This window comes from Musca autumnalis, unplaced genomic scaffold (genome assembly GCF_047663935.1).
Source record: "Musca autumnalis isolate F117 unplaced genomic scaffold, ASM4766393v1 scaffold_3, whole genome shotgun sequence".
In the NCBI taxonomy this organism is placed as follows: Eukaryota; Metazoa; Arthropoda; class Insecta; order Diptera; family Muscidae; genus Musca; species Musca autumnalis.
This window is the reverse complement of record NW_027411866.1, coordinates 74,672,447-74,744,535: the sequence shown is the minus strand read 5'-3', so window position 1 is coordinate 74,744,535 and position 72,089 is coordinate 74,672,447. Positions and strand designations below refer to the sequence as shown.

Genomic DNA, 72,089 nt, shown 5'->3' with positions numbered 1-72,089 from the left:
GGCAGTCCCATAGCACAATGGAGTCAATGGCACTGTCTTCTTAGAAATTTCCAATCACATCTGACGTTTTTCATAATTACCCAGCAAAAAGTTTGCATCCGCGGATGCAGTTCAATCACCACAAGTGTACAGTACATTTGCCGTTGGAGTACATCTTTTCCTATGAATTCACTTATGAATTTTACAAGAGAGCGCGAAGCTAGGATGCACTCCGTTTTCGATCCAAATCACAGCTTTCGATGTAGTCGTTTGGATTGAATTTAAAGGCACTCGTCGGATTGTGTTTTTAATCAATCGAAAGATGCAGTAAAAATGCAAGCTATTGCGAAATATCCCAGAATAAATAAAATGCATTTATTATTTGTGTAAAACAAGAACCCAAAGAACTTTATTATATAAACACAAATTAAAAAAAGTTTCCATTAAATTCACTCAAATTTGAGCTTACTTCCTCCGTTCCCGATTTAATCCAAGCGCATTTGATTTTCTTTCATCATCCTAAATTTTTTATGTTGCCTTCCCATCACTAGTTCAGCTTTCGACATGGACTCCAAATCCACTCCATTAAAAATTTCAGTCTCGTGAATTATGCTTGGTTTGTATTTACGAAATCCACTCGATTTCAACTGTCAAATCCATAGGTTAAACGTCAAATGAATCTTTTGAAGAAATGTGTAGGGATCAACTAACTGTTTTTTTTCTGAAGGGATCTCTACAGCAACTGCTTATAAAATGTATCGAACGGAGTGCATTTTTCGTAACTCTGTTGGAATCACAAATCCAATTGCACAACTTCCAAAATTTGTTTATCTTTTGAAGAAATGTGTAGGGATCAACTAACTGTTTTTTTTTTCTGAAGGGATCTCTATAGCAACTGCTTATAAAATGTATCGAACGGAGTGCATTTTTCGTAACTCTGTTGGAATCACAAATCCAATTGCACAACTTCCAAAATTTGTTGCTGGGTAGTAACATCTTCTGAATGTCTTTGATGTATAAAAGTGTAATTTATTTGATTAAATTTGTTGATTTTGTCTAAAATCACAAACACTTAAAATTTTCTCTTTGTTTTCACAACAATTAGGGCACACAAGATATCAAAAAGACCCTTCAGTGCTGCCAAATTCAATGATTATTTTTCTCACATTATTCATGATAGGAGGAATGTTCTCTCGAGAAAAATCTATTCCGCGAGAGTTGTATTCCGCAATAATATTCATGATTGGACTGGATACCTACTTTTTCTCCATCGGAATTTTTTTCCGTGCGGATTTTTTGTTTGTGATAGCAAAGAGAGAAATTCCGCACGGAATTTTCATTCATGATTGGGCTGTTTACCTTTTATTAATGTGCTTTTGATTGTTTGGCCATAATCATGTAATTATCGTTTAGTTGCTACTTCTTGTATTTTTTGCATTTGTTTGTTGTTGTAATTACTTCATTATGGGTACTTTACACGATATGTTTTTTACATATGAGTTGTCACTTTGCATATACATTTTGTATGGGAGAAGTGACAACTCATATGTAAAAAACATACCGTGTAAAGTACCCATTAGTGTGCTTGTCAACTTGTATTGATCTTCGCCCATGCATGTGAGTATGGTTGTTCGCTTAAGGGCTGTTTACACCATCTATCAATGTCATATAAGCTGTCATTTCTTTCACCCATTCGACATTCTCTATGTTTGTCAAAATTGACGTCATCCATACAACTTTCAATTTGTGCGTTCATACCTACAAGTGTTATTTTCGTATGACATAACCTATAAATATAAAAACAGCTGTTTTTGTCATTGTTAACATTTATTGTTGAGTTACAAATTTGCCCAAATTTTTAATTTTGGTTGAAGGAAAATGAATATCTAGCATGTTTGTTGTGGTAGAATAGGTTTTTGGGGTTATAGAGACATTCACGTTTTGCCACAAAGCAATAATTTCCAACACTGCTCCTTTCGACCAATCGATCTGAAAATAACAGTATAAACACCCTTTATTTACTTTTCTAAATACTTAAATATACATAACTTTCCATTTTCTTTTTTAAAAGATTTTGTTTTTCATTTTTTTTTTTTTGAGAATGCCAGAAAACAGCTGATAAATTTATGTTTACATACGAGAATGCCGTATCAAATAGAGCGCTCCCTAAATGAAAAATTTACATATGAGTTGCCAAATCATTTTGATAGATGAAAATTTTTATAGTGGTCACACTATGTGTACAACATTCGCAGGTAGAAAATTTGACATCTCATACGACATTGATAGATGGTGTAAACAACCCTTTAGTGCGAATGTGCGTCTGTGTGTTCGTTGCACAGATACGAAGTGTTACCAGATGTTCTGGAGAATACTCGAACTGGGAGATTTTGGGATAAATACAGGTGGAATCAGCAACGACGAGTTAGTTGTGTTTTAAGCGTTGAACTGCATAGGTTAAAGAATAGCTGCGTGCTATCTAGAGACAAGCTGTGTGCTTAGTAATTAAAGTCGGTTCCGAATAAGTGTAATAAAGTAATAAAGTGTAATAAAAAAAAACAAGATTGCAGAGAGACAAGTCAGACGTGTTTGTAAACAGCTCCGTTTAAAAAGAGATTTATAAAGAAATCAAGGACGATTTAGCTTCAAAAAAGTGAACGTTTAGTTTATTTAACATCGCTGAATCTACCTCTATTGCTGTTTATACTGCGGCAGTGCTAAAAACATTATTTTAAAAGAAAACATTTTTTAATGTGAAATAAATGAGAATTTCCAAAATAAGTTCAAAGAGAAATAAATAAAAACAAGTGAGAGTGGTATCAATTTTTGACGTTTCCACAAACAACAAAAGTAAATAAATTAGTTCTAAAAAAAGAAGAAATGTTGAATAAATTTTACAGAAAGCTTTTTTCAAAACCAGTTTATCCCTAAACATATACTATAAAATATCACGATACAAATGAAAACTGTTGTGGCATAGTGGGCACCTAAAAATATGCAATAGCTTAGTGTTTATAAAAACCCAATTAAAAAAAGGAAAGTTTGCATTTCAAAATTTATGTAAATGAACTAAGAAAACTTTACAAAGAATTTTAAATACAAAAGTACTGAATATTCTACATGCCTCCTACAAGTCGTCGCAGTTTGAAAAGTAAAAAAAAAATATGTGAGGCCAATGTAGACGTGAAGTAAATGCTGAAAAGGAAGACAACATTGAGTGTGACGAATGTGAGAAGATATATGTCTACTTAAGAACAGTGATGATGAGTACATTTGTCATCTATGTGATAACAGTACTGTGTCAGATGTATCAATAAAAGATGATATAAAAGAAATCAAAGCAAAGCTTAGTAAGCTGGATGATTTAAGTGAATCAATAAACTTTGTTTCATTAAAATTTGATGAGTTGTTACAAGAAGTTAATAAAAACAAGAAAAAAGTAGAACATCTAGAGAAAGAAAATCGTGACCTAACAATGGAAGCAAAAACTTTGCAAAGTTCCATGAAATCCCTAAACGATCAACGTGTTATGCCAAGTTTACACTTGCGCTCCAAAATCCATTGGATTTCACGAAATCCTGAAATACACCCTGGTGTTTACACTTATTTTTTGTTGATTTCAAACATATCACAATGATCAAGGTAGATGCATATGCGCTGCTGATCAACCATGAATTTTCAAATCAAGTTTTTGCAAATTGAATTAATCATCAAACATATTCGACAATACAGAACTTTACAACTTTATTTAAAAAATTATCTATACATTGTTACGAATGTAACTGATAGGTTTAAGTTAGTTTAGTTTAATTTCCATTAATTTAAAAATTTGAATTGTAACGTAAAGTTTTTATTACGCAGTTACTTTATTTAAGCAACAACAACTACCATGTAGAACTCTCTTCATTATTCTAGATGTTACTTTACCTTTCATTAATGTGCTTTTGTTTTGTTTTGCCATAATCATGTAATTATTGTTTAGTATGTTACTTCTTTGCACTTGTTTGTTGTTGTTACGTCATTACTGTGCTTGTCGTCCAATTGTATTCCCCCATGTATGTATGTGAGTATGGTTGTTCGCTTAGTGCGAATGTGCGTCTGTGTGTTCGCTGCACAGATTCGAGATGTTGCCATATGTGTTCTGGAGGACTCTAGAACAGGGAGACTTTGGGGTATAAATACCGGGGAAATGGCAATGACGGAGTAGTTGTGTTTTAAGCGTTGAACTGAACAGATCGGTTAAATAAGAGCTGCGTGCTAACTAGAGACTTGCTGTGTGCTTTGTAATTAAAGTCGGTTCTGAATAAGTGTAATAAAGTAAATAAAGCATTGTAGAAACGTAATCTAAAACGAACCCTGTTTTATTTGGTACAAATCGTATCGGGGAATAAAACAACGTCTACACGGAGATTAGTTAAATCTAATTCCGTAACAATATCATATCAATTGTGTATAGTACCAAAAAATAAAAAAAAATAAATAATGATTTTATAGTTGAGACATCATAATAATAAATTTTGATAGATAAAAGTTGTGCTCAGAACCTACAAAATATTAGTACATGCAGTATTTGTCCCGTTTAGTGCTAAGAATGCGTTCCCGTACTCCGAAATCTAGCAGGACATGCACTTCTCTTTAAACAAAAATAGCGCCGAATAACACCCTCTTCTCCTGTTTTCTGCCATACAATTTTGGCCTATTAAAAAGTAGCAGCAAGCATGTTCATATGTTCATTGGTAGCTAATATTATAGCTGATACGTTGATTTTGACATTTTTGCTGGAGTTTTTGCAATTTCCGTCATTTCCCGTTTCCGTATTTTTAGGAAATTTGTATGGGGGAGAATTTTTTTTACAATTAGATCTATTTTCTAAAATTACTATTAAAAAAGTACGCGAACACAATGAAAAATAGCATTGTAAGAAAGTTATTTAATATTTTTCACGTTGTTTACAAATTTTGATACTAAAATTTGTTGTTTCAGCAATTCACACATCTACCTTGTTTATTGTGATACGTAAAAAGTGTTGCAACTTTTGGTACTTTTTTAGGCAAAAGCAAGGTTGTATATCATGTGTACTGTGATTTCGATGTTGATTTCGCTGAAATCACGAAATGAGATGATTTCATTTTTGTATGCGAAATCATGATAAATTTTGCATGATTCCGCGCGAAATCACGAAACGCCTTCGAAATCACGAAAAGACGCCGAATGTAAACCAAACATTAAGAATGATTGCATTATAAGGTCCCGGTCCACACTAGCGTGAATTTCATTAAAAATTTCATGAAATTAGGTGTTCTTAAATCGAATTACCCACCACTACAGCAATTTTATGATTTTACTCTACAATGGACGTCGATCTAGAGACGCATAATTTCATATCAAAATTTCAGTGAAATAACTGTAGTGTGGCCCGGGACAAGCGGCATTGAATACAGAAGTGAATTAAATGCCGCTCAAACAGTTATTGAATTCTCAAAAGCCATTGGTATTGAACTATCTGAAGAGAGCATTAATGATGCGTATTACTTGCGAAAAAAACAGTCAGAATAATGCAGAAACAAGTCTGGCAGTTAAATTTACGACGAAGACAGCTAAAGATAAATTAATGGCCGCTAAATCAGAATTGAGAAACAGTGAGCAAACAAAACTTCTAAACTACGCCAAATCACTAAAATTTGTTGGGTATGAAAAAGTTTATTCTCATTCAGGAAGAATTTTTGCCAAGAAAAATGAAGTAACCAGGCCTAGATTAATCAAGTCTCAAGAAGATGTTGATGCTATGTTGTTGGATGTTACCACCCACAAATACCGAAGACAATCGCAGAGACCAATCCCTGTTCCAAAAGATGTATCTGAAGACAACGAATCTGAAGATGATGCGCAATCACAATTTATTTCACCAACAACTATTAATTAAACAGTATTGATTAATATATTTTCCTTTATCATTATTATTAAATTAAATAATAAGTTATAATAATAAATATTTTTTGAATTTAAATAACTTTAATACTCATTTAAAAAATTTTAAAACAAATCATTTTTTTGAATTTATTTATTTGAGACTTTTTTCAGATATTACAATGATAATATTTAATATGTAAATAATAGTGTCGTTACATTTATTTTGGTTCTGTAAACGTATGGAACTAATACACGCTAACAATGATGACATCTTCATTCGATACGAATTAGTAGATTTGATAAAATACCTTTAATGCTAAGTTTACATTTACGAAATCCACTCGATTTCATCTGTCAATTCCATAGCTCAAACGTCAAATGAAATCTCAATCGAAATCAATTGGATTTCATTTGACGTTTAACCTATGGATTTGACAGATGAAATCGAGTGGATTTCGTAAATGTAAACATAGCATAAGGTATGGTAGTGACAAGATAAAAAACAATGCTTGCTCCCGGCATTTACAATAGTGTACAGAGCTCAGTCTGATTAATAACAATAGGATATAATAATACAAAATGAAAACAGGATAAAATGGATCCTGTTAAATATAATAACATGAGATTAACAGTAAGTGTTTTTAACGATTAATGTAGAAAATCGAAAGTACGGAAACATATACATATGTACGTACGCAAATATAAACAGTAACAATTATTTGCAGTTGTGAATAGATATTTCTAAAGTTTATACATTTATGCAATAAATGTAAACATATAACATTATAATTAATAAAATAATACATGAATGTAAAAAAAACTGTTTATCCTCGATGCGAGTAAGGCACAGCCTTAATATAGAATTGAGGTAGAGAGGTTAGATTATTGTTATTGAGATCTTCGTGTAAAATTCCAATTGGAGAGAGATATGATGACGAATTCCGAGTGATGTTACGCTCTGCTTCGAAAGATTCAACCTTTAGAGGATTGTCGTGTTGCTCCAATTTTTCTACGAATCTATGTTGAAGCTGCATCGCGTATTGGCATAAAGGCTTGATAGAGGCATTGTTGTAAATAAATTTGTTGGAGTATCGTTTGCTTGAGTGTTGGTAGTTCTTGTTGAGACATTTGGCAAAACATTCCTTTCAAATATTTCCATGCTGTTGGCAACCACAGGAGAAATGGAAAACCAAATAGGGAAGGCGTAGAGGAGAACTGGTCTTATCGCCACTTTATAAAGAAGAAGTTTTGTCTGAATTGGTAGATACTTGCTCTTGAGAATACTAGAATACATTCCTGCAACTTTTTTGGCTTTAGTGGTTATAAGTCGACCATGATAGTTAAAACTAGCGTTGCGAATCCAAATGGCTTCGCATTTCGATGGATTTATTCTGATGCCCCATTTTTTGTAGAAAAAATTTATAGTATTAAGATGTGCTGCAACGTTATTAAGCGCTTCGTTAGAAAATTTATTGTGCGAATAGATAAGGCAATCGTCCGCGTATAAGAGAGTACTTGTACACAAAATTTGCGATCCTGGAAGAAGTTGTTGAACAGCTTAATGAGGAATGGGTCGACATCGAGTTCAATTAATTTATAGATTATACCTTTATGCCAAGTCGAATCGAAGGCTTTTTGTATGTCTAATGACACAGCGACTGTTGAGATCTGCATCCTTAGATTGCCAACTACATCCGAATGTAGTTTAAGAAGGGCGTGTTGCGTCGAGTTTCCGGGCCTGAATCCGAATTGGTAAGGTAAAAGAGGGCTTATTACAAATTCATTCTCTAATTTTGATTTTAAAATAGCTTCAAAAATTTTGCCAATATTTGAAAGCAATGAGATTGGGCGGAAATCGACAACATTTTCTGAATGGCTCTTCTTTTTATAGGGATTATTTTAGACATCTTCCAAGATATAGGGAAGTACCCATTATTTAAGCAGTTATTGAACACGACAGTCAAGAGTTTTAGAGGAGTGTCTGGAAGTTTTTTTAAAAGGTAGTTTGAGATGTTATCCAAACCACTAGACTTTTTGTTCTTGGATGCAGAAATTACATTTTTGATCGACTCCATGTTTGTAAAATGATATGTATCTTCGTTCTCGAGGGACGTGAAATCATCGCTAAAGGCATATATGTGGCGGGGAATATTTTCTAGACACATTTCAATCCGAGAATCAATGTTTTCCACTGGACATTCTGGGACATGTTCGCTGAAGACAGATCCATAATAATTGTGGAAAAGATTACATTTATCTTCATCATTTGTGGCAGAAACATTATTATATGAGATACAGTGACTATATAAGGATTGTCTTCTACCAACAACTCTGTTAATCTGTTTAAAGGCTGTTGGCCCAGGTTTGACTTGTTGCAAAAAGTTCTTGAATCTGTTTGCTTGTTCCATATTGATTAAGTCGTTAATAATTATTTTTAGAAGAGAGATCTGTTTCGACAATATGTTGTATTCGATGGATGTTCGATTTCCGTTCCGATGGTATATTTTTTTAATTGTTTTTGCCACCTATGCTTTAAATGCAGGAATTTTTTGATGTTGTCAGGAAGATGCCGTTTACTGTTGTTCAATCTAATTTTAGTGGAGTGACGATCAACTGTTTGGATGAAAATTTGTGAAAAATTCTCAGTAATGTCATCAATTTCGTTGTTGCTCAGATTCCTGTTAATCGGTGGCATTAAAGGTGAAGTGGCTGCATCCATATCTCTTTTAAAGTGTGACCAATTTGTGTTTTTAAATGACTTGTACGTATTAGGTGGTACCAGATTAAACTCGAAGTCTTCCAGCTGCAACAACAATTTTATTGGATAATGATCAGAGAAAGATGCTAGCGTTGATGTTTCAAAGTTTGGTGTGTTGGTACAAATTAGATGTCTGCTGATCAAGAAATGGTCGAGAAACGAATTTCCATCAGGAAAAGATGGGTTCACATCACAGATTCTGTATACGTCACTTATATTATCCTGAAGCCAATTAAACAGAGAAATTCCATTTGGATTATGGACAACATCTCCCCAATGAGTATTTTTAGAATTTAAGTCCCCGCCGACAATCATACCATCATAATTGTTGCTTAGGTTGAGAATTTTATCTAGACCTGAAATTAAGTCCGACCTGGGAAAATTTGAAGGGATGTATAAAGAACCAATCAAGTACCTTTTCTGCACTCCGTTGTGTTTAAGATTTATTTCTAGGAATGTCGAGTTAAATTCCAGATCCTCCAATGTTATACGTTTAAAAAACATGTTGTCCTTGATTAATACTGCTACGCCCACTGGGCTGTCGTCGGAGATTAGTTTGTAACCATCGATGAAAATTCGCCGTTTTCCCCTTAAATGAAGTTCCTGGAGAAAACATATATCAATTTTATTGTAATATAAAATGTTATGTGGTTCTATTTGCCGCATCTTATCTACAAGTGAGCGCACATTAAAGGTCAAAATCTTAAGTGCCTTATGGACCATTTTTAACTTTATTCAAAATACGTAGGAACTCAGCTTCGCTTTTTGCCATGTGGCGGTATTCGTTAAGAAATCTTTCAATTTCCTGCTCAATGGTAAGTACTTCAGGTTCCATAAAGAACTTTGATAACTTTAAAAACTCGTCAATTAAGGATTTTGATTGGGAAGTTGTGGGCGAAGAAAAACAATTGGAAAACGACTTACCGGGGACTATCATGGAGGAAATCGACTTCTTTACATTGTGGGCCGCTAACTCTCTCTGCTCCCTTGATTTTCTCAATAGAGATCTTCTATTTTCCATATATTTTTTATAAGAGAAGCACCCTCTCCAGCTAGCGGGATGACCAGTTTCTCCGCAATTCGAACAGACAGGTTCCCTGGTTTCTTTTTCATTTAATGTGCAAACGCCCGGCTGATGACTGTCATTACACTTCACACATTTAAAGGGATAATTACAATTCCTAGCTATGTGCCCCCAGTGTTGGCACCGTCTACATTGTATTACTTTCTCTTTGTTTTTGGGAACTTCCCAATAGACTGTTTGATGTATTATCCGATTAATATGGATAATGTCATTTTTTGTTTTGCTTGGATGAAGCGTGTTTAGAATGTTTTGTCACTAGCCTGGATACGTGTGCCAAAACACCCGGCACTTCAACGTCTAAGATTTCTTTAATTTCCTCTGGGGTTGTATTAAAGTTTAAACCACGCAGCACTAAGGAAATTTGCTTCAACTCTTTAGGTGTAAAAGAGTAGGATTTAATATTTTTTTCTCTTAGGAGAGCCATCATTTCCATCATTCTTGATTTTAAAGGATCCTGCCGGAACCTTTTCTTCCAACTGCTTTGCTAACAAATTTATGTTTTGGTCATATTTTTTTTGGCTCGGCGTTGTTGGCGCTAGATTTAGCGGGGCGAGCTTTGCGGCTGTTGGCAGCTGAGTTATTATTCTCGCTTTCATTAGGTTGATTACCTTGGCAAGAAGTGCCGATAAACTCCAAGTTTCTCAGTATAGAGAATCGGTTCTGGTTATTAACATCAAAAGATGTTACGTCAACATGTTCTTCATCAATAGCACGTCTCTTTCTCGAACTGCACACACCAGTCATGGCAACGTCATTAAAAATAGTTTTTTCCAAACTGGACTCTGCAGAATTATTTACGGCCATATTTAAATGGCATAAGCCTGCCAGGCAGCACTGTGTATTTTTTTCTTTCAATTAATGATGAAATATTTGTAATATTTTTTTTGAAAAATTGAAGCAGGACACGTGTTAGCTTGTTCGCTGTTCTCCTCCGATCTTCTTAAAACAAATCATTTGAATATCGTTTCTGTGAACTAGAGTTGTACAATCTAGTTCATTTGAAAGATCTAGTTCAATAGTTCAGTTCTTTTAACTGAACTAGTTCAGTAATCTAGTTCATAGTTCAATATCCACTTCCATGGTAGAACAAATATAAGGTAAAGTAAATACTACAACAAATACAGCTGAGTTATTATTCTCGCTTTCATTAGGTTGATTACCTTGGCAAGAAGTGTCGATAAACTCCAAGTTTCTCAGTATAGAGAATCGGTTCTGGTTATTAACATCAAAAGATGTTACGTCAACATGTTCTTCATCAATAGCACGTCTCTTTCTCGAACTGCACACACCAGTCATGGCAACGTCATTAAAAATAGTTTTTTCCAACCTGGACTCTGCAGAATTATTTACGGCCATATTTAAATGGCATAAGCCTGCCAGGCAGCACTGTGTATTTTTTTTCTTTCAATTAATGATGAAATATTTGTAATATTTTTTTTTTTGAAAAATTGAAGCAGGACACGTGTTAGCTTGTTCGCTGTTCTCCTCCGATCTTCTTAAAACAAATCATTTGAATATCGTTTCTGTGAACTAGAGTTGTACAATCTAGTTCATTTGAAAGATCTAGTTCAATAGTTCAGTTCTTTTAACTGAACAAGTTCAGTAATCTAGTTCATAGTTCAATATCCACTTCCATGGTCGAACAAATATAAGGTAAAGTAAATACTACAACAAATACAACTCGAACAACAACCACAAAGGAATTTGTTTTTGTTTGTAACGTTAAGCATGGCATACACTATCAAATTTGATTGCCAAGCCGATGAACCCCTTACGTACGTGTGTGCTTGACAAGTGTGTAGCAAAGCATTCAATCAGCCTTCAATCTGCAATCGAAATCTTTAAATTTTCCTCTAAAAATTATTGAACTTAAATTTTTTTATATCTTCACAAACACAATGTTCTTTTTCCAGAATTGTTTTTTGACAATTTGAAAATAAACCATATTCATCGGATTGACTGGGTTTCATTTTGAAAATCAAAACTATTTTGATTTTCTTCAATCCATAAAATTCACACACACATTCTCATATTTTGAAAAATTTACACATACTACTACAAATGTTGACATCAAAATTTGATAGTGTATGGGGCGCTTTACTGCCAGTTGTATTTGTAAACAAAACAAGGATATGTCTATAAATTATTGGAATCTAAAAAACTAATAATTTTTCACATTTGGTTGAATATTTTGGAAAACATGAATGAAAATTCGTTACATTTTCAATTTTTATGTTTCCACATCATTCCACTAAATGCATAAATTCTCGCAGAAAGTAGAATTCTGGCAGAAAAGTTTGGGGTCGCTGGAAATTCATAGAAAAAGGAGAAGCTGTTTCAATGTTTTGTTTTAGAAATCAAAGAAGCACATGTTTATTAGGGCTTTAGTTTTTTTAAATTTTAACAAAATACCTCACATATTAACAAACGTTGTATCGCCTATACAAGAGGGGATTTACTGCGCGGCTTATCGTTCGAACTTGGAGGTGGTTACATATCATTGATATGAAGAAGTCTTTCTGGGAAATGGTTTTTTTCCGAATGATAAATTTTGTTTTTCTCAAAAAATATATGTCCCTAATGTACATCTAAATAGAAATAAATGTATAAAATGTCATATGAAATTTGACACTAATGTTACAACCCAGTTCAGTCAGCTGTGTATTGCTGCTACCTTTTCTTATTCTACCATGATCCACTTCAATCATTCGGATCATAATCGTTCAATCAAGCTGATACATACAACAAATGGAAACAAACAATACAATAATATAATTAAACTACACCAAAAAAATATTACATTTACGTGTTCTATTCCATTCATAAAGAAAGATTAAGTTGGTATTCATTTAAGAAAACGCGTCCTTCATTTAGGTGGCTGGGTGGCTGGCAAAAATCTTATGTTAGCTCTGTTCCTTTACGTGGAAGAATCTTCAAGTTTCACCACTTTTTACTCGAAGCGCGTTCCTTTACTTTAGACACCATACAAACCATATGGAAGCAGTTTGCAACTTTTACTACTTTTGCCGGTTTTACTATTTTCAAAAGTAAAGGAACAGGCCAAATGGTGATCAATTGTATAAACGTTTACAAATATTAGCTTTGTTCCTTTACGTGCAAGAATCTTCAAGTTTTACCACTTTTTACTCGAAAAACGTTCCTTTACTTCAGACACCATACAATCCATATGGTATCAGTTTACAAGTTTTACAACTTTTGCCGGTTTTACTATTTTCAAAAGTAAAGGAACAGACCAGTTTTGTGTGTGTAGAAACTGTCAATGCGAAAAAGCTTTGTGCGTGTGTGTTTCTTTTTATTTTTTCTATCTAGAACAAGGCACATTCAATATGGCAATATGTGGAATTTGTTGTGTTTTTTAAGAAATCCTCATTTTCGAACAGCTGTTTATTGTACCTTGATCCAAAACGTAAACAAACTCATCATATTACGAAGGCATCACTTAACACTGACGACGGCGTAACTTTGTGCATATGTGAACGACATGTTGAACTAGATTAGCTGTGTTCCTTTACTTACCTGAGGTTACCATTTTTACCATTTTTAACCTGCAAAGCGTTCCTTAACCCCGAAAAGTGGCAAAACTGGAAGCAATTTTTAAGAGAGTGAGAGTGGAGAGAGAGCGAAAATGGCTTTCTCTTTTTCCACAGGCTACCAGCAAAATTTCTGCAGGTAAAAAATGGCAGAACTGATTTTTCGACTTTTGTTTGACGATTATTTCAATGAAAAAGAAAATGGACGAAAAACAGAAGAAAAAGACGAACACTGACAAAACTAAATTAAAAACTGTGAAATAAAAGACGAAAATTGATTTTTTATGTTTCTTTTTGACATTACTGCCAGATTACCATTTACTTTTTTGGTAAAAATGTTCATGAGAGAGCTATTTTGACACTTTTCTCTTTTACCACCCTTACCATTAAAATATTAAAGGAACAAAGCTATTGTGAATCGTTCGTTCGTTGATCGTACGGTCGCCGACTGATTATAGTTCAGTGAACTATTGAACTATAATGAACTATATCGACTGATCTAGTTCATACGCTCTATTCAATGAATCGTTCAATTGAACTAGTTCGTTCATGATCTATACAACTCTACTGTGAACATGAGAAGCATATCGTCTATAAACAAATTTAAACTTTTGATTTGATGATGCCAAATATTATAGCTGTACAAGAAACATGGTTTCAATCAGATTTGAAGCAAATTTATAGTATTCCCGGTTATAATTCAGTACATTGCTGTAGAAATGATGCATATGGTGGTACATCTGTCTTCATTAGGAATAACTTCACATACAATATAGATCACTGTGAAAGTCAAAACTGATTGATAAATAATTTTAAAGTAAAAGGCAAACCTTTAAACATTACAACCTTTTACCGTTCTCCAAAGTGTGATTTAAATGCTTTTTATTCATTTTGTGAAAATACATTACAGGACATAGGAAGTTCTCCAAGCATCATTATGGGAGATTCGTATATAGACTTTTTAGACACATCATTGCCATCTGAACTTTCAAATATACTTTATAGTTTTAACTATACAATCTGTCATATTCTAATTACTCGTCCAATTAGTGGAAAGTCATTAGACAATAGGTGTGTCTTTTTACGTGATAATTTGTAATAATTATTACGAAATGTTACTAAATGCTGTCTTTTTACACAAAAGTTCAGTAAAAGAGAGCGAAGTGAGAGAACAATTTTGACAGTTGCTTGCTGAGAAATTGCTAAAAGTTGCTGAAAGAATTTTTCCCAGCAACATTTAGCAAGTTCGATCAGCTGTTTTTTAATCATCTGCTAATGGTCAGCTGCTCAATGTTTACTTTATTTTTGTGGAAAAATACTATAAATATTACAATTCAGCTATATTTATTGATTATTTTATTAATATATTAATAATTTTTTATTTATTTTGCTTAAAGTTGATAAACTTTTTCATTGCTTTGGAGTTAGTTTTCCTTTCATGCATTGGCGCCAATGTTTTTGTTTCGGTCATCAACTGTTATCTTGCTAAAGTTTACTAAATGCTGTCTTTTTACTTTTTTCTCTATTTTCGAATCAAAGAGTAAAATCTCTCTTATGCTAAGTTTACATTTACGAAATCCACTCGATTTCAACTGTCAATTCCATAGCTCAAACATCAAATGAAATCTCATCTGGATTTCATTTGACGTTTAACCTATGGATTTGACAGTTGGAATCGAGTGGATTTCGTAAATGTAAACCAAGCATTACTCTCTGAAAACAAGTTACTGAATAATTATTACTGAAAAAAATAAAAAAGACACAACTAATATTTTCAGCAACGTTCATAAAGGAGAAAACTGTCAAATGAAAAAAATTATAAAGGAAATATTTTTCATTTCAAATTTTCATAGAACAAGAATCCAGCACCAGGTCAGGATAATATTACAACAAAAATGTTAAAAATCTGTGGAGAAGTTATTATACCAAGCTTGGTAACAGTATTTAATACTATTATTGACACATCTACATATCCGGATATTCTGAAAATTTCAAAAATTCATTCATTCCCAAGAAGAATAATTCGTGCAACATAGACAGTTACAGACCCATCGCACTTTTGTCATTTTTTGATAAAATATTAGAAAGGATTTTACACATACAATTAATGACATATTTGGATGAATATAATTTGTTGTATAAATATCAATTTGGGTTTACTATGGAATTATTGGCAATGCTCACAAACTTATTGATAGTTACCTCAGGAACAGGAAACAACTTGTTAAAATCAATGAATGTTGCAGTAGAATGGCATACATTCAATATGGAGTACTCCAAGGTAGTGTGTTAGGTCCTCTATTGTTTACAATATATTTGAATGATATATCAAATACGAAATTATATGGAAAATTAATAATGTACGCTGATGACATGTCTTTATCTTATCCATTTTCTCATGAACTAATTTTGAAGGAGCAGATAGAACATGATGCATAAGCCATTCAAGAGTTCACTAGAATAAATGGATTGGTTTTGAACCCTGAGAAAACTAACATGTTGAGATTTCGACCTCAAAATTTTAGTGAAAGAAATACCTTTAATGTTAACATTTGTGGAAGGAATGTAATTGAAAGCAGCTGTTTGAAATATCTAGGCATACACTTTCAAAGTAACCTAACATGGAACTCCCATTTGAAATATTTAAAGTCGAAAGTTGCACCAGCTATTGGATTACTCTATAATTTTAAAAACAAATTCGACGAAAAAACAAAATTATTGTTATATAACGCCCTTATCCATAGTCATTATAATTATTTGCCTATGATCTATGCTTATAAAAAGAGTAGTGATTTTAAGTCCTTACAGCGATCACAAAATAAAGCTCTGCGAATTGTATACAATCTTCCACCTACGTATTCAACAGACTTATTCAAGAACATATCTAAAACTATTTTGCCAATATATGGTCTTTATAAAACGCAATTATTGACGTATATGTTTAAATCACTTAAAAAATATTGGTGGTAACATATTGGTTATAACATTTACTCAAAATCAAACAAGATTTAATACCAGAAATCAGGGTTTAAAATGCTAACGCCATATTAGCAAAAGCACCGAATATTTGCAGCTTTGCCTGCTAAAATTTCTTCGAAATATGTTTAGCAACAATGAACAACGGCAACATGTAGCAACAAATTTCACAAAAATAAGCCTGTTCGATAACTTCTCAAGTAAAAAGTATTTGCAAGTTCTTGCAACTACTTGCAATGCTTCTCAGTTCTCTTTCACTGTGCAAGTGTGTTATCGAACAGCATTTTGTAAAAGTTTGTACAAACTTTTGGGTTATCGTACAGACCTAATATTGCTAGGGATGCTGATGCTATCGATATTGTTGCTGTAATAAAAAAGCATCGGAGACGCATACTCATATTTTGCAGCACACATGATCAACACATATCAGAAAAGAGAATAAGCAACAAAGTTTCAACGGCTTATACCCCGGTTACACTATTGAAGGTTAACCCACTGGGCTTGCTGGTTACACTTAGCTTTTCGAGGATATAAACTGTCAGCTGATGTTTGTTTACGTCTACATACAAAATAACTAATAAAGTCGTGTTTAACCCCCAGTTTTTGTAAAAATTTTTATTCTTCTCACACGAATTGTCAAATTTTGTAGATCGATTTACTCGCTTTAGTGCAAATGTAGAGCGCTGATTTTTAAATGAGGAATCCTTAATGATATATGGAACGGGTAAACGAAAATTAAATGTGTATGTCATCTGGAGGCTGAGCTATGAATGCCTAAATTATTACGAATATAAACGAACGAACAAAAATAAGTTACAAAAACTGGGGGTAACACTTTTACAATTTCTCGCATGAGATATCGTCCCCTCTTTGCTCATATTGGTATATTTTACACACAGGGATACATTTTTGTATCAAGGTATCAGCGTACTTTTTGTTAAAAAAGTGTCTAATGTAAAAAAATAAATAATTTTATGAATTTCAAATAACTTTAGATTTGTTAACTCCATAAAATCTCATGCGACCAATCGTAAACGTGTAAAACACGACAAACTCTGTTGCAAAAACAGTTGCAACTTTTGGTACTTTTTGAGTAGAGTTGGATTTTTTTGCACAAATACCGAATACAACACTGTATTTTTGGTGGATTTGTGCCGGATTTAAAATAAACCCAGTCGTGAGAGGATTTAATTTTTGTATGGCAAATCTGGTCAGATTTGACCAGATTAAGCAATAAATCCTCATAAAGTGGGTTAACCCGGCAAAAAACTGTAGTGTAACCGCACTATTATAGCTCATTTAGACTAGCCATAAATCCTCAACTGGATTTAATAAATCCAGTACAAATCTCATTGCATTTAGATATATTTTTTGGAGGATTTTAATTTCAATCACCTGATTTTTGTTCATAGCACAATTACCAAGGTAGATGCATCAGCCCATCCGATCGAGTTTGAAACGTCAGAAGAAGTTGTTGTAAATTAAACTCGTCTCAAAAACATACGGCAAATTACAAATTTATTGTTTAATATTGAAAATGTTAGCACATTCTGCTACTAATAGTTGTGTTCCAGAACCTGCAAATTAGTACTATTTTTCCAAGTTTGTGCTAGAAATGCGTTCCTGTACACCAAAAAGTATCAAAACTTGCAGTTCTCTTTGAACAAATATGGCGCTGAATTGTGCTCTCTTCTGCACTTTTCTGCTACACAAATTTGGCTGTGTAGAAACTTGCAAATATAGCAAATGGTAAATTTGACATTTAATTGCTAGGGATAACTACGTAGGAAAAAGATTCAATGATGAATACACAAAAAAACAAGAAGTCGGAAAAGAAAATAAAAAACAAAAACAATCGGAAAGGAAAAAATAAAACGTAAAATTGTAAAACAAACAAGAAGTCGAAAAAGAAAAAAATGTAAAATTATGATAAGAAGCATAGTAAATTGATATAGAGAAGGAGCTGTTTGTTATTGGAGGAATCCAAAAATGTTTACTTTTGTTGGCGTCATGTTTAGCTAGGTTCCTCTAGTCCGATTTTGACACAAAGTGACGACATTTTTGATTTTTAAAATTTTTCACATTTTTACCACTTTTCCGTTCCCGTACATTTTGGAAAAGTTGCACATAATAGAAATTTTTGAGAGTTCTCTCTTTTGCAACTTTTACCACTAACAAAGTATGGGAACGAAGCTAATGCTAACTAAAGAATTATTTTATCGTTTAAACATCGCAAATATTTGTCTTGGTTGATTAAAATCATCTTTGTATATCAAATCAAAGTTATTTTTTTTGCATCGTTTACAAATTTTGACATTTTAAATTATTTTTGTAATAGCAATTCACCGATGCATCAACCTTGTTTCTTGTGCCAGCTTGCAACTTTTTGTATTTTCTAGCAACATGTTGCAAAAAACAGAGTTGTATACGAGGATTTATTTTTGTATGGGAAATCTGGTAGATTTTGACCGGATTTAGCAAATAAAACCTGATAATGCACTAAATTCGGCTAATGAAGTCATATCTAAATGACCTATTAGCCATGTTTTCAGCAAACAATTGTTTTTGAGATCAGGGTTACCAGTGTAATGCATTCAAAATCACGATATAATTAATTCCACTTTTTCGTTCAAAGGACATGTGAATTTTTGGTGAAGCCGTTCAAAATACATTTTTTTATTTTTAAACAATAATAATTAGTATTCTTTAGGTTCTACCATATGATGGGAGCATTATGACATTAAATGACATCTTTTTTATTACTGCGTTGGCAACTGTAACAACAAAAAACACACTCTGTGGCTAATTCGCTGCGACGAATGGTCAGCCGACTGCTAAATATGTAGCGTGGTTGTCGATTATGCCTAACGAAAAAAGATTAGACGTAAAAAACGAAATAAGCAAAAATGTGCAAAAATAAATATGCGTTCGGTTGCTTATTTAGCCGTGTGTGTGAATATTGTGTAGCAGTTGAAGTGTACAACTAATGCTAATGTTTTTAGATGCTGGCTTTTAAACCCTGCCAGAAATAGTTCAAATCTTCACATTTAGCGATGTAGACTAGAAATTACTAAGCAACGTATTGAATATGCCTGTTGTTCTGAATATAACCATCTTCCTCAAAGCATTAAAGATATTGTCAGAATTTTCAGTTGTAAATATAATTTAAAATTATACCTTTTGAATAGTACGGGAATGCTTCTTATGTAATATAAACTTTAATTTTTCTTAAAACATATCTGTTTCTATTTTTTAATCACTTTTATATTACTTAAAAAGAAATGTAAGGTTAGTGTAATTGCCCCAAAAATGTCCATGTGGCGCTGGGGCTACAAAAGTTCATGAATTGAAATGCTATTTTGTAATAAAGAATACATTAAAAAAGTAAATAAAACATTGTAGAAACGTAATCTGAGACGAACCCTGTTTTATTTGGTACAAATCGTACTGGCGAATAAAACAACGTCTACGCGGATATTAGTTAAATCTAATTCCGTAACAATATAAACAGGCTATAACCCTGCGTTTACAAATGACAGGACAGTTGACTTCATGTATAGATTGTCAAAATCCCACAACTTGCCTGTGTGACGTAGGCGTCCAGACAACTGCGAAAACAGTTGTAAAATTATGAATGAAAATCGCCGATTTCTTTTTGTTTTCCGTTCACATATTTTGTTTTGTACATATTCTTTTGTTTTCAGCACATTTGAATTATCATCTCACTTCTTTTTCACAAAAATGCCAAAAAATTTTCAACCCGGCTGTCAGACAAATGTTTGCATGTGTTAGTAAATCAGAGTTGTATTTGAAGACAAACTGGCTGGTGTAAACGCCTAGTAAGGCTTCATTAAAAAAGCATACAATTGCTATGAGAGAGATGAGAGTTCACAACTTTACCACCTTTCCCACTTTTACCATTTAAAAAGAAACGTACTAAATAAATAAATCCAATCGATTTTATTTGACGTATACGCCATGGAATTCTGTGAATTTCGTAAATCTAAATATACTATTAAAGGGGTGTTTACACTATCAATGTCATATGAGATGTCAAATTTGGTACCGGTGAATGTTGTACCTATCTATTTAACAGGTAACGTAAGTAGCACAAATACAACTCTGTTTTGGCCAAAAATTCTTCAATATGTCAAAATGTTTGTTTACGTTTTCATACAATTTATTCACAATAACAAAAAATTTGACAGATTGAAACCAATCAGCTGGCCGTTTTACGCCACCTTATTATTTCATCATGTGTTGTACACATATAAGGATAAGATATAAATTTTGTGTACGGGAACGCAAAATGTGTAAAAGTGGTAAAAATTGTAAAAACTTTTTAGTTCTGTAACAGAGCTATAGTGTGACCACTATGAACATTTTCATTTATTCATGTGGCAACTCATAAGTAAATTTTTCATTTAGGGAGCGCTCTATTCGGCTATGTATTTTCGTATTAGAGTTGTATAGTTCATGAACGAAGTAGTTCAATTGAATGATTCATTGAAAAGAGCGTATGAACTAGATCAGTCGATATAGTTCATTATAGTTCACTGAACTATAATCGGTCGGGGACCGTACGATCAACGAACGATTCACAATCTAGTTCAACATGTCGTTCACAAATACATAAAGTGACGGCGTCGTCTATGTTAAGGGATGCCTTCGTAATTTGATCAGTTTGTTTATGTTTTGGATCAAGGTACATATGAGACATACAATATTACAATATGTCGAATCCATTACCTATTGAATCTGCCTTTTTTTGATAGAAAAAAACGGGAAAAAGTAAAAAGAAACACACACGCACAAAGCTTTTTTGTAATGACAATTTCTACACACACACACAACATACGATTTTTTGCCAGCCACCTAAATGAAGGATGTTTTTTCTAAAATTAATCTTTCTTTAAGAATGGAATAAAACTATGTAAATGTAATATTTTTGTTATGGAGTAGTTAAATTATATTAGACTTTTGTTTGTTTGTATTTGGTGTATGTATGCGTTTACATCACACAACCGATTAAGAGCCGGTGAACGATTTTGATCCGAATGATTGAACTGGACAGTGAACTATGAACTAGATTACTGACCTAGTTCAGTTTAAAGAGCTGAGCTATTGAACTAGATCTTTCAAATGAACTAGATTGTACAACTCTATTTCTTTATGTTGTTGGGGAAATTACAACAAAAATAATTTTTTTATAAAGGGATTTGACTTTTCATATTCGATCAGCTGGTGTGATAACACTACCTGGTAGTTCTGCCATGCATAAAATGAAGAAAGTATGTAAAGAAAACAAAAATGAGAGAGACATTAAGGTTTTTACAAAATAAATTGTGTTTGTTGCTTAATTTTATTTTGTGGTCATACAAAATTGTATGCTAGTGTGAACGCAAAAACTAAAAGTGGTAGGGATTTTGGCAAACATAAAGGATGTCGAATGGATAAAAGAAGTGACAGTTCATATGACATTGATAGATAGTGTAAACACGCCTTAAGCGCCATTTTTTAAGTCATGGCAACTCTATTTGTTTTGTTGACAGTATTTTGTGATGACAGTATTTTTAACTTCCTCCATCCACCTTATTCACAAATTTCATTTTCCCCTATTCCCTTTCTAAACAATCGGTCGCGTGGAAGGAAATCTTGGACAATTTAACGTGAGAGCTGTTTATTAAATTCTACCTAAAGATGAATAAAATGAGAAAACCCAAATCAATTAGGCCACCAATGCCTATAGTCAAACCCTCTTCTAGCAGTGATGTCCTGGGCAGTGCAGAAGCCGACAGGCAGTTTGAGTTGGAATTATGTTGGTGTGTTCAACAATTGGAAACTGCCTTGAACACAGGGAAACTAAGTCAAAAGGTGGCAGAAGATACAATGAAAAATTTAAAAATCTTAAAAGGACGTCATCCCATAATCAAAAAGCGACAGGTTATGAAGGCTGCAATGGGAGATTATCGTGCCAAAATGAAGGAGGAAGAAAAGAAAATGTCTTTGGGTAATTGTTGACAATTTACATGAATAATCATTTAGTTAATGGCTACACCTGTTATTTCAGCTCCCAAGCAAATTAAGTTTACAACTACCTCAGCAAATGATGTCAAGAAATCGAGTTTTGTGAAGAAGGCTGCAATATTAACCTCCGGAAAAGATTTTAAGTTCGACTTTCAAGTTCCTGAAACAAATGGTAACACAACTGAGGCGGCTCAAACATCGCCCGGGGATACAGTGGGGAATGCCGAAAGGTCTAGCAACAATAAGAAAATACATTTTACATCTGGGAGTGGGTTTACATTTAATTTTGCCATAGATGAAGTAAATGATGGAATTAACTTTGACGATTTAAATATTAAAAATTGAATTTGTTAAGCATTTGTGTTTTTATTTGGTATAAAGCATATAGATACGAGTACTACACTTAATACATAATGAATAAAATTAAAAGTAAACTAAAGCTAATGGAATTATAATTATATATAATTGTTCCACAAACATCCCAGGCGGGACAGGGGAGACTTCTCTCATATCAGTGAGTACACCCCGATTCATATTAGCTCAATGATATGGGACCTACTGTTTATCGCCGAGTCCGAACGGCGTGTCTAAGACACCACTTGTAGAGAAGTTGTACAAGGCTGAAATACTCAGAAAATGTCGCCAACATTACTGAGGGGTATTTTGCCACCGTTGAAAAGTGTTTGATGTTGACTGGCCGGGGAATCGAACCCACGACCTTTAGCGTGCAAGGCGGGTGTGCATACCATTGCACCACGGTGGAATTATAGAAACAGTAAAAAATCTTTAAAAGCATATCACTGATAATATTAACTACTTAGAATTAATCTTTGTATAAAAAAGTTCTTATTCGAAAGGAATTACCTGTTGTTCAAATACATATTTATGTATGTACTATTATATGGAATAGACGTTGTCTGTTGGTGCCATTTGTGGCGTGGCCTTACTATATAATATTTCCAATTGTTTCTTATATTCGAAGGGAAGTTTTTCAAATAGCGTTGCAATGTAACGATTTACTTGCCAGTCCAATAGTTCTGCATCGAATTGTTTACTTTCCAATTGCATCTGTAGATCGGAATAGAAATCACAAAACAACACTGGTTCCTGATTATCACTCGATTTGCGTGTACTACAAAATTGATAGCGTTTTAAGAGGTCGGCTTTTGATTTGTGATCGTTCTCGTTATAGCGGGAAGCAAGAGGAATCTGGAAAAGAGAATGCGTATCAGTTATTAGCAGAATAAACAAGGTAATACACGACCTCCTTACCTGCTGTTGAATAATCTTATTTTGATATTGCGTTATTTCATGCCTCAACTTTGAAACATCCTTAATTTCTTTTAGCATATATTTTACAAAACTAAAAAGTTTACTTATATCCGCATCAAGTGGCTCCATACACTCCATAAATTCTCTTATTCTCATAGAGTTGTTATACATTCCAGGATCTAATTTTTCTGCAATACTAAAAATCCTTCGGGCCTGTTTGAAATCATGTTTCATAGCTAAAAGAGTTCCCAGAGCTATATAATTTTCTCCATGCTTAGGACCATACATAACGGCACTTTTAAGAATGATTTCTGCATCATCCCACAACTCGGCCCGAACCAATATTGTTCCTAAACTGAGCAGTGGTATGTCTTTGTGACTTTCGGGTGCCAAAAATACAGATAAACGAGCACAATCTAAAGCATTTTTTGCATCTCCAACCAAACGCCAATAATACGAACCCAACATATGAAATTTCCAAGATGTTGGATTATTCGAGAGTCCCTTCATAGCTACATTGTGAATTATTTCGGTGACACCTTTAGCACCCTTAACACCCAATTCACGTTTTAAATGATGTTCTTCTTCTTCAATAACCATTTTTTTCATCGATTCATTGCTAAAACATTCCAAATTAGCAAATTCGTCTCCTTGTGGATTTAGCTCTGCATAATTTCGACACACTGGTGTGCCCTCTTCCGCTTCCTTTTCCATTTTCTCAGGAAATTCCAAACGTTTCATTGATGCTCCAGTTGTCCTTAAATAATCTGTTAGTCCTGTCATTTTTACATATACCATAGCACATTCGGAACGTTTAAGTATTGCCTGAAATAATTGTGCTGTTATCAAGATATGTTCATCCAATGTTCTACGTTTACGTTGCATCTTTCTAAATGCCTCCTCCGCAAGATCATTTGTTCGTATCTGCTCTAAGAAAAATGCTAGATTTTCAGGGTTCGTTAAATGGAAGGGTGAATCTAGCCGTCTTTTAATGAAACCGTCTTCTCTGAGTGCATAATGATTTGAAGCCGATATGTTATCGATACTGGGTATTATTAGCAATAAAATAAATGGTATGTACCACATTTTATAAATTAATTGAACAAACTAACATGGAACTAAGGATGTAAATAAAACTGTTGATTATTATTTTGGCTTATCTTTCCTTTACCGACCCAGTTCATAAAATTATTAAAAAATTACCACAGATAGTACTTTTTACACCGGATCCAACGATGTATTGCTTTTATTGCGGAAATGTATACTTCCCAAGATATGGTCCTGTAAAGTTCCACAAAGGCCCTAGTCTAAAATTTTGGCAAACCACCGCAGAAAATTATTAAAAAATTACCACAAATAGTGATGTTTATACTGATTTCAACTATGTATTATTTTGTTGAAGGGTATGTATACTTCCCGAGATATAGCCTCCAAAAAATTAAATTTAAAAGAAAATTTGTTTCCGTTCCCGAGATTTGCACCTGTCCATAGGAGAAAGTCTTAAATCCCGGCCGAAGGCCTGCTATTTAGAGAAAAATATTTAATTTAAAAGAAAATTTGGAACAAGAAGGGAATACGAGCACACACCCGATTCTCTTGGACAATTTAACGTGAGAGCTGTTTATTAAATTCTACCTAAAGATGAATAAAATGAGAAAACCCAAATCAATTAGGCCACCAATGCCTATAGTCAAACCCTCTTCTAGCAGTGATGTCCTGGGCAGTGCAGAAGCCGACAGGCAGTTTGAGTTGGAATTATGTTGGTGTGTTCAACAATTGGAAACTGCCTTGAACACAGGGAAACTAAGTCAAAAGGTGGCAGAAGATACAATGAAAAATTTAAAAATCTTAAAAGGACGTCATCCCATAATCAAAAAGCGACAGGTTATGAAGGCTGCAATGGGAGATTATCGTGCCAAAATGAAGGAGGAAGAAAAGAAAATGTCTTTGGGTAATTGTTGACAATTTACATGAATAATCATTTAGTTAATGGCTACACCTGTTATTTCAGCTCCCAAGCAAATTAAGTTTACAACTACCTCAGCAAATGATGTCAAGAAATCGAGTTTTGTGAAGAAGGCTGCAATATTAACCTCCGGAAAAGATTTTAAGTTCGACTTTCAAGTTCCTGAAACAAATGGTAACACAACTGAGGCGGCTCAAACATCGCCCGGGGATACAGTGGGGAATGCCGAAAGGTCTAGCAACAATAAGAAAATACATTTTACATCTGGGAGTGGGTTTACATTTAATTTTGCCATAGATGAAGTAAATGATGGAATTAACTTTGACGATTTAAATATTAAAAATTGAATTTGTTAAGCATTTGTGTTTTTATTTGGTATAAAGCATATAGATACGAGTACTACACTTAATACATAATGAATAAAATTAAAAGTAAACTAAAGCTAATGGAATTATAGAAACAGTAAAAAATCTTTAAAAGCATATCACTGATAATATTAACTACTTAGAATTAATCTTTGTATAAAAAAGTTCTTATTCGAAAGGAATTACCTGTTGTTCAAATACATATTTATGTATGTACTATTATATGGAATAGACGTTGTCTGTTGGTGCCATTTGTGGCGTGGCCTTACTATATAATATTTCCAATTGTTTCTTATATTCGAAGGGAAGTTTTTCAAATAGCGTTGCAATGTAACGATTTACTTGCCAGTCCAATAGTTCTGCATCGAATTGTTTACTTTCCAATTGCATCTGTAGATCGGAATAGAAATCACAAAACAACACTGGTTCCTGATTATCACTCGATTTGCGTGTACTACAAAATTGATAGCGTTTTAAGAGGTCGGCTTTTGATTTGTGATCGTTCTCGTTATAGCGGGAAGCAAGAGGAATCTGGAAAAGAGAATGCGTATCAGTTATTAGCAGAATAAACAAGGTAATACACGACCTCCTTACCTGCTGTTGAATAATCTTATTTTGATATTGCGTTATTTCATGCCTCAACTTTGAAACATCCTTAATTTCTTTTAGCATATATTTTACAAAACTAAAAAGTTTACTTATATCCGCATCAAGTGGCTCCATACACTCCATAAATTCTCTTATTCTCATAGAGTTGTTATACATTCCAGGATCTAATTTTTCTGCAATACTAAAAATCCTTCGGGCCTGTTTGAAATCATGTTTCATAGCTAAAAGAGTTCCCAGAGCTATATAATTTTCTCCATGCTTAGGACCATACATAACGGCACTTTTAAGAATGATTTCTGCATCATCCCACAACTCGGCCCGAACCAATATTGTTCCTAAACTGAGCAGTGGTATGTCTTTGTGACTTTCGGGTGCCAAAAATACAGATAAACGAGCACAATCTAAAGCATTTTTTGCATCTCCAACCAAACGCCAATAATACGAACCCAACATATGAAATTTCCAAGATGTTGGATTATTCGAGAGTCCCTTCATAGCTACATTGTGAATTATTTCGGTGACACCTTTAGCACCCTTAACACCCAATTCACGTTTTAAATGATGTTCTTCTTCTTCAATAACCATTTTTTTCATCGATTCATTGCTAAAACATTCCAAATTAGCAAATTCGTCTCCTTGTGGATTTAGCTCTGCATAATTTCGACACACTGGTGTGCCCTCTTCCGCTTCCTTTTCCATTTTCTCAGGAAATTCCAAACGTTTCATTGATGCTCCAGTTGTCCTTAAATAATCTGTTAGTCCTGTCATTTTTACATATACCCTAGCACATTCGGAACGTTTAAGTATTGCCTGAAGTAATTGTGCTGTTATCAAGATATGTTCATCCAATGTTCTACGTTTACGTTGCATCTTTCTAAATGCCTCCTCCGCAAGATCATTTGTTCGTATCTGCTCTAAGAAAAATGCTAGATTTTCAGGGTTCGTTAAATGGAAGGGTGAATCTAGCCGTCTTTTAATGAAACCGTCTTCTCTGAGTGCATAATGATTTGAAGCCGATATGTTATCGATACTGGGTATTATTAGCAATAAAATAAATGGTATGTACCACATTTTATAAATTAATTGAATAAACTAACATGGAACTAAGGATGTAAATAAAACTGTTGATTATTATTTTGGCTTATCTTTCCTTTACCGACCCAGTTCATAAAATTATTAAAAAATTACCACAGATAGTACTTTTTACACCGGATCCAACGATGTATTGCTTTTATTGCGGAAATGTATACTTCCCAAGATATGGTCCTGTAAAGTTCCACAAAGGCCCTAGTCTAAAATTTTGGCAAACCACCGCAGAAAATTATTAAAAAATTACCACAAATAGTGATGTTTATACTGATTTCAACTATGTATTATTTTGTTGAAGGGTATGTATACTTCCCGAGATATAGGCCTCCAAAAAATTAAATTTAAAAGAAAATTTGTTTCCGTTCCCGAGATTTGCACCTGTCCATAGGAGAAAGTCTTAAATCCCGGCCGAAGGCCTGCTATTTAGAGAAAAATATTTAATTTAAAAGAAAATTTGGAACAAGAAGGGAATACGAGCACACACCCGATTCTTTTGAAATTTTTACCACAGGTAAGTCTCGTTGCCCTGATCACAAAAATATATATATCGTCTAGATGTAGTCCATACTTCCCGAGATATAGGCCATTAAAGTTTCAAATTTTCTTTTAAATTATAATTTTCTTTTGCAATAGCCGGCCTTCGGCCGGGGATTTAAGACTTTCTCCTAGGGACAGGGGCAAATCTAGGGAGCGGGAACAAAAATTTATTTTAAATTATAAATGTTTGTCTAATTAGCCGGCCTTCGGCCGGGGATTTAAGACTTTCTGCTATGGACTGGCACAAGTCTCGGGAACGGGCACAAAATTTTTTTTAAATTAAATTTTTTTCCAAATAGCCGGCCTTCGGCCGGGGACTTAAGACTTTCACCTATGGACAAGTGCATGTCTAGGGAATGGAAACAAAACTTTATTTATATAGTTATTTTTCTCTAAAATTATTTTTGGAACTTTAAAGGCCTATATCTCGGGAAGTATGGACTACATCTAGACGATATATATATTTTTGTGATCAGGGCAACGAGACCTACCTGTGGTAAAAATTTCAAAAAAATCGGGAGTGCGCGTGTAAACTCGTCTTAAGCCGAAAATTTTGTTCCCGTTCCCGAGATTTGCGCCTGTCCATAGAAGAAAGTTTTAAAACCCGGCTGAAGGCCGGCCATTTAGAAAAAATAGGTTAGTGCTTTTGTGGATCTTTTGAGACCCATATCTTGGGAAGTATACATATCCACAACAAAAGCAATATATTGTTGGAATCGGGATAAAAAGCACTATCTGTGGTAATTTTTTCGTAGTTTTCTGCGGTGGTTTGCCAAAATTTTAGACTAGGGCCATTGTGGAACTTTGGAGGCCCATATCTCGGGAGGTATACATTTCCGCAAAAAAAGCAAGGAGCAAGTTGAGTTAAAGCATTAAGCTCGGATAAAATTATAATTTTTTCTATATAACCGGCCTTCGACCGGGGATTTAAGACTTTCTGCTGTGGACAGGAGCCAATCTAGGGAACGGGAGCAACATTTTCTTTTAAATTACAATTTTTCTCTAAGTAGCCGACATTTAACAGGGGAATTTTCGGAACTTCGGAGGCCCATATCTCGGGAAGTATGGACTTCCGCAAAAAATGTTATATATATTTAGGATCAGGGTAACAAGACCTACCTGTGGAAAATTTGGTCCCGATCCGAGCTTAATGCTTAAACTCATCTTAAGCCAAAAGCAATACATGGTTGGAATCGGGATAAAAAGCACTAACTGTGATCATTTTTTCATAATTTTCTGCGTTGGGTCGGTAAAGGAAAGGAGTTCCATTATTTTTTCTGAAAGTGGCCTTGTTCTTTTCGGCTTCTTGGTCGCGGCGGTATTTCCACAACAATTTGTTAAAAGGTATTTACACCTTGTTGTTTCTAATTTATTTTTAAAGTTACTAAAGTTTTTTATGTTATTATTTTATTAGATTTTTCGTTGTGCCGTCCGAAGACGAACTGACTCTTGATTACTGTTGTATAGAACGTGAATGAACTAGTTGCTTTGAACGACTCACTCAAAGGAACATGTGATAGAGTTACCAAAACCCAAAATTATTTTTAATTTACAGTCGAACTTCTCTTTGACGCACTTCCCTATAACGATTTATCCTCTATAATGAAGAAACATTGAAAACACAGCTTTTTTCAGTCCATTTTCATCTATTTTAACCTCTCTATAACGAACTTCCCTATAAGGAATACTTCTCTATAACGAACTGTTTTTATTGCACAAGTGGGAGTTCTCACACAAAATAAAGGCCTGCGTACATAAGCTGCTTTGCCTGATTGCCTTGCTTTGCTGCTTCAATAAAAAATAAAAGAACAAAGAAGGCCGACCCAATTTCCAACTGATGGCAACCCAGTTCAAAATTTCGCCTTTATTCTATTATTTTTATTACGTCAGAAATGAAGCAGGAAAGCAAGGCAATCAGGCAGAGCGGCTTATGTACGCAGGCCTTAACCTCTCTATAAGTCCCGGTCCACACTAGAGTGATTTCATTGAAAAAATTGCATGAAATTATGCGTCTCTAGATCGACTTCCATAGTAGAGTAAAATCATAAAATTGCTGTAGTGGGGAATTCGATTTAAGAACGCCTAATTTCATTAAATTATTTAATGAAATTCACGCTAGTGTGGACCAGGACTAACGAATTTTTGTTAAACATTTTGTATGTTCCAGTACTGCACATTTCTACACATTTTTACTCCGATAACCGATTTTTCCATTATGTTATCGAAAAAAATAGTAAAAATGTGTAGAAATGTGCAGTACTGGAACATACCAATTTACTCTGTTCCAGGACCTGCAAGAAGCTACTATTTTTTACTACGATAACATTTTTTCCTTTATGTTATCGGAAAAAAATAGTAAAAATTAGTAGATTCTTGCAGTACTGGAACAGACCAATTATCTAAAGGCCTGGGTACATAAGCCGCTCGGCTTTCTTGCTTAATTCATTTCTGGTAAAAGGCCAAAAACGAAGTTCGATCTAATTGAAATGTGGTTCTGACATTTCTTTATTCCTTTACCAGAAATGAATTAAGTAAGGCCGCCATCAGACCATCTGCTTTTTCACATGTATGACATCAGCTGTTCTGTATATTAGTATACCCAAAGTGACAACATACATGTGAAAAAGCAGATGGTCTGATGGCCGCCTAAGAAAGCCGAGCGGCTTATGTGTCGAGGCCTTAATTGATGTTTACAGAATAAAGCTTTATTCCGGAACTTAAAAGTTTTTACAATTTTTACAACTTTTACACATTTTACCCGAAAATCCGTTCCCGTACACAAAAAAAGTTGTAAAATGTTGATTTCTCTTTAGATAAAAACGGCGCTGAATGACGCCCTCTTTAAAAACTTTTTACTCGACAAATTTGAGCGTGTAAAAAATAGTAACATGTTTGCCGGCGTCTGATTGGCGTTGACTTTGACATTTGTTCCAGCTTTTTGACGTTTTTTTCAATAAATGGAAAAACAGCAATAATAGTTTTCAGTAGTACTTTGCTCAGCTTTGCCCAATTCTTTTTTATTTTGATATTTCTATGACCGGCCCATTTGGATTGTTGTGAATAATAGAATTTAAATAATGTGCTTTTTACATTAGCACGAAAAACAGGTTTTAAGGCCTGCGTACATAAGCAGCCTTGCCTGATTGCTTTGCTTTCATGCTTCATTTCTGACATAAGGTGTGTTCGTTTACTCAATAATTTGTACAAATTTGTACAAGTCCAGTAACTTCTTGTAAACGATTAAGGTCTTTTGCATTGTACTGTAGAGTAAACGAACAACATCCAGTAACAATTCGTACAAATTTTGAGTAAACGAACACACATATAATAGAAATAAAAGAATAAAGAAGGCCGAGCAAATTTCGAACTGGGTTGCCCTTTTCTTTTTTATTCTTTTATCAGAAGTAAACAAGGCAACCAGACAAGGCAGCTTATGTACGCAGGCCTTTAGGGCTGTGTCGTCATTTATTTGCTAAAACAGGCAACATTTTGCGTCATTTACCATACAAAAATAAATGACGATAACTGCGTCATTATTCTAAACAACGCACGAAAACACCATACTATTATACGCAACCCTGCTTTTTCGTCATAAACTACCAAAAAATGCAACTGTTTTATGATGTATTTGTTTATTTGTGTATGTGTGTTGTAGAAAAACAAAAATATTCAAACGATGACAAAAGTGTAAATAAATGGTTACAAAACTTGCAAAAGTTATATTTTTATAATATTGAATTAATTCAAGTTATTTGGTAAACATTAGTGTTGTGAAATTCTTATTTTTCGGAATTAAAATTATTGTGTGCGTGTGTATGTGTTATTGTATCTGTGACAGTCAGTGGGAGCGGAAATGGTACTGAGGTGGTTATGCTGCGGCTTAGCTCGCCGGAATGGGGAGGTTCTTTTTTCCGCTGAACTGTCCATTTAAAATTTTGTACCATTTTTCATTTTAACGGAAATTTAAAAATTCGAAAACTATAAGAATCATCAAAACAAACATGTAGACGGATGTACACTAAGAAAATAGCCTTTTTGCCATTCAATTAAAAATAATATTGTATAGATTTCATAACGAGGTCAGATTTTGTTACCTCGGCGGCTACCCTCCCCTTATGACATATTTGAGTCATCCTTTGGTATTTCCTTGCCATGGAGATTTTTATGGAAATACCCCATATAAGCTTACCAAGCTATCTGGCAACGATTCAGCCCACGATATCAATAATCAATACATATCTTAAAACATGCAAAATTTTTCATAAAAATATGTTTATATTTTGAATTTTTATCATATTTGTAATCAAAGTCTGTTTACAATTAAATGACAATTATTTAATTATTAATAGGTAAAAGTAGGTTTTAACAATTTTTATACATGCATGTTTTTTTTTAGGTACATTTAATTTATATTTTGTATAGTATTTTTATCTATTATTATGCTTATTTTATTTAATTAGATCTATTTTTTTATTTTTTTGATAATCAATTTTTTTGGGTTTATGACATTTTCATTTTTTTTTAGGTTATGAAATGGTCATACATGTGTATTTTTACACGTGTATAAGCATTTGCACATTTTTATATCTTATATTGAATTTTTATCAATTTTTTAATTTTTTTTTTTTTTTTGGTACACTCTTATATCCATTTTAGGCTTAGATAAAAGAAAGCGCCTTAAATTATACTTTAGAATTACTTATATACGTATTTTTAGGTTAAGCAATGACTTTTAAATTGTAATGTTATAACCATGTGTAAATGCAACATCGTTATAAAAATGGCGTTTAGACTACTTAAGACTATTTCATTTTTACGTTATCCTTCTGCTTTTCTTATAGGTTGATCTATGTTTCATATATATTGTGACTGCTTAATTCAGATAAATTTCTAGCTTATAGGGTTCGGTTCATGTACTCACTGCTATATTTTCTGTTTTCATCAAGTTGCCATACCATGTGCTGTAATTTGGTGGCTTTGTGTATGGTGAGGTTAAGTTAACTCGAGATATTGTGTCTCCCTCTGTGTGTCGCATATTCGCATGTGTTGTAGTCTCATACATCTAAGGTTAATGAAACCTGACTTGAGGGTTAATCCTTTTTGGTGGAATTTCAAGGACTCTTTTTCCACAATATCCCGAGCAAAGATTTTAGGCAAACATTTTGTTGCAAAAATTTATGAATATATGTATGTGTGAGTTAATTATTCAACTGTTGTAATTTCTCGTTACAAACTTTTCGAATTTTATGGTGACATTTTTTTGTGACACCTCACCACTTTAAAACTTTTTATCAATGAATTGGATAATTCCTTTATATCAACTTCAAGGTGACATTGGGCAAAATCCACATGGAGTTGAAGTTGTTTCAGGGTTGAATTTTTCTTACAACTATGGTGGAACCCAAATTTAGTGAATGTAGTTCATAAGATACAGTCTAGGTGGCACTATTATACAAACACAAATGTAATTAAATAGCCAAGATTTTTTTTTGTAATATTTTGTCCAGCAAGAATTTGGTAGTCATTTAATGATTGCCACGTAGTTTTTGATTTGTCATATATAGAACTTGTTTATTTTTATAAAATATTTGTTTATTTAAAATTTTTGTCGTACGATGTACTATCATCAGACAGATAATCGAATTGGGTGTAAGTGCGGTGTAAGGCATTGCCATTTATACATCCAACATGGATAGAAGAGTTTCGTATGACAACACTGCTATTTGAACAGATGACGTGCTTTTATTTATTTACATGTCATTTGCCGGTAAAAGCAACACAATGGAAATTATTGAACATGAATTACCAAATAAACCAAATTAAAGAAACAAAATGCTATACTGGCATGTCTTTTTGTCATCCAAAAGCTCAAAGGTAGAAAAAATCTCAGTGTGCAAAAGGTTCACAGCCAGTTGGAGGTGGCTGTCACAAAGCCAATTATTTTTGTGAAGCCTGTGAAACAAAAAGAATTGGGAATTTATGTAGTTCGTTTGTATGTGAGTATTTATATTGTTTAGTTTGTTATGATGTTAATTTACTTCACATTTCTTTTTTTTAGGTATCGAACGCTTTGCTGACTATTTTAGATATTTTAGGCGGTTTTGAATGTAGCAGGTAAATGAAAGTGGAAATTTTCTACAATCAGTGCCATAACTTTTTACCTATTGGATTGTACCAGAAATTGTTTGTACATGTGTGTGAGCACATAAATGTCAAGGAGGATGAGTTATGGAATAATGTATAGAGACGTGTACGCAATAGGAACGTATCTTTCTAATCTATTTCTTCTTCAACAAATTCTAAAACTATTCATCTTTTTATGCACACCTAAAGAGATGTGAATATGGGCACAGAATGATATAGTTACAAAAACATTGTATCTGCACAACATTGACTAGCAGGCTGTGTTATGTTCCTATGTAAAACAAAAAAGGATTGTCCAAACGATATCATTGACGGTTTTAGAAAGGAATGAAGATAACAAAGTCCTTTATACGAGGGAAGTATTATTCCAATGAATATTTTTTTTCAGTTTCTAATATAATGCTAATATTCTTTTCAGGCACATAATCTTTGATTTATGGAATGCTGCTAATATGCAAACAAATGTGGCTGAATATGCACATGAGTGAGAATAGGTGTGCGACGATGGAGACCAAACATGATGAAAATAAATAGGATTCGCATCTGGATTTGTAGTACGGAAAGTGTAACGAGGCAGAATATTATGCTACAAACAAAACGAAGTTTGTAACTAATGAGTGTATAGTTCTAATAATTCACTTTCGTACAACAACAAAAAATCATAAAACGATACTGCATTATACATGTAAATATCTGTTTGTAGCTTGCATCTTTTATGTTGTTGATATTGATGTTTTTTAAGTACGATTCCAAGTTTGTTTTATGACATTGTGGACATCTTTCTTGGTAACTGGGCTTGTACACACACATTGTCAATAGGGCTAGAATAATTGATGGAAGTTAATAGTGTTTTCACACAGCACCATATGGAGAAAAAGATAAGTAATTTGTGTTATTATTGTTTCAAAGAACTAATTGAGTTTGCTTTCCTTTCAGGTTATGGTAGATTGTTTTGCTTTTCTCGTTTTTTTGCTCAAATGTATCAAAAAGATACGAATTTTAATTGTGAGGTAATACCCTACCACTACAAAAATGCACAAGGCAGAAAGTAAATGGAACTACAAATCATGGTTTGCAATACTTGTTTTTCCAGCGGTATTTATGACAATTAAGTCGATTTTTCGAACCCACATTTGCATGTTATGTATGTGCATAAGTATATGATCTCGAATTAAGTAGTAAAATTGTTTAAACCTTTTTTATGATTGAATGTTGTTTCTTTAAGGCAATCCCTTATGGATTTTTTTATATCTAATCTTATTTTTTTATGTTAATTTCATGTTCTTTGTTTAATTCATTATTATAGAAATATACATTTATTGATTTGCTAAATTTCTGTTCATTTTTTAACAGTTTTTGATGTTGTTAAAATTTTAAATGAATGATGTTATTAACATTTTAAATGAGTTTTTTTTTTTTAAATGAATTTTTCTATAATATAATACAAATTTTATTATTTTCTTACTATTTTTTTTATTGAGTGCTGCCTTTTTAATAGTTAATAATTACTTTGTAATTAATAATTTTCTTTTTTTTTTTAACCAAATTAACAATTATTATTAGTTTATTTTTTTTAATTTTTACCGTATTTTTGAAAAATAATTTAATTATATTTACACATTTCAATGATTTTTGATATATTTAATGTAAATGATTACTTTTTCATTTTCAACAGATAAATGTGTGTTATTTTATATAATTAAATTATCAAAAATACTTTTGTGATATATATTTTATTGATTATTTCGTAATGTATTTACCCAGCAAACCAATCGTACCGATATCGTAACGAAATCGGAACAAAATTCGGACGTTACGTCCGATATCTGATCCGAAATCGTAACGATATCTTAACGAAAGTTGTATGAAGTGGTTGACATAATTTCGGAACGAAATGTCGGAGCGAAATCGGATCGATTTCGATCAGAATTCGCAACGAAATCGGAAGAAAATCCTTGGGAAATTCGGAATTCGAATTTTTTCCTCCGAATTTTCGTACAGATTTCTGAACGATTTCGGAATAATGTCGTATGAAAATCTGAGGTACCTTCCGAACTTTCGTAATGATTTCTGAACGATTTTGGAATAATTTCGTATGATTATCGAAGGAAAAAATTTTTCTTAATGCCTCTTTTTTATTGGTAAGTTTTCTTTTTTATGTTTTATATTGGAAGATTATAATTTCAAAGATATCTAACGATTTGCACTGTTGTTATCACTTTGTAGTTATAGTAGAACAATGCAAACTCTGTGTACGAATATGTTGAGTCTATCAGCACTAGCTTGAATTATTATATGTTGCATTTATATTAAAAAATTAAAAAAATGTATATGAGAATTTTATAACCAACCATTTTGTTTTACGACAACAAACTAAAATGTTGTTTGTTAGATATATACAAAAGGTGGTTGTTGTGCGAAGGGTAATTTGTTTTCGACATATAGATCCGAATTCGTAACGAAATCGGAAGAAAAACATTAGCATATTCGAAGGGAAATTTACTTCCGACATTTTCTCCGAAATCGGAAAGAAATCTGAACGAATTCCCCTACGAAAAATCGTATAGAAATTGATACGAAATCTGAACGATTTTGCTTCCGAAATTGTTCCGATATGTCGGACATCCGACATTTGGTTTGCTGGGTATTTATTTTTGATTAGAAATTAATCATGTGTTTTTTTAGATGGCTATCTTTTAATTTGAAAGACAACTTTTTATAACAATATTAACACCCTTTTGTCTTATTTTACTTTTGTGTTAGGCGATATTTAAGTTTTTGTTCATATTGTTATAATAAGTACATAAATAATTAAATTTTTTAAACACAAAAAAAAATTTAACTATTTTTAACTACTTGTTTTTCAATTTATCTTCCTCTTAAAAATATTTTTTTTTTTACTTTTTTATATGTAAATTGGACCGAATTTTGTTAACCAGATAGTTTGCTTAATTTTTCTTATGAAATCTACTAAACAATTTTTGTGCATTTTCTTTATTATTTTAAAGATTTCTAATTTCAATTAGAACAATAAATAGGAAAGAAATTAATTGTTTTTATATATTTAATTTAGTTTATTAATTAAATAAACATAACTAATAAAACATTATTTTGAATTGAATTCTTTTTATTGTGGGCATTGTTGGTATTTGTTAGAGTACAATTTAGAAGAAAAATATTTAATGTACTGTACCTTTTGAGTTTCATGGATATTACTATTGGTTAGGAACAAATATATACTCGGCGATATAGCCATATGATATATGCTTCCTTTCCAATTGCAATTATCATTTTACTCAAAAGGTAACCCTAAAATGGAACATGCCTGCGTAACAATACAACGCGGCATGGCTCTACGAGTGCCTTCCGGGATACTGATGCGTGAAGCATATTCTATAATAGAGCATGGGTTATTGAGAAAAAAAACGAAAATTTAAATGCTCGAACGTTGGGCGCCATAAATGTGACAGTCAGTGGGAGCGGAAATGGTACTGAGGTGGTTATGCTGCGGCTTAGCTCGCCGGAATGGGGAGGTTCTTTTTTCCGCTGAACTGTCCATTTAAAATTTTGTACCATTTTTCATTTTAACGGAAATTTAAAAATTCGAAAACTATAAGAATCATCAAAACAAACATGTAGACGGATGTACACTAAGAAAATAGCCTTTTTGCCATTCAATTAAAAATAATATTGTATAGATTTCATAACGAGGTCAGATTTTGTTACCTCGGCGGCTACCCTCCCCTTATGACATATTTGAGTCATCCTTTGGTATTTCCTTGCCATGGAGATTTTTATGGAAATACCCCATATAAGCTTACCAAGCTATCTGGCAACGATTCAGCCCACGATATCAATAATCAATACATATCTTAAAACATGCAAAATTTTTCATAAAAATATGTTTATATTTTGAATTTTTATCATATTTGTAATCAAAGTCTGTTTACAATTAAATGACAATTATTTAATTATTAATAGGTAAAAGTAGGTTTTAACAATTTTTATACATGCATGTTTTTTTTTAGGTACATTTAATTTATATTTTGTATAGTATTTTTATCTATTATTATGCTTATTTTATTTAATTAGATCTATTTTTTTATTTTTTTGATAATCAATTTTTTTGGGTTTATGACATTTTCATTTTTTTTAGGTTATGAAATGGTCATACATGTGTATTTTTACACGTGTATAAGCATTTGCACATTTTTATATCTTATATTGAATTTTTATCAATTTTTTAATTTTTTTTTTTTTTTTGGTACACTCTTATATCCATTTTAGGCTTAGATAAAAGAAAGCGCCTTAAATTATACTTTAGAATTACTTATATACGTATTTTTAGGTTAAGCAATGACTTTTAAATTGTAATGTTATAACCATGTGTAAATGCAACATCGTTATAAAAATGGCGTTTAGACTACTTAAGACTATTTCATTTTTACGTTATCCTTCTGCTTTTCTTATAGGTTGATCTATGTTTCATATATATTGTGACTGCTTAATTCAGATAAATTTCTAGCTTATAGGGTTCGGTTCATGTACTCACTGCTATATTTTCTGTTTTCATCAAGTTGCCATACCATGTGCTGTAATTTGGTGGCTTTGTGTATGGTGAGGTTAAGTTAACTCGAGATATTGTGTCTCCCTCTGTGTGTCGCATATTCGCATGTGTTGTAGTCTCATACATCTAAGGTTAATGAAACCTGACTTGAGGGTTAATCCTTTTTGGTGGAATTTCAAGGACTCTTTTTCCACAATATCCCGAGCAAAGATTTTAGGCAAACATTTTGTTGCAAAAATTTATGAATATATGTATGTGTGAGTTAATTATTCAACTGTTGTAATTTCTCGTTACAAACTTTTCGAATTTTATGGTGACATTTTTTTGTGACACCTCACCACTTTAAAACTTTTTATCAATGAATTGGATAATTCCTTTATATCAACTTCAAGGTGACATTGGGCAAAATCCACATGGAGTTGAAGTTGTTTCAGGGTTGAATTTTTCTTACAACTATGGTGGAACCCAAATTTAGTGAATGTAGTTCATAAGATACAGTCTAGGTGGCACTATTATACAAACACAAATGTAATTAAATAGCCAAGATTTTTTTTTGTAATATTTTGTCCAGCAAGAATTTGGTAGTCATTTAATGATTGCCACGTAGTTTTTGATTTGTCATATATAGAACTTGTTTATTTTTATAAAATATTTGTTTATTTAAAATTTTTGTCGTACGATGTACTATCATCAGACAGATAATCGAATTGGGTGTAAGTGCGGTGTAAGGCATTGCCATTTATACATCCAACATGGATAGAAGAGTTTCGTATGACAACACTGCTATTTGAACAGATGACGTGCTTTTATTTATTTACATGTCATTTGCCGGTAAAAGCAACACAATGGAAATTATTGAACATGAATTACCAAATAAACCAAATTAAAGAAACAAAATGCTATACTGGCATGTCTTTTTGTCATCCAAAAGCTCAAAGGTAGAAAAAATCTCAGTGTGCAAAAGGTTCACAGCCAGTTGGAGGTGGCTGTCACATATCCGTGTGTATGTGCGATTGTGTGCGTAAGCAAATGACGCAAAAAAACAGATGTCAATACACATTTATCATTTGTTTCGAGGATTTTGTAAAACGAAATCATTTAAACTGTGTTTCTTTACTTACCTGAGGTAACCATTTTTACCATTTGTTACCATTTGTAACCTGCAAAGCGTTCCTTAACCCCGAAAAGTGGCAAAACTGGAAGCAATTTTTAAGAGAGTGAGAGTGGAGAGAGCGAAAATGGCTTTCTCTTCTACCACAGGCTACCAGACAAATTTCTGCAGGTAAAAAATGGCAGAACTGATTTTTCGACTTTTGTTTGACGATTATTTCGCAATGAAAAAGAAAATGGGCGAAAAACAGAAGAAAAAGTCGAACGCTGACAAAACTAATTAAAAACTGTGAAATAAAAGACGAAAATTGATTTTTTATGTTTCTTTTTGACATTGCTACCAAATCTACAATTTTTCCGTTCCATTACTTTTCTGGTAAAGATGTTCATGAGAAAGCAATTTTGACACCTTTCTCTTTTACCACCCTTACCATTAAAAAAGTAAAGGAACAAAGCTTTATAGGCCGTTTATATACAACAAGGTTAACCCAGTGGGTCTGGGTTTCAAATGTCATTTCCATTGTATATACTTCAAACAAATCCTCATAAAGAAGGTTAACCCTGCAAAAAACTATAATATAAACGCCGTATTAATGTGCATATGCAAATTATTGTTGGGCAATCTCGTTCCTTGAGCGGATCGATCTTTCTCATTCCGTTCACCAAAAAAATTCGGATCTTTCACTTCGTTCTTTGTCTCTTTTTCGTTTCAGTCATTTTTTTTTTTGAGAATATCGTTAGTTATCTGCATCAATATTCAATAGTCGTTTTATCAGTCTTAAAAATAATATAAAAAAATGTTTCTTTCCATTCAATATAGAAAAAGTAATTTTTATTTGAATATAATTTCAATATATTTTTAATTTATACCTATAAATTAAAAAAAAAACACTACATTCGACACACAAGATATTTATTTTTTAATGTTAACAAGAAAAAAATAAATGTTTTCATCGTAAGGGATAGATAGAGCGAAAATTAACACACGTTCAACTTAAAAACTTGAAAACCCAAGCGCTTTAAGAACCAGAACAGTAAAAAGAACGAGATAAGCAAAAAAGAACGAGCGGAGGCAACTGAACGATATGATTCAGCTCAAAATTTAAACGCACGATGTAAAAGAACGACGCAACTCTGCAACCATATGCATTTGTTTCTCTTGTGTGTGTGCAAAGCTAAAGGTGGTGGTTTTGTTTTGTAAGCAGCAATGACTTTTCCATTAGCGATCTAAATGAACGATATAAACGAATGAGCTGGATACGGATCCGTTCGTTCTTTTCACGGAGTCGTTCCTTTGAGACGGTTCGTTCATGAACGACACAACTCTACAAGCAACATCAAATTTCAAACGGTGGCAAAATTCCCACTCAGTAATGCTGGCGACATTTCCTGAGTATTTCAGCCATGAAAAACTTCTCTACAAGTGGTGTTGTAAGACACGCCGTTCGGACTCGGCGATAAAAAGTAGGTCCCATATCATTGAGCCAATATGAATCGGCGTGCACACGTTGATAAGAGAAAAGTCTCCCTTGTGCCTTCGGGGATGTTGTGGGAACATATGTATGTATGGCTGGGGTGATGTGGGTACCTGTATGACCATGATATGCATGGTTTACATTAGGTGTGTACGATAACTTTCCTAGCAATAATTACTCAGCAAGTTCCAGCAACTTCTCTCACTGAATTTCACTCTCTCAAGCAAGAAAAATTGCAGAAAGTTATCGAAGAATATTTTGCAAAAACTTGCAAGGAAGTCAGCTGTTTCCGAAAATACAAGGTGGCGCAAAAGTAATCTTCCTATCAGAAAATGCTATAATTTTTGCTATTGGCCCCTAATGTCAGTTCTGTTTTGACATTTGTGTAGTAAACACATGTTAAATACACGTTAATAAACAATGTTACGCTACACTGCTCCAGAACGCGGAATATTGGTGACTATTTATTTGGCCAATAATCGGTCGGTGACTTTGGCACAACGTGAATTTCGTCGCAGACGTTTAGCCGCTCGCCTCGAAGAGACTGGCACAACACGTGATGCTTGCATGGCAGACCCCGGAGTATCCATTCTGCAGAGAATATTGCTGCTGTAGCCGAGGATGTCATGGAAGCGCCGTCGACATAGGCCAGACGACGTGTCACGCAAATGGGTATCAGTTGACGGTCTTTACAGCGAATTTTGGTACAAGATTTGAAGATGTTTCCGTACAAAGTCCAGACGGTACATCAGCTGTTAGATGCTGACCGCCAATCCCGTCTAACATACGATCAAGCCATCCTTAATCACCACCAACAGGAAGATGATTTTTCATCAAAAATAATCCTGTGTGATGAGGCGCTCCAGACTTTTGTGGGGCTTTTTGAAGTCGCCGGTCATATTCTGGACTTGATGTAAAACAAATTAAAAGACCAAATAAAAAAATCCAAAAAACTTCGGAAGATTACTTTTGCGCCACCTTGTATATGCAAATTGTTTTTGTTTCTTTTGATATTTTAAATCGAATGAAACAAAAACATAAATTTTAAAATTGCAAATTTATTTAAAGCAGTAATCCTATCCATAACGCTTTAAAAGCTAATAAAATGTGAAATTTGTTGCAGGCCCGGCTAAAACGAAAACCTATCGTAAGAAGCTTGAGCACAAGCATGCTGGCCGTCAGGGATCCAAATGATTTTGCCAAAATATTCCTCATGTATGATTTCTTTCATATAAAGGTGGGAGGGGGTTTAACAGCGAGGTGAAATTGCTTAAGTATCTTTCAAGTGACAGTGGCATTATGCCTATTCCTTTTATTGAGCGATAGCCAGAATACTTTTTCCTAAATAAAATCTTGTGCGTTGATGAAGCACAATGGTAAAACGTGTGTATTGTCAAAGTAGTGGCGTGTTCTAGAATGATGGAATGGTTGGCTAGGGATCGCATGTTAGAAAGACGACCAGTCAGGGGTGATCAAAGAGGTAGGATATTACCAGGCGCAGAGTTGTATCGAGTGGGGACCTAAAGCAAAAGCGGGCGGAAAACAAGGCGAATTGGATTTCAGGAGATTTATAAATATGTACGTTTACATTGAACAGCACGTTCAAGATCGAAAAGGTTGTAAAATTCATACTCTCGTATGCATAGATATTCAATGAAATATAAACTTGGACATATATGAAGGTACTGGTAAAATAATACGGTCGCGTATAATCAGGGAAAGAAATAGGAGTGCAGTCATTCGAGCAATCTGATGACCGTTAAATTTCAAAAACCAGATCAGGTGTTAATATAGCATTGCCATTCAATATCCAAAGAATCATCCCTGAAGAAATACAGAAAAAGAAAACGATTGGTTACCGAAAACGTTAGAAGAAAAATCGGTAAAGAAAATGGTGTTGGCTGGAAAATTTGGCTTGTGGCGGGAGAAAAGAGGGCTATAAAAGCCGTCTGGTTGAGAAAATCGTCATTTTGGAGTGGATCGTTACGTTAAACTGTTAAAACAAGAGTGAAAAATAAAAAGATTATTTTGTATTTGCTGTGTTTTGTGTTTGTATTTAATATCTGTGAGTATTAACAACGGCCTGCTATTTAGAGAAAAATATTTAATTTAAAAGAAAATTTGGAACAATAAGGGAATACGAGCACACACCCGATTCTTTTGAAATTTTTACCACAGGTAGGTCTCGTTGCCCTGATCACAAAAATATATATATCGTCTAGATGTAGTCCATACTTCCCGAGATATAGGCCATTAAAGTTTCAAATTTTCTTTTAAATTATAATTTTCTTTTGCAATAGCCGGCCTTCGGCCGGGGATTTAAGACTTTCTCCTAGGGACAGGGGCAAATCTAGGGAGCGGGAACAAAAATTTATTTTAAATTATAAATGTTTGTCTAATTAGCCGGCCTTCGGCCGGGGATTTAAGACTTTCTGCTATGGACTGGCACAAGTCTCGGGAACGGGCACAACATTTTTTTTAAATTAAATTTTTTTCCAAATAGCCGGCCTTCGGCCGGGGACTTAAGACTTTCACCTATGGACAAGTGCATGTCTAGGGAATGGAAACAAAACTTTATTTATATAGTTATTTTTCTCTAAAATTATTTTTGGAACTTTAAAGGCCTATATCTCGGGAAGTATGGACTACATCTAGACGATATATATATTTTTGTGATCAGGGCAACGAGACCTACCTGTGGTAAAAATTTCAAAAAATCGGGAGTGCGCGTGTAAACTCGTCTTAAGCCGAAAATTTTGTTCCCGTTCCCGAGATTTGCGCCTGTCCATAGAAGAAAGTTTTAAAACCCGGCTGAAGGCCGGCCATTTAGAAAAAATAGGTTAGTGCTTTTGTGGATCTTTTGAGACCCATATCTTGGGAAGTATACATATCCACAACAAAAGCAATATATTGTTGGAATCGGGATAAAAAGCACTATCTGTGGTAATTTTTTCGTAGTTTTCTGCGGTGGTTTGCCAAAATTTTAGACTAGGGCCATTGTGGAACTTTGGAGGCCCATATCTCGGGAGGTATACATTTCCGCAAAAAAAGCAAGGAGCAAGTTGAGTTAAAGCATTAAGCTCGGATAAAATTATAATTTTTTTCTATATAACCGGCCTTCGACCGGGGATTTAAGACTTTCTGCTGTGGACAGGAGCCAATCTAGGGAACGGGAGCAACATTTTCTTTTAAATTACAATTTTTCTCTAAGTAGCCGACATTTAACAGGGGAATTTTCGGAACTTCGGAGGCCCATATCTCGGGAAGTATGGACTTCCGCAAAAAATGTTATATATATTTAGGATCAGGGTAACAAGACCTACCTGTGGAAAATTTGGTCCCGATCCGAGCTTAATGCTTAAACTCATCTTAAGCCAAAAGCAATACATGGTTGGAATCGGGATAAAAAGCACTAACTGTGATCATTTTTTCATAATTTTCTGCGTTGGGTCGGTAAAGGAAAGGAGTTCCATTATTTTTTCTGAAAGTGGCCTTGTTCTTTTCGGCTTCTTGGTCGCGGCGGTATTTCCACAACAATTTGTTAAAAGGTATTTACACCCTGTTGTTTCTAATTTATTTTTAAAGTTACTAAAGTTTTTTATGTTATTATTTTATTAGATTTTTCGTTGTGCCGTCCGAAGACGAACTGACTCTTGATTATTGTTGTATAGAACGTGAATGAACTAGTTGCTTTGAACGACTCACTCAAAGGAACATGTGATAGAGTTACCAAAACCCAAAATTATTTTTAATTTACAGTCGAACTTCTCTTTGACGCACTTCCCTATAACGATTTATCCTCTATAATGAAGAAACATTGAAAACACAGCTTTTTTCAGTCCATTTTCATCTATTTTAACCTCTCTATAACGAACTTCCCTCTAAGGAATACTTCTCTATAACGAACTGTTTTTATTGCACAAGTGGGAGTTCTCACACAAAATAACCTCTCTATAAGTCCCGGTCCACACTAGAGTGATTTCATTGAAAAAATTGCATGAAATTATGAGTCTCTAGATCGACTTCCATAGTAGAGTAAAATCATAAAATTGCTGTAGTGGGGAATTCGATTTAAGAACGCCTAATTTCATTAAATTTTTTAATGAAATTCACGCTAGTGTGGACCAGAACTAACGAATTTTTGTTGAACATTATCTAAAGGCCTGGGTACATAAGCCGCTCGGCTTTCTTGCTTAATTCATTTCTGGTAAAAGGCCAAAAACGAAGTTCGATCTAATTGAAATGTGGTTCTGACATTTCTTTATTCCTTTACCAGAAATGAATTAAGTAAGGCCGCCATCAGACCATCTGCTTTTTCACATGTATGACATCAGCTGTTCTGTATATTAGTATACCCAAAGTGACAACATACATGTGAAAAAGCAGATGGTCTGATGGCCGCCTAAGAAAGCCGAGCGGCTTATGTGTCGAGGCCTTAATTGATGTTTACAGAATAAAGCTTTATTCCGGAACTTAAAAGTTTTTACAATTTTTACAACTTTTACACATTTTACCCGAAAATCCGTTCCCGTACACAAAAAAAGTTGTAAAATGTTGATTTCTCTTTAGATAAAAACGGCGCTGAATGACGCCCTCTTTAAAAACTTTTTACTCGACAAATTTGAGCGTGTAAAAAATAGTAACATGTTTGCCGGCGTCTGATTGGCGTTGACTTTGACATTTGTTCCAGCTTTTTGACGTTTTTTTCAATAAATGGAAAAACAGCAATAATAGTTTTCAGTAGTACTTTGCTCAGCTTTGCCCAATTCTTTTTTATTTTGATATTTCTATGACCGGCCCATTTGGATTGTTGTGAATAATAGAATTTAAATAATGTGCTTTTTACATTAGCACGAAAAACAGGTTTTAAGGCCTGCGTACATAAGCAGCCTTGCCTGATTGCTTTGCTTTCATGCTTCATTTCTGACATAAGGTGTGTTCGTTTACTCAATAATTTGTACAAATTTGTACAAGTCCAGTAACTTCTTGTAAACGATTAAGGTCTTTTGCATTGTACTGTAGAGTAAACGAACAACATCCAGTAACAATTCGTACAAATTTTGAGTAAACGAACACACATATAATAGAAATAAAAGAATAAAGAAGGCCGAGCAAATTTCGAACTGGGTTGCCCTTTTCTTTTTTATTCTTTTATCAGAAGTAAACAAGGCAACCAGACAAGGCAGCTTATGTACGCAGGCCTTTAGGGCTGTGTCGTCATTTATTTGCTAAAACAGGCAACATTTTGCGTCATTTACCATACAAAAATAAATGACGATAACTGCGTCATTATTCTAAACAACGCACGAAAACACCATACTATTATACGCAACCCTGCTTTTTCGTCATAAACTACCAAAAAATGCAACTGTTTTATGATGTATTTGTTTATTTGTGTATGTGTGTTGTAGAAAAACAAAAATATTCAAACGATGACAAAAGTGTAAATAAATGGTTACAAAACTTGCAAAAGTTATATTTTTATAATATTGAATTAATTCAAGTTATTTGGTAAACATTAGTGTTGTGAAATTCTTATTTTTCGGAATTAAAATTATTGTGTGCGTGTGTATTTGTTATTGTATCCGTGTGTATGTGCGATTGTGTGCGTAAGCAAATGACGCAAAAAAACATATGTAAATACACATTTATCATTTGTTTCGAGGATTTTGTAAAACGAAATCATTTAAACTGTGTTTCTTTACTTACCTGAGGTAACCATTTTTACCATTTGTTACCATTTGTAACCTGCAAAGCGTTCCTTAACCCCGAAAAGTGGCAAAACTGGAAGCAATTTTTAAGAGAGTGAGAGTGGAGAGAGAGCGAAAATGGCTTTCTCTTCTACCACAGGCTACCAGACAAATTTCTGCAGGTAAAAAATGGCAGAACTGATTTTTCGACTTTTGTTTGACGATTATTTCGCAATGAAAAAGAAAATGGGCGAAAAACAGAAGAAAAAGTCGAACGCTGACAAAACTAATTAAAAACTGTGAAATAAAAGACGAAAATTGATTTTTTATGTTTCTTTTTGACATTGCTACCAAATCTAAAATTTTTCCGTTCCATTACTTTTCTGGTAAAGATGTTCATGAGAAAGCAATTTTGACACCTTTCTCTTTTACCACCCTTACCATTAAAAAAGTAAAGGAACAAAGCTTTAATGTGCATATGCAAATTATTGTTGGGCAATCTCGTTCCTTGAGCGGATCGATCTTTCTCATTCCGTTCACCAAAAAAATCCGGATCTTTCACTTCGTTCTTTGTCTCTTTTTCGTTTCAGTAATTTTTTTTTTTTTGAGAATATCGTTAGTTATCTGCATCAATATTCAATAGTCGTTTTATCAGTCTTAAAAATAATATAAAAAAATGTTTCTTTCCATTCAATATAGAAAAAGTAATTTTTATTTGAATATAATTTCAATATATTTTTAATTTATACCTATAAATTAAAAAAAAAAAAAAACACTACATTCGACACACAAGATATTTATTTTTTAATGTTAACAAGAAAAAAATAAATGTTTTCATTGTAAGGGATAGATAGAGCGAAAATTAACACACGTTCAACTTAAAAACTTGAAAACCCAAGCGCTTTAAGAACCAGAACAGTAAAAAGAACGAGATAAGCAAAAAAGAACGAGCGGAGGCAACTGAACGATATGATTCAGCTCAAAATTTAAACGCACGATGTAAAAGAACGACGCAACTCTGCAACCATATGCATTTGTTTTTCTTGTGTGTGTGCAAAGCTAAAGGTGGTGGTTTTGTTTTGTAAGCAGCAATGACTTTTCCATTAGCGATCTAAATGAACGATATAAACGAATGAGCTGGATACGGATCCGTTCGTTCTTTTCACGGAGTCGTTCCTTTGAGACGGTTCGTTCATGAACGACACAACTCTACAAGCAACATCAAATTTCAAACGGTGGCAAAATTCCCACTCAGTAATGCTGGCGACATTTCCTGAGTATTTCAGCCATGAAAAACTTCTCTACAAGTGGTGTTGTAAGACACGCCGTTCGGACTCGGCGATAAAAAGTAGGTCCCATATCATTGAGCCAATATGAATCGGCGTGCACACGTTGATAAGAGAAAAGTCTCCCTTGTCCCTTCGGGGATGTTGTGGGAACATATGTATGTATGGCTGGGGTGATGTGGGTACCTGTATGACCATGATATGCATGGTTTACATTAGGTGTGTACGATAACTTTCCTAGCAATAATTACTCAGCAAGTTCCAGCAACTTCTCTCACTGAATTTCACTCTCTCAAGCAAGAAAAATTGCAGAAAGTTATCGAAGAATATTTTGCAAAAACTTGCAAGGAAGTCAGCTGTTTCCGAAAATACAAGGTGGCGCAAAAGTAATCTTCCTATCAGAAAATGCTATAATTTTTGCTATTGGCCCCTAATGTCAGTTCTGTTTTGACATTTGTGTAGTAAACACATGTTAAATACACGTTAATAAACAATGTTACGCTACACTGCTCCAGAACGCGGAATATTGGTGACTATTTATTTGGCCAATAATCGGTCGGTGACTTTGGCACAACGTGAATTTCGTCGCAGACGTTTAGCCGCTCGCCTCGAAGAGACTGGCACAACACGTGATGCTTGCATGGCAGACCCCGGAGTATCCATTCTGCAGAGAATATTGCTGCTGTAGCCGAGGATGTCATGGAAGCGCCGTCGACATAGGCCAGACGACGTGTCACGCAAATGGGTATCAGTTGACGGTCTTTACAGCGAATTTTGGTACAAGATTTGAAGATGTTTCCGTACAAAGTCCAGACGGTACATCAGCTGTTAGATGCTGACCGCCAATCCCGTCTAACATACGATCAAGCCATCCTTAATCACCACCAACAGGAAGATGATTTTTCATCAAAAATAATCCTGTGTGATGAGGCGCTCCAGACTTTTGTGGGGCTTTTTGAAGTCGCCGGTCATATTCTGGACTTGATGTAAAACAAATTAAAAGACCAAATAAAAAAATCCAAAAAACTTCGGAAGATTACTTTTGCGCCACCTTGTATATGCAAATTGTTTTTGTTTCTTTTGATATTTTAAATCGAATGGAACAAAAACATAAATTTTAAAATTGCAAATTTATTTAAAGCAGTAATCCTATCCATAACGCTTTAAAAGCTAATAAAATGTGAAATTTGTTGCAGGCCCGGCTAAAACGAAAACCTATCGTAAGAAGCTTGAGCACAAGCATGCTGGCCGTCAGGGATCCAAATGATTTTGCCAAAATATTCCTCATGTATGATTTCTTTCATATAAAGGTGGGAGGGGGTTTAACAGCGAGGTGAAATTGCTTAAGTATCTTTCAAGTGACAGTGGCATTATGCCTATTCCTTTTATTGAGCGATAGCCAGAATACTTTTTCCTAAATAAAATCTTGTGCGTTGATGAAGCACAATGGTAAAACGTGTGTATTGTCAAAGTAGTGGCGTGTTCTAGAATGATGGAATGGTTGGCTAGGGATCGCATGTTAGAAAGACGACCAGTCAGGGGTGATCAAAGAGGTAGGATATTACCAGGCGCAGAGTTGTATCGAGTGGGGACCTAAAGCAAAAGCGGGCGGAAAACAAGGCGAATTGGATTTCAGGAGATTTATAAATATGTACGTTTACATTGAACAGCACGTTCAAGATCGAAAAGGTTGTAAAATTCATACTCTCGTATGCATAGATATTCAATGAAATATAAACTTGGACATATATGAAGGTACTGGTAAAATAATACGGTCGCGTATAATCAGGGAAAGAAATAGGAGTGCAGTCATTCGAGCAATCTGATGACCGTTAAATTTCAAAAACCAGATCAGGTGTTAATATAGCATTGCCATTCAATATCCAAAGAATCATCCCTGAAGAAATACAGAAAAAGAAAACGATTGGTTACCGAAAACGTTAGAAGAAAAATCGGTAAAGAAAATGGTGTTGGCTGGAAAATTTGGCTTGTGGCGGGAGAAAAGAGGGCTATAAAAGCCGTCTGGTTGAGAAAATCGTCATTTTGGAGTGGATCGTTACGTTAAACTGTTAAAACAAGAGTGAAAAATAAAAAGATTATTTTGTATTTGCTGTGTTTTGTGTTTGTATTTAATATCTGTGAGTATTAACAACGGGTGAGGGAAATGAAGTGTGGTGTTTACATCTTTTGTTTGTGTATTTGTTTATATTTTAACAGCCTAAATCATTGGTTTGCGAGTAACACTGGCCTTCATAGCGATTGACGGAGGCCAGTGTATTTATTTAATTACTGGAGGAAACATTTTGGATATCTTGGCTGGAGTTTGTTAGTGGCCCCTTGTGTCTCGCCCGCAAACGTGATTATTCCGTGGCATAGTCTGGTGTGAATGCGGCAAATAAATATATGTATCCGTTGGATGGATGATTCTGGTCTTGGTGTTGCAACTGCCGTCGAATCAATGTAAAGCAATCCATGACCAAGGGGAATCTTGCGACATATTGGAACCTAGAGCGTCTGCCGTTACTGCCGCCATTGGTGCCTAAACGGAAAGTGGTGTTGCTGCCATATTTTTTTGTATTGTGAAATCTGAAACCAGAAAAAAAAACCAATTGATTATTGTTTTAACAACAGGTAATACTGTGTCGTACCTTGTGTCGTCTTTATTGAACGTAACGATAATTTGATTCAAGAACGTCACCAGAAAGGAAAGAAAATATAAGCTTTTCATTGAATATTCGGCAAATGAGCCAGAAATCTATCAGACAAAGAAATAAGGAAAACAAGGATATTAATTAGAAAGAGTTAGCGTTAAGTAAATTAATAATTAAGTTTTGTACAGGGAATAATACCTAAGGTGAAAAATATTAGTAGGCGTAGGGCAACAGTAGACTTAACTTTGAGCCTTGTTTTTTTTGTATTTTTTTTGCGAGCCGTGAGCAGAGGAACGGCAAAAGCAAACTGGTAAGAGAGCTCTTTTAGTGGTTGTGTAGAGTAAAGCGCTTGTGCCGGTAGTGGGCACTAAGAACAAGGAAAAAGCTTAATCCTATTGGAAAGCCTTAGAAATTGAGCCTGAAGTCGTGAGAGATAAGTCTAGGTATTATTCTCCTAATTTGTTCTTCAAAAATTTTATTGTTCAATTATTGTGTAAGGAAAACAAAAGGGAATTTCTATTGAAAATTTAATTTTAATAAATTGTCTAATGTAGTGTTGAAGATTAATTAAGATGTGTTGCTAATTGTTTGTGATTGCGTGGGGAACGCTATGAGGTAAGTGTGGGAAGTTGAGTGTGTGGTTAATGGGGTCCAGGAGAGATTATCGATGAGGACCATCTGGACCATGGTAGGGTGGGCCAGTGTAGGGTCGGGACAGCAAGACCCGTGTGTGGATGTTTTCTCGGAAAGTAAGTAAATGTGAAGGTAGGAAAGAAAATTCACCCTCATTCAATGTTTGTGTGTGAGTCCTGTTTTGGCGGGTTGAGACCCCATGCCGCCTTTGAGATGTCTCTAGCTAGCCTGGTGGCTAAAGCGGACGCCCTAAAAGCACACATAACAGAGATGGCGCCCAAACGAAAAGAAAGATAAATTAGTACCTGATGCGCATTTCAAAATGGCGCGGAAACGAAGTCGTTTAAGAACTGCGATGTTAGGAGATAAACAGTGCAATATTACCACCTATGCACCGAGAAATAGAATACTAATGAACTAAGTAATAGACCTAAGGAAACAATTCACAATCTTTATGCAAACTATGATTTCCGTTGCAGCCGAATTTGTGTGTAACAGATTATGTTGTGCAATAATAATTATAGTAGGCAAGAAGGAAATGTTTTCTCAATTTAGCATCGGGGTTGTGCAGTAGCTCAGAGATTCGTTGATGAATAATGAAGTATTGCCAATGTCGTATTTGTTTTTTTTTTTGTTTTTTTTTTTATAAGCAATAAACAGGAGATAAAGCATGAGATTTACACAGACTTCAGCTTAGGGAAATAAGCAACAGCCAATCGGCTATTTAAGAGATTCAGCGATTGTAGTGTTGCAAGTACCGTGCTATGAGCTTGTTTTTTATATTATTGATGGGAAGATGTCATAGTCAGCGAAGAAGTACATGTTTTAACGTTGTTTTTTTTATCTGTTTGGGGAAACATCCATATATCTCTATAGAGAGCACTGTAATGAAAATTCAAGTACAATACCACACCACATCCATACTGCCTCTGAAAGAAAAGCCGTACCCATGCAAATATATGTATGAATTGTCCTTTAGTAAATTATTGCGTTTATATGTGTTTGTGTAGTTCGTAATATTGAGGTTTAGTAGAATTATTCTTGTTAATTAGCATTTTAATTGAGACTACCGCTCGTTTATCTAAAAATACGATCACTCTTGTCAACTTAGTTAAAAAAAAATACCAACATTTTCTGAGAGGCTAGGGGATATGAATTATAACACTAGGTCTAAACAACGAAACAAAAGAGGTAGGCCAGAAACCTTTGATTTCAACAGATCGGTATATTACCCAAGTACTCGTAAACAAAGAAGAATAGGCATCGGGGACGAAATGGCGGAATCGAATCCTAATATGACTCCATACCAATTCATAGACTTGGCCGATTCTATAATCAGACGTGAAAATAACAATATGCCAAGTGGGGGAAATAACCCGGTAATGAATGAGTCAGGTGAACTCTTAAACTCTGAGGTAAGAAGTTTAGTACACGAGGAAGCAGCATCTGTTCAGAAATCCCTGGAGGATAAAGTTAAAAGCTTGGTACAAAATGAGATGTCAGAGGTGAGAAAAATGATTGATAGTTTGACAAGGGGAATGAAAGATCTGTCGGAGGTTGTTCGCGCACAGACCGGGTCTACGGCGACGGCAAATCAACCAATTTCTAATCCAGAGATGGTTAATTCTGCACCTATGCAAATGCCATCAAACGAGGATAACCCCATTACGACATTTACAAACAGTCAACAAACGTCCAATAGAGCGACATTTAGTTCTGCACCTATACAGGCCAACAGGGGTAATCCTACGATAATAAATACAAATAGTCAACTAACTTCTAACCCGGCGATGGTTAATTCGGTACCGATACAAATGCCGACAACCAGTGGTAACCCCTTGATGACCTATATAAATGGTCTGCCAATTATCCAATATCCTAGTACAAACCCCACACCGGCGGTTAATCAGGGGATAGTGCCAGTGAATGCACCAATGAATGAACTTTTGAGAACTAGGGTGGACAAACTAGGTCTGAATTTTAGTGGAGATCCGAAAGATCTTAGGGTAGCTGATTTTGTATACCGCTTAGAAATCATGAGGGAACAATATGGTATACCATGGGCCGAAGTCCTGCGGGATTTTTCGTTCCTTGTCTCCGGCCAAGCCAGGGAATGGTATTGGTTGTATCGCCGAAACAATATGGGGACTGATTGGGAAGGTTTGAAACTTGCATTGCTTAGTCAGTATCAGACTCCTCAGTCTAAATTCGATCTTCTTCGAGAGTTACTGGAAAGGAAGCAGAGGTACAATGAACCAGTGAACGCTTATTTCCATGAAATGGGAATATTGCGCTCGAGGTTAATGCAGCCCGTCTCCGATAACGATATGATCAAAATATTGAAAGGTAATATTCGTGAAGACATAAAACGACATGTCTATCAGATGACCATATCGTCTGTTGAACAATTGCGCATAGAGTGTATAGACGCAGAGCGAAACTTCCCGAGACGTGAAACGAAACCTATGACTGTACCTCAAAGACCAAATAGGCAGTTTAATGAAATCTATGAAGAGGAACAATGTATCAACATCGAGAGCGATGATGTTCTGGCGGAAGACAATATTTCAGCAATCCGTTTCCAACAGCAGGCCAAGCCGCAAATTAAGTGCTGGAATTGCCGTGAAAACGGGCACCTTTTCATGGATTGTCCGGCGGAGTACAGAAAGTTATTTTGCTATAAGTGTGGTAAGCCAGACACAGTAACTCCGAAATGCCCGAATTGTCGACAGGGAAAAACAGGGGACCCACGTCCGGCGGAGAACCCTGCGACTCAAAATTAGTACCGGATATATCGGTTAAAATTCTAGCGAGAAAAAAAGAAAACCCCGTGAAAAGTAAAGTATACAATACGGAATTTTCTCCAGCGGAGAGACACTATATCCCACTGGAAGTGCGCCAAGAAAATTATAAGAGGACAAGAGAGAGAATTTTTAATTCGGAAATTCACAATATCCCTAAGAAAATTGAACATTTAAGAGAAAAACAAAAACAATGGCGTCAACAAAAGAAATGCTTGGTCGATTCCCTATCAAAAATATCAAAAAGCACAAAAGATCCCAGAGTTTTTGCAAAAGTTAGTATACGAAATAAAGGCATTGAAGGTCTTCTAGATACGGGAGCCTCAGTTAGTTTGTTGGGTAGAGACTGTAGGGAACTAGTGGAAGAGTTGGAAATTCCCATCATTCCAATGACCAGTAGGGTTGCCACAGCTGGCGGAAAACAATATATGGTTTTGGGCGAAATACAAGTTTTGGTACAATATCAAGACCAGGAAAAAAGTATGATGTTATTTCTGTGTCCAGAATTGGAACAGCGGCTGTACCTTGGTATAGACTTTTGGCGAATCTTTCAACTAGCTCCCGCCGTAGTGGGGGTATCGGAAGTCAACGTTGAAAAGATTACTACAGATATGGCGGAAAAAGACTCGAAGTACAAACTGAACCCGCATGAGTTGACAGAGGATCAAGAAAAGAGACTAAATGAGGTTATAAGTAAGTTCCGTACTTTTGAAAAAGATGGTTTGGGGTGTACAAATCTCGAAAAGCACAGTATAAAACTGATTGAAGGGTCAGAGCCGGTCAAAGACAGGCATTACCCGATGTCTCCAGCTGTCCAAGCAATTACATACCAGGAGGTAGACAATATGTTGGCTTTAAATGTTATAGAAGAAAGCGAAAGCCCCTGGAGCAATCGGACAACGGTCGTACGGAAGCCCGGAAAAAACCGCTTTTGCCTAGATGCCCGGAAGTTGAACAAATTGACGATAAAAGACGCCTACCCACTGCAAAATATTGAGGGAAAATTAAGCCGGATTGATGAGACTTATTTTATTAGCAGTGTGGATTTAAAATGCGCATTCTGGCAAATTGAGCTGGACGAAGAGAGCAAATCGTACACCGCCTTTACTGTCCCAGGTCGTCCATTGTATCAATTCCGCGTGATGCCTTTTGGCCTGTGCAATGCCGCACAAAGATTATGCCGTCTGATGGATAAAGTCATTCCCCAACGATTAAAGGAGAATGTCTTTGTATACTTGGACGACCTGTTGATAATATCAGGCGATTTTGACGAGCACCTGCGTCTGCTAAGCGAAGTTGCCGAATGTTTGCAGAAGGCCAATCTCACAATCGGGTTGAAAAAGTCTCAATTTTGTTTTCGACAACTAAAGTATTTAGGGTTTATAGTCGGGGAAGGGGTTTTGCGTACGGATCCAGAAAAGGTAGAAGCAATTCAGAGGATTAAAGTCCCCAAGAATGCTAGGGAGGTTAGAAGTTTTCTCGGTACAGCGGGATGGTACCGCAGATTTATAAAGAATTTCGCTACCATTTCCGCACCCATCACTGACACTCTTAAAAAGTCAATCAAATTTACCATGGATGAAAATGCGAAAAAGGCATTCGAGGACCTCAAAAAGGCATTAACATCAGCCCCTGTTTTGCGCCATGCTGACTTCTCAAAACGGTTTTATATTCAGTGCGACGCATCAGAGTATGGAATCGGTGCTGTTCTCTTTCAGCTTGATAGCGAAGGAGAAGAGCATCCGATTGCCTTCTACTCGCAAAAACTGAATAAATGTCAGCGAAATTACAGCGTCACTGAGAAGGAGTGTCTCGCCGCGGTAATGGCCATAAAACGATTCCGACCTTACGTAGAGCTCATGGAGTTCACCGTAATAACCGATCATGCGAGTTTGCAGTGGCTAATGAGCCTGAAAGACCTCAGTGGTCGGTTAGCTCGTTGGTCATTGCAACTCCAAGGGTACAATTTTAACATCGAGCACCGTAAAGGGAAGGAAAACGTGGTAGCTGACATGCTGTCCCGTATGCCCAACGCTGATGAAATGGACATCGATCAAATTTTTGACTTTGAGACAGTAGAATTTGAGAGTGAAGCCTATAAAGAGCTGAGAGAGGTGGTGGAGAAAAATCAAGAAAGTTTACCTGACCTCAAAATCATGGGCAATATGGTTTTTAAAAAAGGACATGCGTCATACGATCCGGAAACACAAGAGTTTCAATGGAAACTGTGGGTTCCTGAAGGGTTAACGCAAGTCTTGATAGAAAAAGCCCACAATCCAACCACTTCTGCTCACGGAGGGATCGCAAAAACTTTGTACCGATTAAAAGAAAAATATTACTGGCCTAATATGGCGGTCCAAGTACGTAAATACGTCTCGAATTCTACAACTTGTAAAGAAACGAAACCCACCAATGAAAATACCCAACCAACCATCGGAGAGGAAGTCGTCACCCAACGTCCCTTTCAAAAATTATACGTGGACTTCTTGGGGAAATATCCACGCTCTAAAAGTGGCAACGCGTTTATTTTTATAGTGGTCGACCACTTTAGCAAATTCACCTTTTTAAAGGCAATGCGTGAGGCAACCGCTTCAAATGTGGTTAGGTTCTTAGTAGAAGACATTTTCAGAAAGTTTGGGGTACCTGAGACGATCCATTCGGACAACGGGGCACAATTCGTGGCAAAAGCCTTTAAGGAAATGATTGAAACTTATGGCATTAATCACCTCCAAACTGCACCGTATGCCCCGCAGTCCAATGCATCGGAACGGGTAAACCAATCGGTCCTTGCAGCCATAAGAGCCTATTTAGAAAACGATCACCGAGATTGGGATCTGTATTTAACAGATATCGAATGTGCTTTAAGAACATCGATACATAGTGCGACTGGTGTCACCCCTTTTTTCGCCTTGTTTGGCTATAGTATGTATACCCATGGGGCGGATTATAGGTTGGCTCGTAAGCTACATTCCCTGTCCGATCATGAGATCGTGAAATTGAATAGAAATGATAGACAGGAACTCATCCGAGCTAAGATAAAAGACAATATGCATAGGACATTTGAGCAAAGTGCAAAGCGGTATAATGCCAGGGCCAGAACGGTTATTTTTGCACCAGGACAGGAGGTATTTAAAAGAAATTACGTTCTGAGCGACTTTGGCAAGAACTTCAATGCAAAATTTGCACGCAAATTCATAAAATGCCGTATTGTTAAACCGGTCGGCAATAATATGTATGCTATAGAAGATCTAAAGGGGAAATCAATGGGCGTGTGCCACGCCAAAGATCTCAAGAGATAGTTCATTAAGAGTAAAGAACTTTAAAAAGGCTAGGAACACATTGGATAGTCACTTTCAGTGATCTACAGTGCTGTGCAAACCGTTGACAACTGGAATGACTGTTTCACATTTTATGTAGTTCTGATGCAAAGCACATTTATAGAAGGTAGAAGTGACAAACAGCTGTATTTTTACTTTTTTTTTGTAAATTGGGTTTCGTGAATTTTGAAACTTCGAAATTTGCTACCATAAAATACATCGTTTCATCATAAACGTGTAATAAAAATTACCTACGAGAGTTCTGAACGCGTTATATTTACATTTTGATTCAATTTATTCTATCTTAGATGATTTTCAAAATGTATTTATGTCTTTCCTGAAAAAAAATTTTTTGAGAGACCCTATTATTCAATATTTATCTTGACAATTAATTTTCATTAACAACAATGTTGATTTTGTAAATTTGTCAATTGTTGTAATTCATGCATACACCTTATATGAATTTGCCTTGTTCTGATGCAATTTATGGTTTGAAGTGCAAATGTTTTTCTAAGTCCCTTTTATATAGACTAACGGCCTGTTTTTGCAACAAGAGTCTTTCTATACATTCGTTGATTTCATCGGCAAATCCATATTTTTTGATTTTTTTGATCAAATATTGTCTGTCTGGGGGTGACCAGCAAATAGAACTTTTGATTTTCCACATATTGTCCTCACAATTTTGGAGTTCTTAACAAAATAAACGAACGAAAATGTCCGAAAGAAGCGATTTGCATTACAGAAATGTCTAAAACAAATCTTGAACTCACGTTTGGTTCTGGCCAGCACATTTGCAACTGAGAAAAGGATTCAAAATCTGAAGAAATTATTTTATTTTGATATTATATTGTGAGTTAAACCTTGTGTTTGTTATCTGGAGAAACCACAAGGAATACTGTTTACATAATAAATTAATAAATTTTGTGTAATCTTGTGATTCTACGTGAATTTATATCACTTCTGCTGATCGGTTCCGATAAGAAGACAAGGCTATTTGAATTCATAATATTTCTCCGGTTATTTCCTGAAAAAATAGCTAGACTTCATGCCTCTAGTACTACGACTGTCCATAAAAATACCTCCAGGTCAAAATGAAACACCGTTTAAATTCTGAACCTTTTTGTACGAGGGGTCAAATTCTATTATCTTTCGACCTGGTGATCCGGTACAATTTTTAAGTCATACAACCTCAATATAGATTTAAATCGACAAAAAGTAGTCGATTCCGGCACTCCAAAAACAATTCAATATTTTATGCAAACTCTCTAAGGAAAATTCGATTTTCTTGCAAGTTATTGATTTCTAAAATTTTGCCTATATTGGTATAACAGTATCCGTGAGATGTACCTCCTTCCATCTGATGGCGATTTTAATACTTGTACGCGGAATCCAGCTCCGGTTTCGGTACTGTATTGTCCCTTGGATTGGATCCATATCCATAATAGGTATTCGTACCACGGAGTGCAAACATCTTCCGATGTTTCACACATCTCTTGGGAATAATTAAATAATCATTTTGTGTCTTGAAAATGAACCAATAACAGATCAATAAAAAAAATACATATATTCCCAAAAATGACGATGTCCCTGGAAATGGATTGGAACTGGGGGGGGGAGGCAGCCGAATTGCAGATGGTTGGAGCACTTCGATATATTCGTTTTTAGTATATTCTAAATGATAACAAGTGGCATTCCTAAATGACAGGTAAAAATACATTAGTCCCCTTATTGGGTCTGTCTATATGTTCCCCGAAAAGGAATAAACGTCGGACATTACAAAAGATATTACTAATTGATACCATCACTTCCAGCTTTCACTTAATCAGTGTCCATTCCATAACTCGTGTTTTAAGTCATCAGAAAACGCCATTTAATTAAACACTTGGTAGTAACTCTGGAGTTTCTAATCGTGAGTCAACAAATGTAAACACATAGAACATAGAGATTAAAACCGAAATACACTGTCAACCATTTCCAGTACGAACAAAGATATCCACTTTACATCCTTTGTTGGAAAAAGTCCCACAAATTCTTTGAACGTAAAACCCAGTAATAACTTGGGGGATGTCATTTCCAAAAGAAAGAATTCCAAAGTATGTTGTTAGTAATAAGTTCCCGCACTTTATTGACAGCATGGTACAATAATAAAGGTAGCATTATCATGCCAGCTGATGGTAACATAATGTGTCAATTACATTGAATTTATGTCAAATTTTGACATCTTATGTTGCCAACAATTGCCGATGCGGCTACCTGTGTATTTGTACCATGATTGACAGTTTTACAGTTTACATTTTTTTGGGGGTATACACCACGAAAACCTGTCTGAGAGTTACATCTGATCAAGACACATATTTCCAGGGTGATCTCAGGTCAATTGCCCAAGTGAGATTGTATTCCGCATATCAGCCGTATATATTACCATGGTACAATAATACAGGTAGCATTATCAAGCCAGCTGATGGTAACATAATGTGTCAATTGCATTGAATTGATGTCAAATTTTGACATTTTTTTTTTTTTTGTACTTCATACAACTATCGTCAAGTCTGTTGGTGTTAACACAGTGTTATGCCACCAGGACTGGGTAATGGTTACTTTAACCATATGAAGTACTCATTTATTTAATTCTTTCTTATGTTACAATGAAGCATTTGTATGTATGTGTAAGTGTTTACAAAGTTAATACAAAGAAAGATGAGAAATAAAATATAATCAAAACAAAAGAGAATTAACTATGATAAATGTAAATGACTTATGATAAGTTATAAATCAATTTTATATTTTAATATAAATTTGATGAGTTCGCCCCAATGTTGTGGATTCTTCGAGGCAAGGACATCAGGTAAGTTGCTGAAGTTATTGAAGATGTTGTAGTTTTTGCGTTCATTGTTATATTTTTTGCAGTGAAATATGATGTGTTTTTCATCTTCCACTACGTTGCAGCAATCACACAGATTTGTATCCGACATACCAATTAGATGGAAGTACTTTTTTGTGTAAGTATGACCTGTTAGCAGTCTATTCATAATTTTTATAGCTTCTGGTTTCATTTTAGAGGATTTGTGCCACGGCATTTTTGCGGGTTCCGGAAAGAATTGTGCAAAATATCTTCCTTTGGTTTGACACGTTTCTTTGTAGAAAGTAACGAATTCATCCCATAGCGTTGCTTCTATACGTTTGTAAGCATCCGTAACAGATAGTTGGAGTGGAATAGTGCATCCAGCCTCAGCAGCATGCTTTGCAAAGAAATCAGCTTTTTCATTCGGTGCAAAACCAATATGTGATGCAGTCCAAATAAATGACACCTTATTAATGTTTGAATTAATGACTTTGTGTATGATGTTGTATGCCGTGAAGTTGCTGCTTGTGTTATTTTGTAGCAATAGGATTGCATTTTTGCTATCAGTAAAAATCGCTGCACTGCTTACTCCATCTTCAATTATGATATCGATCGCTTTATCAATGGCATGAAGTTCACCTGTGAGTGAAGACACCTTGTTTTGAATTTTAAAAAGAAAATTTTGGTTGGATGAAATGTTGCAGACCGCACAGCCGGCACTGTTATCACTTATGGAAGCATCTGTAGCCCAAATCGAAACACCTTCAGATTTGAGTTCATTTAGAATTTGAGAATAGTGTGCCTTAAAACATTCTGCCGATATATTTCTTTTGGAGAAGTTGAATGTATTTAGTTGGAATTCAATCTTTTCAGCGCAATTTAGATTATATCCAATTTGCAGATTATCAAAAATAGTTTTGAATTTTGTGTACACAAAGCCAATGCTGGTTTTTTTTGATGGGTGAGATATGAATTGTTGATACAAGTCAGGATTATATATTTTTAGTCTGATAAGCTCCTTCGAAGCCAGTTGTTGGGCTCTTAGGTCCGTTGGGAGAATACCAGCTAGAGCACAAACAACGTGATTGGGGGTGGATGGCACCAGGCCAAGGTTCCTTCGTAGTATTTGGTTTTGAAAGCTTGTTATTTTTTTATTTATATAGGAAGGTCTGTGAGCCATGGACGATATGGCATATTCAGTTTTGGAAAACACAAGAGATTTGGACATGTTAACAGCTTTTTCAGGCTGAATCCCCTGTTTTGGGCCGGAGATTAATTTTAAAGCATTTAGAGTATTTTTGCAAGAAGAGATGACATCTTCGTAATGTTCTTTAAGAGAAAGGCTGTTTTTGATACGCCTTCCTAAGAACTTTATTGAGTTCACCGGATTCACTCGGCTTCCATTCAGAAGAATATGTGGTATTTTACGGCCACCTTTAGCAACATACATGACTGAGGTTTTTTCTACATTCACATCCAGGTTTAATTTACTTAGTAAAGATACAAAGATTGATGCTTTTTGTTGCAAGATATGGTTCGCACTTTCAAAATCGTAACTGTTAACAAGAAGAATAAAGTCATCAGCATATTGAAACAAATGGGTGTTATTATCTGAGATTCCATGTAAACCCAAGGTATATAGGTTGAACAGCGTTGGACTTAGGCAACTGCCTTGAGGAATGCCATTATATATTTCCAGAGAGGAAGTTCCCATAATTAGAGATCTTTTACATAAGAAGTTAGTGATCCACAGCCTAATTTGTGTTGGGGTCTCGAGCTCTTCTAAAATTTTGCAAAGGCACGCTATGTCTACGCAATCGTATGCCTTTGAAACATCCATTGATAGTAGAATAACCTTTTCATTGTTTTCTTTATGTATGCTTACTGTGTTTAAGATATCATTGATGCATGTTGATGTGGAAACATGTTTCCTATAGGCGTATGATTTTGGAGGAAGTATATTGTTGTCCTCAATAAATTGGTTGAGTCTTTGTTTGACCATTAAGTTAATTATTTTTGCAAAGACTGAAATCAGTGCTATCGGTCTAAAGTTTGTAGGAATATCCAAAACTTTTCCTTTTTTTGGAATAGGAACAATTTTAATTTTTCTCCAATTTTCGAGAAATTCACAGCGGCTCCATAATTTGTTGTATGCTGAAAGAAGGTTTTGTTTGTTTCCTGAAGATAATTTTCCTACCATTTCGTAAGTAATTCCATCGAGACCAGCTGCGGATGGCTTTTTCTTTTGTTGTAGAACATAGGTTAGTTCATCCATAGAGAAATTGAAAGATTGATTATAATACGAGGTTGGAGTAATTATTTGAGTGTTATTAGGGACCTGATTACTTAGATGTTGCAGGTACAGTTCATTGTTGTCAGGACACCATTTTGAATTTGGTTGACCTTCTAAAGTGTTTCTACAAGATTTAACATATTGGAAGAGAGCTTTTGAATTGGAAATAGAATTTAGTTGTAAGAGCTTATTAGCTTTTGCTTGTCTTTTGGCATCAGCAACAGCTTTTTTAAAGTTATTAATAGCATCAAAGGCATTTTTCGCATTTTCAGAGCTTTTGTAACCAGCAAATTTCTTTTCTGCAGCATCCTTGAGGCGACACAGTTTGTTCACATCATCATTCCACCAAGGCTTTAGCTTCGTATTTGGTCCAATCACGAAGGTAGATTTTTTAATTAATTGAGATATGTGTCCTTGAATTGCATTCATGTCCGTACTGATTTTAATATTCTCAATGTTTTTGAAAAGGTGTTTTTTTGCAAGAAACAGTTGACCATTAGGTTTGCAGTTGTTCAAAGTTATGAGTATGGGTTTATGATGACTTCCTCCCATTGATATATTCATAACTTTCCATGTTAAAGGCATTACAGAGTTGGTGAAGGTAAGATCTAATACGGAGCCAGCAGAATTATCAAACATATTTTTCTTAAAAGTTGAAGAACCATCATTCATACAACGGAACGCAGAACAATCCATCAAAGTTTTTATAGTGGAACCTCGAACAGTATCGAAGTAATCCCCATAGGCTTTACATCTAGCATTGAAATCTCCAGCAATGATAACATTTGGCTTTCCTTCGAGGAATGTTAATAGTTTTAAGAGCTCAGCCTTTAATACATTAGATTTTACAGTATGTGGAAAATATACTGATACAAAAATGAAGTTATGGGAAAGGTTTGTCGTTTCGCATATTAAAATATCCAGGTTTGACTTGAAATATAACTTTTTTATGTTAATGTTGCTTTTATATGCAATAGCAACACCACCATAGTTATCACTTCTTTTTTTGAGGAGTAATTTATAGTTTTTAATATATGAATTTGTTGCATTCTCATCGACGTTAAAAATTTCACTGAGAATGCATATATCAATCGATAGTTTATTTAGATAGATTTCGAGGTAGTTTTTGTTTTTGTTCAGACTTTGGATATTATGTTGTAGGATTATCATTAGATGTATTGATGTTGGTTGTTGCAGCAACTTGGGCTGCATTTATTGAATTGAAAAAGCTGTTTAAGATTTGAAGGCCTTCAGGGCAGTTAGCGTTAGATAAGATAGAGGTCATTTGTTTGGTAAATGTTGCTAGTATTTTCTCATATTCTGACACTTTAGTGAAATTATCACTTTCGAAGACTGGTTTTGATGGAATCATAGGCTCTGGATTTGCAGTTACTAGAACATTTTTTTTGACATCTTATGTTACCAATAATTGCCGATGCGGCTACCTGTGTATTTGTACCATGTATATTACACTTCAAATAGTTTTAAAATCCAACCGAAGATGACCACAATTTATAAGGACAAAAACAATAACACCATTGTGGTGATGTAAATACGGACTCATAGCCAAAAGGGTTGACACCGAATTACATTGCAAGTACAAACATACTAAAGACAGGGTAAAACTCAAAAACAGGACATCACAGCTACGAACAACAGAGATCTGTACCTGTAGCCTCAATGAAAACAGGGTGGGTTTAAATCACGATTGTTCCGGAGGGAAAATTGTATTATTTTCCCCATAATTATCCTGAATCGCACACCATTTAACTGAAAGGGAAACAGCGAATGAGGTTTGTCCATTACGTGCGCAAAATATAAGATTTACCTTGGTGAAACTATCCTATGAATATAGCCCGGCATGAGACAAGCAGGGGTGGGTGTTCCCCACGTGGTGTGCCAACCCGGCCATGCACATCAATTGCGGCTGCGAAGTCTCGCCAAACTTGAATGTTTGTTGCAGGCCCGGCTAAAACGAAAACCTATCGTAAGAAGCTTGAGCACAAGCATGCTGGCCGTCAGGGATCCAAATGATTTTGCCAAAATATTCCTCATGTATGATTTCTTTCATATAAAGGTGGGAGGGGGTTTAACAGCGAGGTGAAATTGCTTAAGTATCTTTCAAGTGACAGTGGCATTATGCCTATTCCTTTTATTGAGCGATAGCCAGAATACTTTTTCCTAAATAAAATCTTGTGCGTTGATGAAGCACAATGGTAAAACGTGTGTATTGTCAAAGTAGTGGCGTGTTCTAGAATGATGGAATGGTTGGCTAGGGATCGCATGTTAGAAAGACGACCAGTCAGGGGTGATCAAAGAGGTAGGATATTACCAGGCGCAGAGTTGTATCGAGTGGGGACCTAAAGCAAAAGCGGGCGGAAAACAAGGCGAATTGGATTTCAGGAGATTTATAAATATGTACGTTTACATTGAACAGCACGTTCAAGATCGAAAAGGTTGTAAAATTCATACTCTCGTATGCATAGATATTCAATGAAATATAAACTTGGACATATATGAAGGTACTGGTAAAATAATACGGTCGCGTATAATCAGGGAAAGAAATAGGAGTGCAGTCATTCGAGCAATCTGATGACCGTTAAATTTCAAAAACCAGATCAGGTGTTAATATAGCATTGCCATTCAATATCCAAAGAATCATCCCTGAAGAAATACAGAAAAAGAAAACGATTGGTTACCGAAAACGTTAGAAGAAAAATCGGTAAAGAAAATGGTGTTGGCTGGAAAATTTGGCTTGTGGCGGGAGAAAAGAGGGCTATAAAAGCCGTCTGGTTGAGAAAATCGTCATTTTGGAGTGGATCGTTACGTTAAACTGTTAAAACAAGAGTGAAAAATAAAAAGATTATTTTGTATTTGCTGTGTTTTGTGTTTGTATTTAATATCTGTGAGTATTAACAACGGGTGAGGGAAATGAAGTGTGGTGTTTACATCTTTTGTTTGTGTATTTGTTTATATTTTAACAGCCTAAATCATTGGTTTGCGAGTAACACTGGCCTTCATAGCGATTGACGGAGGCCAGTGTATTTATTTAATTACTGGCATTTTGGATATCTTGGCTGGAGTTTGTTAGTGGCCCCTTGTATCTCGCCCGCAAACGTGATTATTCCGTGGCATAGTCTGGTGTGAATGCGGCAAATAAATATATGTATCCGTTGGATGGATGATTCTGGTCTTGGTGTTGCAACTGCCGTCGAATCAATGTAAAGCAATCCATGACCAAGGGGAATCTTGCGACATATTGGAACCTAGAGCGTCTGCCGTTACTGCCGCCATTGGTGCCTAAACGGAAAGTGGTGTTGCTGCCATATTTTTTTGTATTGTGAAATCTGAAACCAGAAAAAAAAACCAATTGATTATTGTTTTAACAACAGGTAATACTGTGTCGTACCTTGTGTCGTCTTTATTGAACGTAACAATAATTTGATTCAAGAACGTCACCAGAAAGGAAAGAAAATATAAGCTTTTCATTGAATATTCGGCAAATGAGCCAGAAATCTATCAGACAAAGAAATAAGGAAAACAAGGATATTAATTAGAAAGAGTTATGTTACGGTTACACTACAGCTTTTTGCCGGGTTAACCCACTTCATGAGGATTTATTGCTTAATCTGGTCAAATCTGACCAGATTTGCCATACAAAAATTAAATCCACTCACGACTGGGTTTATTTTAAATCCGGCACAAATCCACCAAAAATACAGTGTTGTATTCGGTATTTGTGCAAAAAAATCCAACTCTACTCAAAAAGTACCAAAAGTTGCAACTGTTTTTGCAACAGAGTTAGTCGTGTTTTACACGTTTACGATTGGTCGCATGAGATTTTATGTAGTTAATAAATCTAAAGTTATTTGAAAATCATAAAATTATTTATTTTTTTACTTTAGACACTATTTTAAACAAAAAGTACGCTTGATACCATGATACAAAAATGTATCCCTGTGTGTAAAATATACCAATATGAGAAATTGTCATACGAGAAATTGTAAAAGTGTAAAACACGACTTTATTAGTTATTTTGTATGTATACGTAAGCAAACATCAGCTGACAGTTTATATCCTCGAAAAGCTAAGTGTAACCAGCAAAGATTAACCCACTGGATCTATTAAACCCAGTGGGTTAACCTTCAATAGTGTAACCGGGGTATTAGCGTTAAGTAAATTAATAATTAAGTTTTGTACAGGGAATAATACCTAAGGTGAAAAATATTAGTAGGCGTAGGGCAACAGTAGACTTAACTTTGAGCCTTGTTTTTTTTGTATTTTTTTTGCGAGCCGTGAGCAGAGGAACGGCAAAAGCAAACTGGTAAGAGAGCTCTTTTAGTGGTTGTGTAGAGTAAAGCGCTTGTGCCGGTAGTGGGCACTAAGAACAAGGAAAAAGCCTAATCCTATTGGAAAGCCTTAGAAATTGAGCCTGAAGTCGTGAGAGATAAGTCTAGGTATTATTCTCCTAATTTGTTCTTCAAAAATTTTATTGTTCAATTATTGTGTAAGGAAAACAAAAGGGAATTTCTATTGAAAATTTAATTTTAATAAATTGTCTAATGTAGTGTTGAAGATTAATTAAGATGTGTTGCTAATTGTTTGTGATTGCGTGGGGAACGCTATGAGGTAAGTGTGGGAAGTTGAGTGTGTGGTTAATGGGGTCCAGGAGAGATTATCGATGAGGACCATCTGGACCATGGTAGGGTGGGCTAGTGTAGGGTCGGGACAGCAAGACCCGTGTGTGGATGTTTTCTCGGAAAGTAAGTAAATGTGAAGGTAGGAAAGAAAATTCACCCGCATTCAATGTTTGTGTGTGAGTCCTGTTTTGGCGGGTTGAGACCCCATGCCGCCTTTGAGATGTCTCTAGCTAGCCTGGTGGCTAAAGCGGACGCCCTAAAAGCACACATAACAAATTGGGAAATTTTCTTGATCAAAAATTTTAATATTTCAAGTTGTTTATATTGAACAGCTGATTAAAAGTCAGCTGGACGAACTCACATTTTTTTACGGGAAAAATTTTCCCTGCAAAAATTTGCAAGTTCTCAGTCGCCCTTTTGATGGAAAATTTTGTTATCGAACAGCATTCAGTAAAATTTTGTACAAATTTTTGGGTTATTGTACAGACCTATGTATGTACGAAATCCACACCATTTCAACTGTCAATTCATGTGCGTATACGTCAAATGAAAACTCATCCGAAATCCATTTGACGTTTAAGCAATGGAATTGACAGTTGAAATCGAGTGGATTTCGTAAATAGCTTTGTTCCAGAACTAAAAAAATTTTTACAATAGCTGTGTCTTTTTACGTGATAATTTGTAATAATTATTACTAATGTTGCAGATTTTGACAGTTGTATAAAGGAAAAGTTGCTGAAAAAAATGTTTCGGCAACATTTAGTAAGTAAAAAGACACCCCTAATGTTTACGACTTTTACACATTTTACCCGAAAACCCGTTCCCGTACACAAAAAAGTTGTAAAATGTTCATTCACTTCTCTTTAAACTAGTGATGCACAAAACAGTACTCTAGCGTAAATTTGTTTTTTATTCTCTTGCGCTCAGTCGTTGGCGAGACGTCAACGAAAGCACACAAGCATGGATGTATGTATGTACGAACTGTTTTTTTTTTATGTTTTACTTAAATAGTGTTTGTACATTAGTATTAACACTTGTAATTTATTGTTTGTTATTTAAAATGACTTCTTTAATATGACCATGTCAAACAAATAAAGAAAATCTATTAAAAATAACATGTTTAAATTTTGTGCTCAATCGGAGAGTAAATTTGGTACTCGTACCACTACAATCACACATATTGTTTTGTGCATCCCTAATTTAAACAAAATTGGCGCTGAATGACTCTCTCTTTATAAAGTTTTTACTCGACGAATTTGAGCTTGTAAAAAATAAGGTCTGTACTATCGTACCCAAAAGTTTGTACAAATTTTTACAAAATGCTGTTCGATAACTAACTAGTTGCAAGTACTTGCAAGTTCTTTTTACTTGCGAAGTTATCGAACAGGCCTATAGTAACATGTTTGCCGGCGTCTGATTGGCTGGTACGCCGACGTTGACATTTTTTCCAGCTTTTTTGACTTTTTTCCATTTTTGAGTTCCCGAACTTTTTGAAAAAAACTTTTGTGTGAGAACAATTTTGCTCTCTTCCCCTCTTTTACAAGTTTTACAATTAAAAAGTACGAGAACAAAGCTAATGTACACCATGGCACAATTACCAAGGTAGTGGTATCGTAAAATTTTGAATATGCTCAGCCCTGCCCTATTCTGAACGCATGGGAGTTGGGAAGTTTTTCCCATTCCCACATTTTCGTATTCTGAATAAAATTTTGTGAGAGTTTTTTTCCCATTTCCTCTCCCCTTATTCTGAATGAAGTTCGAATTGGGAATTTGTTCCCAAAACAATGTATTGAATTCAAATATTTATTGAATTTATGTAAACAGATTTTGTTGTTTTTATATAAAACTTGATAATTCACAAACTAAATTCAATGCGTGCTTTATCTTGTTGGGAAAAAATACATTTGTCGTGTATTTTATATCTGAGCTATGCCAAACGTAAAGACAGCCGGAAGTTGGAAAAAATGTTTTGGACGAATCCAGTGCCACAATTTTAGATGTCTTGGAGGAAAAATATGCTGCTTTATTAGGAGCATTTGACGAAAAGGTATGCACATATGTATGTATACGCAGTGTCCCGTTAAATGACAAGCATTCTATTCATGTCTGAATAAATTGTGCAATTAATATTTCCAGGAACTTTATTGCAATTGTACAAGCTGGCTGCTGAGAGCCCCCATTCAAAAAAGCCTAAACTAGACAATGATAATAACGAACCAAAGTGTACTGAAAAGGGGACCTACATTAAAGGGCCAACATTTTGAGATACAGATTGGAGAAATTCACTTTTCATTGTCCATCTTAGATGTCGATTTTAAAATAAAAGAATAAGGTTCGATATCTTCTCGATTCCGAGGATTTGGCTAAAAGTTACGAAGAACGTGGTATGCAAAAACCGCTGCTGAATCATTTCGGATGTTCATACATATATATTCAATACAACCGGATGAAGGATAGACTAAATGACTACTTGTATACAGTTATTCCTAGTAAAAAATGACATAAATAAATGGCTTCCAATCTGGTTGATTGGACAAGCGAAACCACAAAAGACATTGTCTATGTCTTCATAAATGCATTAACCTGGTTTACCAACTACATCGCGTTCATGCCATTATCACAACACTATACTAGGCAATCCTTAAATGGTTTTAAAATAACCTTTTTGATTGGGGCTATATACCAAATTTGGACCGACAACTCTGTACAGAAATATATTATATCTCCAACAGATATAGGTACCGAGGTACCAAATTTTAGCCATTTCGCTTGAATAATGAATCTTAAAAACACCAAAAAACCGGGAGGTACGGCTCTATGGGTGCTATATCAAAACGTAAACCGATTTAACCGTTTTTAAGGGCAAACATCCTAGGAGTAATACAACTTACTATGTACCAAACTATAAAGGTCTCTCTAAATATTGTTTTATTTAATGTTAGCATTTTAATAAATGAAAATGAGTGGTTCACATTTTAACAGCCAATGGCTCCCAGTCACAATCGCCTTCTCCCGAGTGCGAAGCATGTTTTGCTCTCAAAGCAGTTAACTGCTTGCAAGTCCAAAGTTGTTACAAAGACATTTCAATGGAACCAACACCAGAAATCAGACGTGGTTCAATTACCAAGTTACGTGCAACATGCAAAGCTTACATGCACCTGTCAACAGAATGGTGCAAGTCTAGTGACTTCATCTACACTTGGTAATGTAGCTGAAGTACTCATAACCAACTTTCTTATATTCAAATAGACCAGCCTGAGAAAGAGACCGAAGAGAGAGAGCCTGCGGTACTGAGGCACGAAAAATATATATGTATATCATTAGTCTTACGCAAGTGTCTAATGACAATTACAAATTAAGTCAAACAAGATAAAATAAACAAAATGTAAACAATACGAACTTTGACAACATTTCAAATGAACAACACTTGTTGCATTTGTAATTATTAATTTTGAAGTTATTAGCAAACTGGCTTCAGAGTTGTTTTTTAAAAATGTTATCAACCTGCCCAACCTTCTAATAATTGAGCCATGATCTACACGACAAAATTATTTATAATCGCCATGTGTTTGCTTAATATAAGCACACAAAATGTACTGTAAAATATGTCATTAGACGACTTCGGATTTTGCATATTCTTATATGATACAAAAACCAGCAAGAATCTAACATGTTTTACACCGATAAAAAATTTTCCTTTATGTTATCGAACAAAACAAAAAAAAGTAGTAAACATTAGTAGATTTTTGCAGTTCTGGAACAGACCATATTGTTACGGAATTAGATTTAACTAATCTCCGTGTAGACGTTGTTTTATTCCCCGATACGATTTGTACCAAATAAAACAGGGTTCGTTTTAGATTACGTTTCTACAATGCTTTATTTACTTTATTACACTTATTCGGAACTGACTGTTATAGCTAAGTACACAGCTTTACTTTACTTCTTTACTAGTCGATGTTTACACTTCGGTATAAAATTCACAACTGCTCACTGTTTGCCCGGCAACTCAAATTTATATGCCCACATTTGTCGTTTGGAAGTATCTAGAGCATGCATCTGGCAACATCGAGAAGCCAACTAACAACAAACACACAGACGCACACTCGCACCTAGCGAACAACAATAACACACATATACGGGATACAAACACAGAATACAGACATGACGTAATGGACAAAGTAAAGTACAACAAAAACAAATACTGGGCGATAATTGAACGATTATGGCAAAACAAATGGAAACAAAGGCACATTAGTAACATGTAAAGAACTAGAATGATGAAGATAATTCTACATGGTAGTTGTTGTTGCTTAAATAAAGTAACTGCGTAATAAAACTTTACGTTACAATTCAAATTTTTAAATTAACGGAAATTAAACTAATTTAACATAAATCTATCAGTTACATTCGTAACATTGCCTCCCGCTTAAGCCTGTTCGTCCCGAATAGGCACAGTTCCCTCTCTGTGGTATGGGCATTGGTAACACTGCCTCCCGCTTAAGCCTGTTCCTCAT

General features: G+C 34.8%; 4 protein-coding genes and 4 long non-coding RNA genes across 20 annotated transcripts; 5 read left to right on the top strand and 3 right to left on the bottom strand.

Moving 5' to 3' along the window:
• Positions 1–21,796: 21,796 nt before the first annotated feature.
• LOC141400200 (UPF0488 protein CG14286-like) lies at positions 21,797–22,642 on the top strand. 2 transcript variants are annotated; one of them, XM_073979665.1, is made up of 3 exons: positions 21,802–21,927; positions 21,991–22,268; positions 22,329–22,642. In XM_073979665.1, exons 2-3 carry the CDS (start codon positions 21,998–22,000, stop codon positions 22,628–22,630), a joined length of 573 nt encoding a protein of 190 aa, XP_073835766.1. In that variant the 5' UTR covers positions 21,802–21,927; positions 21,991–21,997; the 3' UTR covers positions 22,631–22,642. The 2 variants fall into 2 exon arrangements, with proteins under 2 accessions (XP_073835765.1, XP_073835766.1); XM_073979664.1 differs by having other exon boundaries at positions 21,797–22,268.
• A 114-nt stretch (positions 22,643–22,756) lies between these two features.
• On the bottom strand, positions 22,757–24,670 carry LOC141400199 (tetratricopeptide repeat protein 17-like). Its single transcript, XM_073979662.1, has 2 exons — positions 23,558–24,670; positions 22,757–23,494 (listed from the first exon to the last, which is right to left on the bottom strand). Exons 1-2 carry the CDS (start codon positions 24,641–24,643, stop codon positions 23,183–23,185), a joined length of 1,398 nt encoding a protein of 465 aa, XP_073835763.1. The 5' UTR covers positions 24,644–24,670; the 3' UTR covers positions 22,757–23,182.
• Positions 24,671–25,115: 445 nt separating this feature from the next.
• On the top strand, positions 25,116–25,964 carry LOC141400201 (UPF0488 protein CG14286-like). Its single transcript, XM_073979666.1, has 2 exons — positions 25,116–25,508; positions 25,569–25,964. Exons 1-2 carry the CDS (start codon positions 25,199–25,201, stop codon positions 25,868–25,870), a joined length of 612 nt encoding a protein of 203 aa, XP_073835767.1. The 5' UTR covers positions 25,116–25,198; the 3' UTR covers positions 25,871–25,964.
• LOC141400198 (tetratricopeptide repeat protein 17-like) lies at positions 25,872–45,037 on the bottom strand. 11 transcript variants are annotated; one of them, XM_073979650.1, is made up of 4 exons: positions 29,243–29,599; positions 27,686–27,789; positions 26,483–27,527; positions 25,872–26,419 (listed from the first exon to the last, which is right to left on the bottom strand). In XM_073979650.1, the coding sequence occupies exons 1-4, from the start codon at positions 29,306–29,308 to the stop codon at positions 26,108–26,110; spliced, it is 1,527 nt and encodes a 508-aa protein (XP_073835751.1). In that variant the 5' UTR covers positions 29,309–29,599; the 3' UTR covers positions 25,872–26,107. The 11 variants fall into 11 exon arrangements, with proteins under 11 accessions (XP_073835751.1, XP_073835755.1, XP_073835752.1 ...); XM_073979654.1 differs by having other exon boundaries at positions 26,483–27,600; positions 29,243–29,578; XM_073979651.1 differs by having other exon boundaries at positions 29,337–29,578.
• LOC141398788 (uncharacterized) lies at positions 32,003–39,792 on the top strand. Of its 2 annotated transcripts, XR_012411712.1 has the most exons (4): positions 32,003–34,119; positions 34,182–34,237; positions 34,302–34,952; positions 35,010–39,792. It is a non-coding gene; the product is annotated as an uncharacterized lncRNA (long non-coding RNA). The 2 variants fall into 2 exon arrangements; XR_012411711.1 differs by having other exon boundaries at positions 34,302–39,792.
• A 5,297-nt stretch (positions 45,038–50,334) lies between the features above and the next one.
• LOC141400190 (uncharacterized) lies at positions 50,335–51,613 on the top strand. The gene is made up of 2 exons (XR_012412102.1): positions 50,335–50,533; positions 50,613–51,613. It is a non-coding gene; the product is annotated as an uncharacterized lncRNA (long non-coding RNA).
• On the bottom strand, positions 50,495–65,190 carry LOC141400191 (uncharacterized). Its single transcript, XR_012412103.1, has 4 exons — positions 64,761–65,190; positions 64,602–64,702; positions 51,044–51,150; positions 50,495–50,981 (listed from the first exon to the last, which is right to left on the bottom strand). It is a non-coding gene; the product is annotated as an uncharacterized lncRNA (long non-coding RNA).
• A 359-nt stretch (positions 65,191–65,549) lies between these two features.
• LOC141398786 (uncharacterized) lies at positions 65,550–67,510 on the top strand. The gene is made up of 2 exons (XR_012411709.1): positions 65,550–65,837; positions 65,917–67,510. It is a non-coding gene; the product is annotated as an uncharacterized lncRNA (long non-coding RNA).
• The last annotated feature ends 4,579 nt before the right edge of the window (positions 67,511–72,089 follow it).

Excerpts from the sequence above, each read along its gene's own strand:
- LOC141400199 (XM_073979662.1), bottom strand. The coding sequence starts at position 24,643 with ATGTGGTACATACCATTTATTTTATTGCTAATAATACCCAGTATCGAT. Across the intron at positions 23,495-23,557 it reads ATAAGATTATTCAACAGCAG|ATTCCTCTTGCTTCCCGCTA; the intron begins GTAAGGAGGTCG and ends TCTCTTTTCCAG.
- LOC141400201 (XM_073979666.1), top strand. The coding sequence starts at position 25,199 with ATGAATAAAATGAGAAAACCCAAATCAATTAGGCCACCAATGCCTATA. Across the intron at positions 25,509-25,568 it reads AGAAAAGAAAATGTCTTTGG|CTCCCAAGCAAATTAAGTTT; the intron begins GTAATTGTTGAC and ends CTGTTATTTCAG.
- LOC141400198 (XM_073979650.1), bottom strand. The coding sequence starts at position 29,308 with ATGTATTGCTTTTGGCTTAAGATGAGTTTAAGCATTAAGCTCGGATCG. Across the intron at positions 27,528-27,685 it reads TGTAAAAAGTACTATCTGTG|TATCGATAACATATCGGCTT; the intron begins GTAATTTTTTAA and ends AATAATACCCAG. Across the intron at positions 26,420-26,482 it reads ATAAGATTATTCAACAGCAG|ATTCCTCTTGCTTCCCGCTA; the intron begins GTAAGGAGGTCG and ends TCTCTTTTCCAG.
- LOC141400200 (XM_073979664.1), top strand. The coding sequence starts at position 21,959 with ATGAATAAAATGAGAAAACCCAAATCAATTAGGCCACCAATGCCTATA. Across the intron at positions 22,269-22,328 it reads AGAAAAGAAAATGTCTTTGG|CTCCCAAGCAAATTAAGTTT; the intron begins GTAATTGTTGAC and ends CTGTTATTTCAG.